This window comes from Rhipicephalus microplus, chromosome X (assembly GCF_043290135.1).
Source record: "Rhipicephalus microplus isolate Deutch F79 chromosome X, USDA_Rmic, whole genome shotgun sequence".
Taxonomy (NCBI): domain Eukaryota; kingdom Metazoa; phylum Arthropoda; class Arachnida; order Ixodida; family Ixodidae; genus Rhipicephalus; species Rhipicephalus microplus.
In genome coordinates this window covers 148,775,524-148,847,612 of record NC_134710.1, presented here as the reverse complement: position 1 = coordinate 148,847,612, position 72,089 = coordinate 148,775,524, and the positions used below count along the sequence as shown (strand labels likewise).

The window sequence follows — 72,089 nt, the reverse complement described above, 5'->3', positions numbered from 1 at the left end:
TCAGGGGTGACCTCGGTGACACTCATTCTCAATACGCTTGCAATAACGCTTAAACTACAAGCTGGGGACCATGCAGTTACGAACCTTTGAGGTCAGCAGCTCAATTTTTACGCTTCAGTCAAGGTCGTGAAGTGCGTACTTACCGTTAACAGACTCAACAAGTTTCCCGATTACTGTTTTTCTGTGAATTCTCAAAGACGTGAAAAGTTCGTAAAGCGCACCGCAGCCACAACAGCCATGATGGATACACGGTGTGTCATCGCAGCCGCATATTAGAAATATATAACTAACAATACTGCAGGCCAACATGGTCCGAGCAGAAGTGGAACTACAGCGCCATATGACACGACAGCCACACAGCACGACATTCCTGCGCTGTTCTCTTGCTTGAAGTTTCCTCTTATGTCTTCCATCAGTGTTTGATTGAGAAATTATTCCATATTCGAAGGCCACATTTCTATTTCACTATTTCACAAAGTATAACTACTGCAACGCCCTTGCTATTCATAAACCACTGTAGCATCGAGGAAAGTAAAACAATTATAAGATATTCTGTCTACTAATGTACCGAAGATTTGATATTATGCGCAGCTGCTACATGGAAAAATAACAGAATGTGATCCTTAACTAAAAGTATCAAGCGCCGACAGTATTGGTTATGCGCACGAATACGTCTGAGCTGTAGACCAATGTCTAAGTGCTGTAGGTTCATCGAACTGAAGAAGGCAAGACGGCGCACTCCTCCCGGTCGTTGTCAGTCAGCTGCACTTTTCTTCTGGATTCATTGATGTGCCCGGACCACACTTGTAAGCTTCGGCGAACTGAGGTACGTTGCGTAAGAGCGCGTTGACACGGTGGCGACTAGCGAAGCGCAGCTCTCCGCACGCGTTGACAGCGTATAGCACAAAAAAGAGCTGCATGGCACTCAGATGTTCGACACCATCAAATCGGTGGTCACTGACCAACCTGCGAGGGGCCAAGGCAGCACGCTTAGGATGCACACGTTTTGTTTGGCGTGACAGGAATGAAATAGGCACTCAGTCCTCTATACATATTGCAGACAAAACTTTCACAAAATAAAGGAAAAACCAAAATAATCAGGAGCGTTTCGCAGCACGTTTCAACTACAGACTGATGATTCACTGTGATCTAATATATGAAGTACACATGGCCAGTGCTGTTCCAGCATTGCAGCATATTGAAGCAATAATGCAAACTTATTTGGAGCGAAGCTCTTAAGGCGAGCAACCGCCGACACCGCCTGAGCTCCCTGCACCGGGTAAGCGAGCCCAGCAAAAGAAGAAAAAAAAAAGGCCTCGTATCTGCATGTCAATCTGCAAATGTCCTCCAAAGACGCTAGTTTTGCGTGTGGAGAGAGTGAACATAACATTTATTTGATGTTCTGCACAAGAAAATCGGTAAATGGTATTCTGAAGGCGCTGCGTTAGAGTGCCTCGAGCGTGCAGCGGAGGCGAACGAGCGCATCAAGTCACGTCACACGTGAGACGCGAGTGCCATCTGGCAGTTGTCCCGGAAAACGAATTGCGTGACTCTGAGACGCATGTGCGTGCCCGTCTCAGAGTTGATAAGGGGATAAGAACACATGGAGACGCGTAAGTGCCCCCATAGAGTTTCCCACAATACTTACTAGAGGGAACTCTGGCGCTAGTGTCTATGGGAGTTGCAACACAAGGCGCTTCAGCGAGCATGAGAATGATGGGTAGTACACACATTTGTCTAATTTTCGTACTTCTGGCCTGCTTCTGGCTCCGTGTGTGTACGTGTGGCTTGGAGCTGTTTTTTTCACGAAAACATAAATTAGCAAATGTTCACCGTTTGCGCTTCACAACCTTATTCTTTTAAGCTTACCATTTTGAATCAAGTCCCTAAGTTCAAACGGGTTTGTTCTTTCTTTCAAAACAAAACCATAACCAGTAATAAACGAAGCCGCGAGTACGATTCGCCGCCCGAAAGTACGAAGACTAGCCAAATGTGTGTACTACCCATCATTCCCATGGTCGCTGAACGATCGCCGCGCCAGAGTGCCCTCTAGTTAATTTTGGGAAACTCTATGGGTGTCACCACCATTTTGTCTTAGCAAAGCGTTGGAAACATTCGCCTTTTCGTGCAAGCGTTGTATGGTCAGCGCAGCGTGATAAGCGCTACGGTCCTTGAAATTACTTATGTATGCCTTTTCTAGTAAAAGACGCACATGCGGTGTATATACGTGTTGTTACGGTGCCCTAGACATGCGCAATAATTGCTTTTTAATTGACAATTGCACAAGTATGAACGCATAAGCTTGAGCAACATTGGTGGGCGCTGCGGATGGGGTCGGCCGTTTCAAGCACCCGGTGCCGTTAAGAGTAGACAAACAGACAAATGTACAGACAGACAGACAGACAGACAGACAGACAGACAGACAGACAGACAGACAGACAGATCAAAATTTTTGCGTTGAAGGTCCCCAAGAAAGACTATCGTCTTTAGAAGTGGACGCTCCGGCTCAGCGGGAGCGCAGGCATGGCGGCAGACGACTCCGCGCTGTCCCGCGCACACCATGGACTCACTCAGTTGTTCCCGCTACCGAGCGCAACAGACGCTCTCTCCACCCGCTCCCCACCCTACCGCCTTCATGAAAGCCACCAGTGAAATCAGGGGCATAGTTGCTGGCGTCCAATTTCTGAGGAGCTTCGCACATCGGTTGCATCTGTGCGTGCAGCAAGTGCTAGTTTTTCTGTTGTGTTTCTACTCCGTGGTTTCTTGCGTCAAATTTGTGTCATAGCCTTGACAAAGGCGAAAACTCACAATTTCTTATTACTCTCCACTGTCCATAGTCACACCCTCGTTTATGGGAGGTCTCTTGGTTTACGTTTGGAAACGCATTTTTTGCTCCGACATGACTTACTCAATTCCGGTAAACATGATTCGATGAGCCTGCTGAAAAGAAGGTGGTCTTAGTTGGGCTGTACTCATGAAGCAAAAAAGGAACATCGGCAGATGAGGAATGCGCCTTTTCCTCCAATTGGTGTGCTTCTTTTTTATGTTGCGGTGACCTATCACGGTCACGTAGTTTTTTTGCAGGTCATTAACGCACATGCTCATCGATGAAGAGTTCGCAAAGCGATGTCGTATCGGGGCCCAAAACAGCATGACAATGTTATACAGCCCCACAAAATACTTATTATACGCAAAGAAATCTATTCTCATCGATAGCTATTCTTACTGCTATACAGATAAGTGAGCTTCCATTGTCGATTCCATTCAGAACAAGGCACTTTCCGAGAAGTGAAACATATCTGCTAATATTTGAAGTAACGCTGAATGCAGAAGAACGGAAACGATTTACGTTATATTAACATAGGGCATTTTAGTGCCACAATAGTTTCTTGGCTTCATAGACTTTTTTTATGGTCGAGAAAGTGGTCGATCTGGCCCCGAAGTTGAGAGAAAATTGTCTACTCACGTTAGTGCTTCCTTGCGGAATGCTTTGAGAGCCCCTCGCAGACCATGAAGATCAGTGGCCGATATCCCGGATGCTGGATCCTTTCGCCTCAGGCAAGCCGACAATGTGTCGAAGCTCATGACGAGCGAGTCTGCTGAGCCGGGAGTCACTCGCGCAAAGTCGACAGTCTGCACATGTTCGGAGCGTCTCGTAGTGAACTCGACTGGGAAGACGTGTGCTCATACACGGACAGGTATACTTGTGGTGCATATAAGTTTTACTTTCTCTGCGAATGAGTGAAGGTCAAATGTACAAAGAGCATTTTTCTAAATTCTATGCTTAGTTTTGAATTATTTAAACATGGTATATCGCGTAGCGTAATTAAAAGTCGCACGCGTGCAAACGTATTCCAGAAGCACAAAAACTACATAAAGTGTCCTTAAGAGACATCACCGCGTATTTTGATAAAGTGACAAAGGTGTCGACGAAAAAAGGCTGGTATCTGATCTTGACATCTCAAAAAAGTGGACAGTTGCTACCAAAATTAAGTTTAATCGATAAAAGTATGAGAATGTGTGTGTGCGACCACTTCCATAATATTCTTGACCATGCCTACTCATCAGAGTGTCAATTGTTTACTGATGCGTTCAAGAAAATTGAAGCATAGTAGTGATCTCTTATTTAATCATGACAGGCGCAAGTTCGGAAAAGAACGGTGCCGAAAGAACTTTTTTCAACTGAAGGTAATCACTACCAACGATTCTAAAATGAAGTTTTATATTTAATATTGTACGGTGGAAAAGGACGCAGGCACAGAAGCGAAATTCACAGCTTCTGGAATTCCACCTCGGGCAAATCACAAATGGCGCACTGCACAAGGTACTAATGCTGTAGAGTACTTGACGAACGGCAGAGATTTTGAGAACGGCAGAAAAATGATCGAAGCCCTTAACACGGGGCCTCTCATAGCTTACGTTATGGTTCTTTTAATCAATCAATCAATCAATCAATCTTTAATTATCAACCATCCATTCAATCAATCGATCGATCAACCAATCATTTTCTCGAGTATAGTATAGACCCTTAAACTCGGGCATTACACAAGATTAGAATTTTCCATAGTTTAAAACGTGATGGTGCTTGGACATCACGTCTTACTCTTACATGAGCGGCCTTTCTGCCCCTGCATTTGTTTTGTGCTTACAGCGCTAAGCTCCCGTCACCTTCCTGCGCAGAGTTGGCCAGTATTCTACAGCGTCATCGCGGTAAGCAAGAGCGTAGTGTCTTGTTGAATAAGGACGATTTCCCGTCAACCATCCCAAACTTGGTGCTCGTAAAAATTAATTTATATAAAAAATTGAGAAACATGCACATATATAAACATTATATTTATAGTATATTTCCGGAATATTTTTAGTGGTGAAATTTTTTTGAGGACGTGACCCCCATTAGAAATTCGCGAAATGGTAGAAAACCAGATACGAAAAGATAATTTTCTATAAATGGACCGTTTCAAGGATTCTTTCACTACGTGCTTTTCATGTTTTCTAAACATCGCGCGTTTATTATAAGACAATTCCTTATGACAGCCTTATATCTTTCAGTTCTTACCACGTAGAAAAAACTGAGTGAATTGTAGCTTTTTGGAAAATATTGCTACAAAAACAATTACTGAAATAATACAAAAAATACTTTTACCAACCTCTTCAAAAAAACGCATTTCCTGATATCTTTTCACCTGTGTGTGGCGCCTAGGCTCCAAAATAAAATCTAAAACTTGGAAAGAGCGCCTTTTTAGCCTGTGTCGAGACCTCCGTAGTTACCCTATCGTTGTTCGAGAAAAAACTCTGCGACAAAACACATACGATTGAGAATCATAGCAACTTCGTTCACATGAAGTTTAATCGAAGTTATTGTTGTTTTAGTAAAGAAAAAAAAACTTCGTTGTCTCCCAATTGCACTATTTTGCTATGGGGCTTAATACAAACCGACTTCGCTGCGTAAAAAAGGGTGGTCGTGTAGTCGCAGTACATTGTTTGAAGCTCTTTATGTCAGTACTTTCCCTTGGATACTACGTATCACGGTGATAATAAACATGAGTAAAAATTGTGGGAATCGGGTGCATCGCCTGCTGCACCCAGTATCATGTGCTGCGCAATGGGAGGGTGCGTCATCTACAAAAGCGCCAGCCGAGAAGACACGCGAGGAGTTGATGACAGACTGGCGGGGTGTGTGAGGGCGCGGAGTGCAGGGCTGGCATGGTGAAGGCTTATTGGTGAATTGGATGAGTGGTCGCCATCAAGACTGAGTTTTCGGCTTAACTGTTTATCGTTCCTTGCATACTAACAAATGTTTTTGAGAGTTTTGAGGCAACGTGTTATTTCGTTATTAGGCCAGATGATGAGAACCACACAAGACATAACAGTGCGATTAGCTTAGATGCCACTATGTCCCCAACAATGAATCGCGTTACTTATTGCACTGGCGCACACTGGAGGCGGGGGCTGACAGCTGCACCACCGAAATCAAATGTTGTGATCTTCTCATATTAGGTGTAAAACAGTGCATGTAACCTGGCTGACGAGCCCTATACTTCAACCAAAAACTCTGCTGCCTCCCACGACTCAAATTAATATGTGAAGAGTAACTTGGACTATTATGTCGGCATACAGTCGTGGACGATGTACGCAAAGCGAGAATGCACAGTGCGTGGTCCCATCGTGGGCCGCTCCTTGCGGAATGCATATAAATACCTCGTGTGGATCAGATACAAATGTCCACGCTTGCATCTCCTTTATTCGGTTTACAGGAACGTTGAGACTGAAAACCTATTCTAGCCCCGCCGCAGGGGTGTAGTCGCTAAGGTACTCGGCTGCTGACCCACAGGTCGCGGGATCGAATCCTGGCTGCAGCGGCAGCATTTTCGATTGAAGTGAAAATGCTGTAGGCCCGCGTGATCATAGTTGGGTGCACTTGAAAGACCCCAGGTGGTCAAAATTTTTGCAGCTCTTCACTACGGCGTCTCTCATAATCATATGCTCTTTTTGGGGCGTTAAACCCCACATATTATCATGAAAAGCCCTTTCTTAACAGCGTACACACTCGTGCACACGAACTTTGAAGGCGTGTCACACGCCGCGTGTTTCTTCAAACGGCCTGAAACTCAATGTGCACATTCCTGCAGTATTCCCGAGTGGAGAACAAATGGTCATTTAGTTTGATTGCGCTGCGTATTACTGCTGAAAGTCACGTTTCTGGAGGCAATACCACTTTCGACAATCGTTCGATGTGCCGCGTTCCAGGACCAACGTGAAAAGTGTTTTTTATTTACTCGAAACAAATGCAATAAAAAAACTGTGCGCGATTTCGGGCCTTATAGTTGATTCTTTTTATGAAAGTGCTGAAGCTGACTGGGGACAGAATAGTTAGATGATTAGTTGCAGACTCATTAGGTTTAATCACGGAAACGCTCACAAAACTACACCTTCCTTAGTTTTATTTCTTGGAATGTACTGCTGAGTACCTTGGAATTATGTTATGCGAAGTTGAAGCGTTTCTGACAGTGCATCTTAATTCGTGACTAAAACGGAACTTTTTATGACGCAGATTGATTATCACAGCCACATGCAATAAGTAATGTATTTCATTGTTGAGGGCATTGATCATGTAGGTCCATCGCATTGTTATATTGTTAACTTATTTATTACTTGATACAAAACAAAGTACTAACAAAAAGTAATGGTGTTTTCTGGCACTCTTTGGTAAACACCTGACGCGGCTGCCTACAGCTACGCCACCGTAATCGGCTGTTGTGATTTTTTTTTACCTGCGGCAAAAAAGTGCATGTTACGTGGCTGACAAATGCTTCTTTAACTCAAAATTCTGCAGCCTTCCACCACCCAAACTAAACTGTGAAAACCAGATAGGCGTATTCTGTCCTTATAGAGTCACAGACGACGTACGAAAGCAGTGAGTGCGCAGTGCATGGTCACATCGTGCAACACTCTTTTCGGAACTCAATATGTAACAACATTACTTGAAACCATGTGCTGTAACCACACTACGGCTCGTGTTTTATGTAGAAAAGTGAGTTGGTGACTATTGCCTCTATATTAAAATAATGCAACTTGGACACAATATTTCAATTTCCTTTTCTCCACTAAAACGAAATTAGTTCGAATAAACTTTTTGTGAACAATGTCGGTATGCTTTTCATATTTTCAACCGTATGCGCTATTCGTCAGATTTTTTCTTAGACAACCTTCGGAAACTACAGACGTCTTGACATGGACCAAAATGGCATTTTTTTCTAAGTTTAAGATCTTTTTTTACGGCCTATACGCCGCAAAAAGGCAAAAAAAATTATTAAAAAAGCAGTACGTTTATTAAAACATCTGACAGAAGTAAAGCAAACATATGAGAAATATTCATTCTTTATTAAAACATTTCAAAATTGCTACAAGTTAATTATTATGCGACCGTGCTATGGAGTGAAAAACACTAAGGTACAATAAAGAGGTGTCTTATTAGAAAAGCCCAATGCTAAAAAAATAATAAGCAAGTGTTGAAAGAATGCGCGAAAAGGCGGAATTACGAGGGAGTTTCTTTCGGTACTTGTTCTTGCATCATTATGTGAATCCAAAATGGTGGTCACACTCGAAAAACATTTTTTTGCAGCTGAAATTTTTTGGAAATTACTGTAGAAATAATGCGTGTATATGTGTAATTTATTCTAATATATTTATAGAAATTATTTTTGATGAACCCCATGCTTAGGACAGTTGGTGTGGAATGACCCATCGTCCAAGGCACAGCCTATCAAGCCAGGTAGGTTGCCGGATTTGAAAGGATGCCTATAAATGTGCTTCATATTCTTTTCACATTATTTCGTGAACCTTAAAGCGCAGTCTAAAGTGCTCTACAGTTAGGGGATTATCGTACTCTTGTTTCTGGTCTCACTGGTCGACTGCGCATGTATCAGCCAACAACACGTCCTTAAGCTATAGGAGGTAGACCTTGTCAAAAAAACATGACCCCGTGATCATTCGTGGACATCTATCCCATCAATTTCCACTTTGATACGAGTGCCATCAAAGAGCTGCATGTTACGCGCATTGGAGTTGGCACTACCACCAGTACTTTGACTCTGATGATCAAGACGTTACTGGCCGGTGGGAGGGGGTGGCAGAAAAGTTTTGACTCCCCCCCCCCCCCTCAAAGAGTTTCAGTTCTGCATGCATATATACATGGTCGAACGTTTATAAAGTATACGGTTAACCTCCCGTCTTGCCCTCTGAAAAATGTTTCTGGCGGCGCCCCTACGTGTTGGATACTAGTATTTCGTTAGTCTGAACACTAGGACTTAGTTGGTGTGGCGGGATCTTGCGGCGTGGCTCACACAGGCCCCAGCTGCGTGCTTTTCGGATTGTGACGCATTTCTATCTAACACACTGAATACGTTCCCATCGTTTTGGTAAGTTCATACTGATCGCTTTCATTGGTGCTGCAAGATGAAACTCTTCAGAAGCTTCATCACAAGTGTGCAGCTGGTGGCCACGGAACCTCAACAGGGCGCCTCAAAGGTATGGACAACACAAACAAAAAAGTGCATGCATAAATTGGTCGGTAGCAGTGAGCATTGATGATTAAAGAAAACCTCTGTGGCACGAAAGGAGACAGACTCTTAAAACGAAAGGCCTTGCCATCGCTCTCGAAGAGGAGGCACTTGAGGAGAAAATGAAGGTCACATATATGCAATGGTTGCTCCTGAAAACGTCAATAAACGTGACCTTTTAATTTGCGTTGTCATCTATTGCGTCGCACGCCATCAACGCGCCGCGAAGCAAAACAGGTGAAAAAAAAGAAAACAATGAATGAATACTGGTTTCTCACGTAAAGATGATGGGTTCCTTACCCTCGTCTATTTTGGAGAACGCAAGAAAGTTACGCCGCTTCCGGGAGGAAACTGAAGCAACAGACGCGTGTTTATTTGTTTGTGAAACTCGCCTTCTGGAGGCGTGGTCAATTACTTCACCCAGAACTGTTTTTAAAAATTACTGGTGAAAAGATGTCCATTGACGGCCCGAGCTTTCGACTTGGAATGGCTGTTGAAAAGTTGCAATAATAACCGGTGCGTGGTCTTTTAAACACCTGGTATAGCAATTACACAAGACGGCACATATTGAAGTGAAAGAAAGCATAGGGTAGAATAAAATAGATTTTAAATTGTACTGTAGGTGGTATATGATAACAGGAAATTAGAATATATGAAAGTAAAAGCAATTCACCGCCAACGGGAGAGTATTCTGCATACCTGAGAGTACAGATGGCTAAGAAGTCGGGGCCCTAGCCGCGGCAGTAAGAAGGCTCTCAGCGAGTCATCCGCCGGATGCAACATCAGGTTGAAGAAAGTCAGGGGAGGCACCCACAACCGCTGGCCACTGTTCTCTAGTCGTGGCCAAGTTTCTAGCAAACCCAGGCCCTGCGCGGGTCGACACAGACGGCCAACCGATCGGTGTCAGGCATGCATGTATTCATCACATGCCGAAAGTGACACTGACGCGCAAGGCGTGGTCGATAGCAGAACAATAAGCGACACGCACATGGAATATGAATATTTCTTTAAAGCTATCAGAAGAGCTTGAGGTGCTTTTGAACAGCAAATATCCCAGCTTTACTGCACTCACTGCCTTAAAGAAGCAACCACGCAGGCTCAAAGACGTTACCGACTGTTTTGCAAATAGTCACATTGCTTCGGGCGTGATCAGCTTCAGAAACAATGTAACTGTGTGAATACGGAATTTGAAAAGAACGAGCTGATTCGATTGTTCACCTCTGTGATGTGGTCTGTCTGTGGCTCAGAGCTTACAGTCACGCGCACACTGGTGTAGGGAAGTCAATGAAAATTAGCCACATGCCCACCACAATAGTTATAGTATAAGAGGAAGCTTTAAGTCAGGGCCTCGTTTTACCATTAAAATATATGTAAAACACAGCAACACTTTCTAAAAACAACTGGCAGAAATGTTTCAGTGACTTTTGCGGTAGTTCATAGAAGTTACAGTTATGCAGACTTAGATAATACATTATATTAGGATCTTGATTACATTATAGTAAGTAGTAAAGATCGACGAATGTTAAATTTATAAAGGAACAAAAACATGGCTGATCCCTTCATAATAGGAATCCGTACAACACGAAAGAGAAGCGTATTTTCACAAAAGTAGTGGTTATTGTGTAGTGACACATGAGAGCTTGTAAAATGTCAGTTCGTGTTTGAGAGCTATAGCGCCGTTTGACGTCGATACACCCACGTTGATGCCTAGTGGTACATCTGCCTCGCGACGACTAATGTACATGACCATGAATCATTCATTGAGGTAACTGAAGTTAATAACATATACTTAGACACCGCGTATTGAAACTTTACGGCATTCAGATGATTTTATTAGAATCACTACGATTTTTATGGCAGTCAGACGGTTGCATTAGCTCAGTTCTGCCGCAATATATTTGTATGTGTGTGTGTTTGCCTGTGTGTGATTGCGTGAGTTGGTGGGGATGAGATAGTGATAGAGCGACCCGGGGCATCATAAATAATTTGCATTGTTTTGATTGTGTCTCAGTGAAACCTGAAACCAGACGACATACGAATGGCATGAAAACAAGATGAACAAACAATCTAGACGATCACATGAATAAACAAACACGCTACTGCAATACTCCTCTGCTATTCTCGCGTACCCGTACTGTTTATATAATTTGACACACTATAACTCCAAACACAGCAAAGCCCGACACCTACAATCAATAGGTGATTTCATCTATTATCGTTCCTACGTCCTCTCGCAGGCTTTGCGGCTTCTACGAGCTTCGTTTAAGGTTACAAGGATTCGTAAAAAGTAGGCCCAAGTAGAATTCGCGTCCAGACAAACATAAGGTAATGCTCGGGCCCACATTTACGCGTGCCTAGGCACTATTACTCACACGAAAGGTTGACACTGAGCCTAAATAAAACTGCGCGGATTCCCCATTTCACGTCATTACACTGTCGTTGCCGTTGGGGTGCAAACAAGTAAGAAGTAACGGAAAGATACCTTCGTTTCCTGGTGACGCTGTGCATCGTGCAGCCAGGCATGGACGAAAGCCGTCTTCTCGGTGATGTTGCCGAATGTGTCGTATTGAAGGGACACGGGCATAACATCGAGCGTGAGGTTTTGCAGGTGTGACATGAGATGCGACGACATGACGTCCATCTTGACTGCATCGAGGAATATTGTCTTTAAGCCCACAAGCAGCTCCCTCAGCTTGCGCGGCTGGTGGCCAAAATAGGACTTGTTGAACAGTGACCTAGGCAGGTAGTTGTTTGTTCAGAAAAAAGTAGAAGTAATAACGGATAGATTCACGCTGGGTGTAGCACGTAATTACATGTTCGAGTACAATGAACACTTCGAGAACATAGGGTAGTTTCCGGTGCCGATGTTCCGACAAGAGTCTTCCTCAACTCTGGAACTTGCGCCTTTAATAAAACAAGCCCAGTTGTCAAAACATTGGTTCCTGCACCCACAGCCTGTTTACGAATTTTTATTCACAAGCTTGCCTCTTCTGCAGACGCTTGGCTTATTTTGGATACGTGAATACAGTGGCACACATAAACACTTTAATTATCATGGGGTGTCCAGGTAGCTTGTTTTCCCAAATTTAATTAAGTTACTGTGAGATGTGATACGGTTTCTACTGCTGTTCTCTTCCCATCGCTAGAGCAAGTTAGCGCTATTCAGCTGCACGCGCAGAGTGAAATTTTGAAGAACCTACAATGTGTATGTTGAGGAATATTTCAGGGGTGCAGTCGTGGAACGAATCCATTCCATTCCTTTTTTTTTCTGTGCTGTTCACCGCCATCAGCCATCTGCGATTGGTCGAAGCGCACCTCGTGTGCGCTTCGACCAATCGCAGACGGTTGATGTTTGAGACACCGATGTCTAAAATTTATGAATAAGACAGCATTCTTCATTTTACGCTCCGGAGAGTAGTGGAGCCGCTTACGGCCAGTTTGTGCTGGTTTGTATTCGACAAATGTTTTAGAATGCACGTATCGTTCCAGTAAGCTAGCCCATTCCGCTTATCCTATCTAGAGTCTTATGCCCCGCCGCGGTGGTCTAGTGGCTAAAGTACTCGGCTGCTCACCCGCAGGTCGCGGGATCAAATCCCGGCTGTGGCAGCTGCTTTTCCGATAGAAGCGGAAATGTTGCAGGCCCGTGTACTCAAATTTGGGTGCACGTTAAAGAACCCCAGGTGGTCGAAATTTACGGAGCCATCCACTACGGCGTCTCTCACAATGATATGGTGGTTTCGGGACGTTAAACTTCACGAGTCAATCTATCAATTCAGGATCTTACGCACCAGAACGATGATATGATAATAAGAGACGCCTTAGTAGAGGGCTCCGAAAGTTTTGACTATATTCTCGCATGGCATGATGGTGTTCTTTGACGTGCACTGACGTCGCACAGCACAGGGACTTTTGCTATCTCGCTTCCACAGAAATGCAACCACCGTGGCCGAGATCGAACCCGCGACCTACGGGCCACGAGCATCCGAGCACTGTAGTGACTGTTCCACTGAGACGGACTGCCACTTACGCTATAAATGCATGTTACTCGGAAGATTGCGAATTGGCATACCTTTGCAAATTGAATGTGTTCATTTGTTATGTGTGCCAGCTTCCTTTACTTCTCCTGTGATTATATTCTTCCAACTTATCCCACTTCAATGCCTGTTAAAGCTGTGGATGTCCGTCCATCCATCTATCCGTCAATCCGTTCGTTCACCAGCCGGTGAACTTGTTCGCTGTGGGCTCGTGCACAACTGCAACGTCACAACTAAATTTCGATGTCTGCATTGTTTAGGGGGCCTTTTAACAATCGAACTTAAATGGTATGTCATTCTTTGAATGCTATAAGGCACACAGCATAACCCTCAGTATTTGTTTCACTGAAGAAAACGACCAACTTCGGCGACTTTGACCGTATCTATCTATCTATCTATCTATCTATCTATCTATCTATCTATCTATCTATCTATCTATCTATCTATCTATCTATCTATCTATCTATCTATCTATCTATCTATCTATCTATCTATCTATCTATCTATCTATCTATCTATCTATCTATCTATCTATCTATCTATCTATCTATCTATCTATCTATCTATCTATCTATCTATCTATCTATCTATCTATCTATCTATCTATCTATCTATCTATCTATCTATCTATCTATCTATCTATCTATCTATCTATCTATAACTAGCTAACTAACTAATTGATTGGTTTATTTGTGGGGTTTAACTCCCAAAACAGCCATATGATTATGAGAGACGCCGTAGTGGAGGGCTCCGGAAAGTTTGACCACCGGTGGTTCTTTAACGTGCACCCAAATCTGAGCACACGGGCCTACATTTCCGCCTCCATCGGAAATACAGCCGGCGATGCCGGGATTCAAACCCGTGACCTGCGGGTCAGCAGCCGAGTACCTTAGCCACTGAACCACCACGGTGGGGCTAGCTAACTAAACTGAACTGAAACTAAACTGAAACTGAAATGTCAGTACACTGTAGCTGTGCGCGCGCGCGCGCGCGCGCGTGTGTGTGTGTGTGTGTGTGTGTGCGTGTGTGTGTGCGTGTGAGTGTGCGTGCGCGCGCGCGTGTGTGTGTGTGTGCGTGTGTGTGTGTGTGTGTTTGTGTGTGTGTGCAGTAAAGAAGCTACCTCGCCATGCGCCGAGCTTCCTCGCCGTGTAGTAGGGATGATAATGCCAATGAAAAAGAAAGAAAATTTTCACTTTTTCATCCTAAACTGAAAGTTCTCGGTTGCCCGCAGTGCCGTAACACTGGTTCACATCTTCACAGGAGCCTCAACTACAGATAGGTGATGTTTTCAACGTTAAAAAAGTGTTTCGAGATGTGGACTTACTTGGCAGTTATCCGGTAACTTAAAAGAGTTTGTTGCAGGACTCATTCGTGGTGCATAACTGGCTGAAAGATATTAGCGCAAAACAATACCGATGACCGCAAGATTGAAAGTGAAGACATGCGCTACTCAACTGCATTAGCATCGAAACGTTTCAAATAGATTTTCTTTTCTCGCGCATGTGCATTAGCTAACAAAACAACGCGTGTATACCAGAGGCGATTGAGCCTAAATTCACGTTCAGGGTCCAGAAACTCGATAAGTAAGAAAAACGCCGGGCCAGCGCGTAAGGCGTAGCACAGTCACATTTACAGCTAAGCGAGCGACCTGTCAGAGCCTTTTCTAAACACTCATTGGGTAACTACTGCAGGCACACTTGTTTGTTACCCACTACGACAATATTAATATTTTTTTTGTAGTAGGCAGGCATTCACTATGCTATGTTTCATAACTCTTCTGAGAAATGAAGAATTTTGTGCCAATTGTTCATGCAGTGGCTAACGACGATGAGGAATTATGCCTGAAGTGGGTATGCGCAACAGTTAATAGGTGAACAATTAACAAACTTTTGAATGCGTTGGAGCATTAAACGACCCACTCATCACGATATTCGCATTGTGCGACGACTGGTTGTTTCTTCGCTGTTCTAAAACGCTTTATAAGTCGTAATAACACGATTGCTTTCCCAACATCAAGCCTGCCTAAGTAAAGTTTGCCAACAAGTCCCAAGCTCCGGCGTTCCTCAGTGGTAGAATAGTGGGGTGGCACCCGGTTCGAGTGCCACTGTGTCATTGGCCCTAGGTTTTTTTTTCTAATTTCGTGTGATGTCGTTACGGACACCAGCGGCGGCGGCGGACAACTACGGTGGCACGTGACCCGAGTTGCGATCTCATAACAGCATTCGCTGTAAAAGAAAACAAGGACACGTGTATCGTAGCATATATGTGACAGCCTGTTAATGAACTGCTATGTTTTCGGACACAGTCGTTCTCGCAAGAAGCACTAACACTTCTTTGAGACCTGCTTTGGAAGCTTGCGGTATCAAAAAGAACTGACATCGCTCCACAACTGAATTGTCCATCGCTTTGCTTGACCCCGAACTTGAATTTTATGCAACCACCTCTGATAAACACAAGTTGGTTAATTATTTTATCGCGCACGTGCGACAGAATAATATACATGTGAACCCTTTCCCTGTCAGTAGCACGTGTGTTTGTCGTCATTCTCGTGGGCGTTGGTGTTTTTTGGCGGCAACATGTCACAGCCTGTTATACGCAGTATGTTGCCGAGCACCGAGCTGAGCACTGCGAGAGCGTAGTCAATATCCTACAAATGTAACCCTATAGCGGCTCATGCATCAATCGGACAAAGCATACCTGGCTAGCAGGTTAGGTTGAAAGCGGTCAACCATCCGGACACATGCAGTTTCGGGAGCCACCGTCTTGTAGTGGCCGATGGTGCGAGCGTAAGCGATGCTGCTCCAGTTGTAGCGACTCCGCGTGTGGCCGAGGAAGGGGGTGAGCGCCATAAGCATGTGAAAGACCACATAGTTCATGATGGCTGACATTGGCGGAATGTTGCTGCGGGGCACCGGATAGCAGATGGACATCTTGGAAATGTCTCTGTCTAACAGGACGGACTGAAGCAGCTCCCTCCACTGAATGAAGCCTGTCTAAAAAGAATCGACACACGGGCGCGTTCATGAATTCCGAGAGTGATGTGGCAGCACTGCGCAGAAAATTTTCACTAACGACTTTTGTCTCAGGTAAGGACATGTGCCAGAAATAAGTGTAAGCTTGTTTAGTGAATACAGAACGGTGAGCTGGATTTACGTCCTACACTTGATGCAGAAAAGTGCGCTCAATTGGAACACTAAAACATAGCATAGCGATTGAGTGAGTGAGCGTTGAAACAGTGCATACTAGTTTCCGAGTGTACCAGGCATCTTCTGGTTAGATATGTACATATATTTAACCCATGACAACGGAGCAGCGAATTTAAACGATGAATACTGGTTCCAGACTGTACCGGGTACATTATATTAGCTAGTAGAAACCGCACTAAGAGAGTTCAAAGGATGTGATTTTCGCTACCTTTCGTTGCCCTGTTGAGCTCTAAAACACAAGAACTCCTAATGCCTACACCAATTATTTTTTCTGAGAAGTTGAATTTCGAAGGCCGTATCTACGAAGCTTTTTTTTTTGGTCCGTGTTTTACTAATGACCTGTCACCTTCAATAATGACGGGCCCAATGTCAAGATTCACATAATTTTTGTCATATGAATAACGCTAGTATTAGATGGTTTTCTGAACTTGAGCACAGAGCTTTGGCTGTTCAGACTGGCTGGGTCAACACACTGACAGACTGTAGAGAAGGAAAACACGGATAGGCAGAATAAACGATGTGCCCGTCTACTGTTTCTCCTTTCTGTAATGCCTTGGCTTTACACTTTATACAATTTGCTTATGTAATACGTTCATTCTACCAAGCGTTTCGTTATGTAGAAAAGGGAGGACATAACAAAAGAAGTAGCGCAACAAAATGCGAGATTATCGCATTTTCAGCGACCGCCCGGATGATATGTACCGGGCGTTCAACGTTTAGGTTTATGGTTTTCCAAAAATTCTGCACTGAAAGAACATGAAACCCACCTTTGAAGATAACGTATGTATCGAGGGGGACACAAACTGAGACAATATTTGTGGCTGTCAGTAGCCTAATTAACTAAGATTTTAATAATTAACTTTTTTGTGACTACAGCAAGCGGGCATATTTGTAGTGAAAAGTTGGAGGCAGTCGCGTTTTCCCGAAGTAACACGTGGAAGAATTCTTCTAGCGTACTTGTGCTCCGAGATATCCCGCGGTATAGTTTATTTGTGCAGTGCATGATTACGTATGAACGCCTGGTATAGTATATAATATAAATGCACATCGCACTTTGAGAAATATATATATATATATATATATATATATATATATATATATATATATATATATATATATATATATATATATATATATATATATATATATATATATATATATATATATATGAAAGGAAGCGCGTTATTAAGAAGCGCCTGTGTACTTGCACTCCTTGAATATTATCCCAAATGACTTGCGAACATTTTAATCCTTAATCCACTTAAAGGAAACGCGTCTAATTACACACATGATTGCCACCTGTCAGCTCCAGCGATACGTCTTACCCGTTGAGCTTCGTCCAAGTCGCTGCACTTGGGCGAGTATTCAGAGGCCAACCAGAGGGCAACGCGCGACACTGAGCCTTCGCCCTGGACATGTCCCCTCAGGTAGACGGTCATCTCTACGAAACACCGTTCCAGCTCTTGGAAGTGTGTCTCAGGAAGCGTAGCTGACACGCGAGACCAATCCACAGAGAGAACGTCTGCGGCCAAATTCCGCACCTGGAAAATGTTCTCAGTCTTGAGCTCCCGGTAGATGGCGCCCAACGATGACGACAGCTGGCTTAAGCTTTCCCACGGAGGTTCCGGATAAGGCCAGCCCAATGTGTCCGTGAGCCTAGCAAATTCAATTCAGTAATAGGCAATGCGAATGCTATGACACAGCATATAACGCCCACTGCACAACGCTGTCGTGATACAGAAGTTCGCGCACACTTCGCCATCTTGGATTTAAAGTGTGAGAAACGCGGATGATATTAGCCCTGTCAAATTCTGCTTTGTTGGCGCATTCCAAGGTGCTTGAATTTCGAACGAATTAAAGGAGAACGTAGCCGTTGCTCAAGTCAGTCAAACTGGCCCCAAAATCAAAGTTATTGTTTGACCACCAGCAGTCGTGTTAGCATTCGTTCAAAACATTCTGGTTTTAAGAAAGGGCGAAAAGAGAACGCGCGCTGCTTGAATGGCTGTAGACAAACACGGTGCTGTAAAAGAACGCAAAGCTGATGTCATAAGACGAGGTCGTACTAAGGCGTCGTGAAGTTTGACACTCACTTCATGCATGAACTACGCCGTGGCCTGCAGAGATTTAATTTATAACATCACGTGTAGCACACGTGCACACTGTGAGACGTACGTTAGAGTTCGTGCATGTCACTGCATGACAGACTTTATATAATAAATTGAAAAACGAATACGCTGTTCTCTGTACTTGTGCACTTCTCGTACGAGTACTCAGCACTCAACGCATGATATCCATATAAAGTGAGTTTCTGTTAAATTCTGCAGCTTCAGGCACGTATTGTTTAATGTTGCAAAGCCAAACACTGTACTTACATTTTCAAACCAAAATTCCTTAATAATATAAATCTCGTAATCACAGGTTTGAAAAATTTCTGTGTGTATCTGAATCCTGCAGAATGTTTTAGTAATTTGAAGGTTGCGTCTTCAGCCAGCATTTTATAGCAGTGATGTAAATCATCAATACTAGGCCATATTGATATGCTCCAATTTGCAGGGTGCCCTTAGTTATAATCTACATCATAGGGATTTTATGTTTATACTGAATGATGAATGACAATGAATTTTGACCAGATTCATGTGGATGCGCCTAAAACATACAACACGTATGAATAGCTCAAGGAGTAAAGTTAACCTTCCCTCTACACTTGAGGCACGAATTATGGCAAACCACTGTAAGCTTAGCGTGTTCCATAATACCGATAGGTGTGGTCATAATATAAATTAGAAATTCGCTGCTCGTTAGAGAACACGTACACTTCCCAAATGACAACTAGGCTAAGAGCAAGTTTGGCGCTTTGATTAAGTAGCAACTGGTCACCACAAAACTGCAATGTGACAAAAATATGTCAGGTCAGCGAAAACATGATTTAGGTGTCACATAGCTTAAGTTTCGTTTAGCATATTTCACCCACTACTGTTGAAACACCAGTTGGAAGCAAAGAACCATTGTAGCATGGCTACAGATGTAAGTCTTCTAAGAGTTTCCTAAATTAGAGGGGACTCTGGCAATGCAATGATTCCGCGACCATGTGAACGATAGGCAGTACATGGACTTGCCTTCGTGCTTGCGGGCCTTGAATGTACTTGTGGCTTCTTTTATTGCTGTGTTTCAGTTTGGTTTCAAATAAGAGAACAAACCGTTCTGGACTTCATGACCCAACTTCAAATGATGAGCTTAGAAGGCTAAGACGGTGAAGTGCAACTGCTGAAAATTAGCTTATTTTTGCTCCAGGAAAGAGGAGCTCCAAGCCACGCGAAGTCAAACGGAGCTGAAAGTATGAAGATCAAACAAATCCGTGTACTACCCATAATTCCCATGTTCACTAAAGTGCCATGCGTAGCAGCTCCTATAGATACTAGCGCCAGAGCCTCTTTAGTGTATTTATAGAAAACCCTACGTAACGCTCCACTGGAAATGTAGGAAGTCTATACCGATACTCAAGGACACACTTGAGATAAATTAAGGCAAGGGAGCGGAACATATCCGAGTCTGGGTCAAGGCACGAGCTGAGAACTCCTGCCACCATCGAATCTCGCTCGCGCAGCGCCGCTGAAGCGACATGGCTCTCAAAAACTTGCAGAAGGTGCTCATCGGTGACATTCCAGCGGCCACACGCGAATGCAGCAAAGTCATCGCATGGTTTGGCTCCCGCTCGGTCGATCAGAGTGGCCAAAGATAGGCCTAACTGCTTGCAAGACCGCCGCTCGCACAGGAAAGGGGACCGAGTCCTGTAACATATAAAGTAAAAAGTTGGCCAAGTGGTATACGTGCGCAATGTCAGAGCACCAGTTTCCGTGCGTCTAGTTTCTAAGGCATATAAAATGTATGTCGTATTTCGCAAGGTTACAGTTACTTTTTCATATAGCAAGCCCATAATAGTGCACCAATAGAAAGTAAGTATGCTTGGAGAGCAGGGTAAGCCAAAGTTTTCTGAAAAGCCCGTTTGCGTTTAAACAAATATTTCCAATTTTCACCTTTTTTGAAGCCTAGGGCAGTGATCCATTCACGAGGACCACAGATGCTACTACTACGAGCATCACACACACAAAGAATGCAGTGCTACGTATGGCATTATTTCCGATGGGAACCCAGTTTTCCCCCACAATTTTCAGTGCTTATGTAAAGAGGGATTAGGTGATGGATGTTTCCATGCAAAATATTGTGACTTTGTTGCTGTGACGTTGTTGCTCGCTGAGACGCAGTAAGAGCAACCCTCACCGCCTCAATATTGTAATCTGCTCTGTTTTTGCTGTCCCGTAAAACATCATCATTATTGCTCTCACGTGTGCCTCACTTGTGACATGGAGACTTTTCACCACAGCGATGACTAATTGCGTATCAGTGGTACACCATTTTCTAAAGGGCTGTACAACGCTTGTACAACGATATCCTTGTCGGTAATAGCATTGCCTGTTATGGCCGGATATGCACATGCATATCAACCACTACACATTCTGTGAGCGGCCCGAAGCTGTATAAATTGAAAACAACCGTTGTCACGTGGTAAAGAGCTGTGATTAACATTTCCTGATCGATGCTGTACAGTACGGCGGGGATACTGTGCTACGGGCTAACAAGTTTCAGGGGGCATGGTAGATAGAAGCTTTTTTTTAAGAGCTTATATGTGCACCGATCACTCGTGTTGGCCGCGTTGCGCAAGACGACCGTGTGACATGTTACAATAACGTACTTGCTTCCCTTATTTAGGAGACAGTTGAATACCAAGAACTGAAATGTTAGGCTATCTGTGGCTTCAAATAGAACAATAAAACGAGGGAACAGACTGTTTCGGTTAACTTGGGTCAGTGAGATAAAGAAAAAAAACATCCAGGTTTGCCACAGTACTACTACGAACCTTATGAAGTTTAACCTTTAAAACTTTTTCAATCCGCCAAGTTGCGTAATTAAAAAGGTACCTATTTACCTTTTGAATAGTAACTTAAGTGACACGTACTCAATACAGAAGTAGTAGTGCGCATTCAGAAATAGCGGATCATTTATTCTATGCTAAGATAGCTGCCCCGGTTAATATTTTTCCGGTATTTTTCGAAGCGCCAGAAATCTGGAAAATACACCACGTAACTGTCCTCTTACGCACCGTGGCTTTAAGGGCCTATAGGATGAATTAGTGAAGGGTGCTTGGCGCACAGATGTCAATCGGTGACTGCGCTGGTCGTTAATTGATGGTGGGGGTGTATCGGTCATTTAAAGAGAGAAAAAAACTCAAAAGCGGCCGGTACACGAGAATGCAAACATGACCGAATGCATCGTTTGACGCGGCGGAGATATTTCGGCTTGTATTTCCGGACAAATGAAGAATCTTCATCACGAAAGTGTTTTATGCCAGGTTCTATAAAGACTTCGCTGACGTCATTTCTGCCACGGAAGCGACATGGGTAAAATGCACACAGACCATTAACAAAGAAAACCACAAGAAAACGTTTCATTATCCTGGATGACCTAGATATCGAACCCACGACCTCTCATACATGGCAGTAGAGACTTGGTGCTCTACACACTGTGTTACCAATGCATACGAGTGTGTGCACGAAGCTTAAAAAACGCGTCTTATATATTTCCCACTTTTGCCCTTTCACAGTGCTCTTGATTGGCGGGGAGGGGGGGGGAGGTGTTTTCTGGAAGCGGTGAAATACTGCGTCATGACACCAACTAGCACCGACAAGGCCCTGTTCGGTCACCGAGGTGACGGAAGAAAGACCTGTTCGCGGAGCATCTGGTGCATTATCGTGGAGAACTCCAAGGTCGGCACAATGCGATGTACACTGCGATTCGGTTTGTTCCGGTTAGGTGACGACGCCGTTGCTTTGCTTTGCCTTACGCGTCGTGTTAGCGCATGACACCTCCTTGCCGGAATAGTGCAGCTTTTAAAATCGACAAGCACCGACGGTGTATCTCCCCCGCCAACTGTTTGAAGTGCAATAGCCCCGACTAATAATATTGCTGCAAAAGGCGGCACAGAAAGGGAATAATGTCGACGAGAAAATATCGCCCAGTGAGTGTTTTTATGCAATGAGAGACACGACAGCGGGAGGCAGAACGCCTTCCTACATTCACAGCTCAAGCTACGAACTCCGCCTCTTGCGTTCCTCAAGCGCTGCGTGGTATATGAATCAGAAAAGGCGTACATTTACCCTATTGCTAGAAAGCGCACACCTTTGCGTTTTGTCCTCAAACGGGTGACGCTTTCAATAGGTCGGAATCAAGAAACAGTGTTTATTGTGTGTTAGTTGATAGCATCTCTGCATGGTATTCGTTATACACAGTGTCCAGGTATATGTTAACTAGTTCGGCTGCCAGAAAAGTTTCATAAGGATCTTGGACGCTAGTCGCACGGATGGAGTTGTGCCACTAGGTCTCAACGCCGGTGCATCAACTTTAAATGCTGCCGTAGTTGCCAAACACCAATGGCAGTTATATGTGTTATCATTGCTCTTGCGATGATGTATGATGATATATGAGCTTAGGCTCTCGTACACCAAGGTACAATAAACAATCAAATATGCTCCTGTAAAGACACGGTTCACATTATCGTTATACCGATTTCTAGGACGGAAAGTTCGATCATGTTTTTATTTATTATTACAACCATGAGCGAACTCATGAAAGTGTATGGTGCAGCGTCGTTGTGGAGAGATAAGTGAAAGAAGAGTGTGAACAGGCGATTTCGATCAGATAGTACCCACAACACTGATCGTGGAGGAATCTCTTTCCCTTTTAGGAAAACCTGTAGGTACGCGGCGGGACTAGCAATCAAAAGCAGTGCCTATACTGAACCGGAGGCGCATGCTATTAACACTTGTCGCAAGATCACTTGGTTCCCCACCTCTTACGCCACAGCACCCACTCAAACAATGCTCCCTACCACAAGTGTAGGTGTCTACCAAACCGTCCCACTTCACTTCCCTCTTTCTGCTTTCCTGCCTAGGCCTGCGAAGACTGCGCACATGTAGCGCTCATTCTTATCCACGCACCTTCGACTATTTTACATCGCACATACCATTTGCCACAGGTGGAACAAGATAAGACGGTGTCGAATTATGAAGTTCACAAAGTAATTCACGTCGATGATGGCGGCAAATTTTCATCTGCAGAGTCCACATATTTGCATTCGTCATAGTAATTCATGAACATCAAAAATCAACAAAATATATAAGAGTTATCGCCGTGACAGCACTAGCTGCCCACCGAACAACTTTGTGGATGAATGTAATGTAGACGTGGTCGTATTTCTGCTCTTCAGGAACATCGTATTCAACTACTGTGTTATAAATGAACGATTTTTGAATGAAACTAGTTCACGACGAGGAGACGTGAGAGAGATGCATACTCGCCTTTGCGCCCCGTGGAACCTCCTGGAATCTTTGACCAAGTCGGCCGCATCGAGCAGAATCTTGGGTTCTGTATCGAAGAGGGGAGGGGCTGGCGGCGGCGGCGGCACTGTAGTAACTTCACTAAACTCGGTGTCTATCTCGTTCATGACGTGCAGCTCCTCGGCAAGTAACGTGACACCCAAAGTGACACCAATCAGCACCATGCTCGCCAAGATGGCTACCTTGGGAACCTCCGTGGAGGCAGAGTGCGCGGGGAAGTTGGCCGCGGCAGGCGGAGCTGCGGGTAGGCAGAAGTTCACGGTCTTCGGTCGCCTTTTGCCCATCGAACAAGGAAATCGCGTGTCTCCACTTCATTCACTTCTATTAGGAGACGCGTGGTTGGAAAGGTTGATGTGGGAAATATCTACGCGTGATGTGACCGACAGTATGGAGATGAAATCGCGACCAGCTCATTCAACATACTCGCCCGCTGGCTTTCTTCTTGATGTTGATGATAATGATGGCCTAAAAGCATAGATTACACCCACTCTGGGGGATCGGCGACGAAACGAGTAACTAGATAGAGGGGATCACATATTACTTTTAAATATAATGAATTATTTACCCATGCGGCAGATAAGTCTTCGACTCGGGGCGTTTCCTACACCACGGGCACCACTTTAGCCCAGAAAATGCATTCTGAGTGAAAAGACCGGCAAGCAACACTACATTTACAAATTCGACTTAAATATTATATTTGTATCAATGACCAGGCACTTTTCTAAAGCTGTTTTTGTAGCCATGCACGGTTCCGCAATATCTGTATATGTCCAGACATTGTTTGTTTGTTTGTAGCCTGGATACAATGGCACGTATCCACTCAGGGGGATTGGCCAAGAAAACATATAGTAGCCTATGGAAGGTAACTGCACTATCGCTTACCAACAAAAATAATGTAAAAGAAAAAAAACTTTACAAAAATACATCAAGAAAGTGAGAAAAAGATTGCTATTGTGTCGTTGTCCTCGTCCTTAATATTGCTGCCCATGGCACACGTCACTTAAACCCATCACGGAGGACGGGCTAAAAAGTAAGTGCTGTTGACGACTTCATTTATGTATTGCAAAACATGAGAATAACAACAGAAAAAAGTCAGTTTTCATAAAATTATGCAATTGAATGTGGCAGCATTTTGGACTTATTTGAATTTTCTCGACAGCAGTGTGAACGTAGCTGTGGTTGAATTCTGAAGTAGAGGCCCCAAATTTAGAATAAACGGCTTTATTATTCCAGGCAGAAACAAGAAGTATTCTTCGAATGTGCTTAATTTTCTTAAAACAATGAAGTGCCGAAACGAAAGAGGAAAAAGCAATCAATCGTTTTTTTCTGATTATAAAAAAAGAGCCTTGAAAAAAAAGGCACCAAACCTGACCTGCACAAATAAGGGAGGGAATTAGGCATCGCAATTTAGTGACGCAGACCGCCATCATCGCTATGTTTCATGGTTCGCTTCCCCAAGAAAACACCAAGAACTTATAATTTGGGGAAGTGATTGCTGAGACAGGGGATGGTTTCATAAAGTAACGCATCCAAAAATTAAAAATATAGCAGACGGGATGTTTGTTGGGGGTGTTGGAACAAGAATGATGGCTAGCAGGACGACGCCCTTGCTTTGTTAATGCGTAGTTCCTTTCAAAATAAAAGTCCTTATAAATAGGTACCTGTACTAAGTGAATTCCTTCTGAATTAGCAAGACCAAGCAAACCAACGAGTTTTAACACAAACCAATATCAAGACGCGCAAAAACGAAAGCTTAAGGAATTAGTGTCGTTGTAGTTGAACGGTTCAGTTTGCGTAAATTCAAGCGTGCAGCAGTAAACTAAGGTACGCTTAAAATTATACAGCTGTAGTTAAGAATATCGGATGAGCACAAAGAAAATATTCTCATGATGGACATTCCCCCACAATTTGGTTTGTAGGTTGTAATGACATTAGTTGGTAGTGAGTTAACATGTTGTTGTATAGTACTCTGTTCACGACACCATGAGACAGCAAAGTCGCGCGATGTGCTAAAGTTTATTAAATGAAAATTGTCCCAAATTGTACTGAACTCACGGAAAACACAGCAAGTTCGTACTTTCTGTAGAACAAATAATGTTCGAACAAAAAGAATTTAAGGTATACAAAACACGAATCAGTGTAGAGAAAAGAAATGTGGATTGGAGATGAAGACAGTTGGTGATGGATCTAAACGATTTTCATGTATCAGTACTTTAGACAGTTTGTACGTTCACACTAAGAAGTATGCATCAGTAGGTGTTTTATTCACGATTTCACTTATAAGGAGAAAAGTACGGGGGGGGGGGGGCAGGGGTCGGTAACCCACTCATTTGGACGTCAGCATGGAGGTATGCACTTGCGACAGAGTTATTTTGGGAGACATTTAATTAGGCTCATCTCGAAGCACGAGCATGGGCGTTCCATGCATAATTTTGCACTAAATATTCGTGTTTTGTTCGAATAATTCCGAAGGAGAGACAGCAAACAGCTTAAATAGCTTTCATAAATGATTTCAGAGTAAATAAAGAAGCTCGCTGATTATGTTTTGTTGTATCTCGTTGAAAATGAGAAAGTGTGTAACGCACACATATTCTTCGGCGTACCTGTACATAGTCAACGGCGTTTGGTTTTCTTTATAGTTTTGAACAGTATAAAGCTTCATTCTCTCACAGTTCTTTATTTTTTCATTTTGCCTCACGGCTCATCACTGAATAGCGAAGATTACCTCCATCTGTTTCCCCTTCATTCCGTAGCTCCGAGAAGCGTTTCTCAGCATTAATTATGGGCAACGAAACGTACTAATATCATGGCGCCCTCATGTTTCGACGTATTTGCACAACGTCGTCTTGTTGACAGAAGATAATGTACTGTTCGCAATAGTTGAAGAAACAGAACGAAAAACTGCACGCGAGCAAGCACCACCATATTGAAAAGCGGTTATGTTTTCGAACACCTTTTGAGTTGTGTCTTATATCTCTCCTTGAAAATTCGATACGCGAGAATAACTCTTCCTTGTGTTAATAATAATTGTTGGTGCTTAAAGTCCCAAAACTACCGTATTATTATGAACACAGTGGTGGGCGCCGGAAATTTCGAGAAACTGGGTTTCCTTAACCTGCACCTAAATCTCAGCATACGTACCTCAAACATTTTCGCCGCTGGCGAAAATACGGCCACCACGGGCGGCATTCAATCCCATGACCTGCGTGTCAGCAGCGGAGTGCTTTAGCCACTCGACCACCGTGGCGGGTGCCCGCCAGTGTTAGCAGAACAAGATGGTGTTATATGAAGGAAACATGGTTTCATGGTTTCGAGCTTTGTATTTCAATAAAAATCTGTTTCAGTGCCCCATCACCATTCGAGCTAGTTTGGATGCCGAAATATGGTGCGATATTTTATACTTGAAACATTATTTCACCATTCGAGATGCTGAGGGCTGTGGTCAAAAAGAAGCTTCTAATGAGCTTGACTGGAATCCGACCCCTTACAAATGCGCGGCATAGACAACAGTTTTATTCTAATAAAAATGTATAAAATGAGCAAGCAGTTGAGTGACAGTTTGTGCAAGTGAAAATAAAGCACAAAGATTGAAAACGAGAAATTCAAAAGGTTAAACTGAGAAAAATACAAGCTGTTTTAATTATTTCTTACACATACGGAAATTATTAATACAGTGTAACGGTACAAGTACTACTACATTTGCACCAAATTCAGATTGGGCATGTGCCCATGAGATAAGAGACAAAAATGTTTCGAAAGAAAAAAAAAACATGCGTAACTTTACTGAGATGGCAGATATGACATTCAAGTGAAACGGCAAGAGCAAGCGAAGCATTTCTTTGCCGTACTTGGGGCGCGTGCGTGAGATAAACCGAATGTGATTGAAACGGGTGTTGTGAACAACTTTGCGGTGCTTTGGGACGACAATGGTTCCTAAAAAGTTGTCGCATTTTAATCCTGCGTGGTAGCATTTCACAAGCATTGCGCGGTAGTATTCTGGTAGTGTTAGTAGGTTCATGTCCTCAAATATGAGAGTAGTGTGACAGCAACTAGAAACATTTGCAATGGCACGAACAGCCCTTTTCTGTATGACGTGCAATTTGTGGATATTTGTTAACGTACCCCAAATTAGATGACAGTAGTTAACATGAGATAAAAGCAAGAATTTAGAGATGAGAAGTTTCACAGTCTTACGTAGCGAGAAACGCACCCGTGATAATACGCCTGAAATGCTTGATAGAGTGCCGAGTATGTGCGTTCCAAGACATGTGTTTATCGAAAATTATTCCCAGACACTTAATACGCTGTAATATCTGGAGTTATGAACTATACAAGTTTTAATGGTACATGACAAGGAGTTTGTTTATTTCAGCCTGAAATATACAGCTTTCCCTTTTGATATGTTTATTTTAAATAGCTAATGTTTGTACACGTGGACAACTTTGCCAGTAGCTCATATGCGTCAATAATGAAGTTTTTATAATTTTCAGCAGTAAGGAGGAAGGATGTCTCATGAGCGTATATAATACTATTTACAGACCGTGTAAATTTTTACAATATCATTTGCATATATGCAAAAAAAAAAGCAAAGGCCCTAGTGTGCTGCCTTGTAGTACATTTGCTGAAGTTTTTATTAAATTGGAGGTACTATTGTTCATGACTACCCTCTGCTTCCGATGCATTGGGTATGATTGAATGAGTTGTAAGAAGACACTTCGAAAGCCATAGTGCGCACATTTATTTAGAAGGGTAGTATGATTTATTGTGTCAAACGCCTCTGAATATTCTACGAGGATGCCCAAATTCTGGAGTTCGCTTTCAAAAGCGTTTATTATAAATTCCTTTTGCTCTAAAAGAGCCTATCCAGTCGTACAGCCTTCGATAAACCAAAACTGTGAAGGAGTGATAGTGTGGTGTTTATCTAGGAAAGAAGCAATACTCTTTTGAGTTAGTTTTTCTAGTTCCTTTGAGATTACTGAAAGTATAGATATAGGCCGGTAATTGTTAAGTGAATTTTGATCTCCTCCTTTGTACAACACAACCACTTTTGCCACTTGAAACTTTTGAGGGAAAGGTATGCTTTAATATATGCAGCAATGATATCTAACACGTGTTTGATGGGCTTAATCTGCATATCATACGTGACACAGCACGTGCCGTTTTTCACAGCTACCGCCGTGCCGTTTTCACACAGCAACCGCCGGCGCATTTGAAACTGCGCCGGTGGTTGTTTGTGCCAAAAACGAACTCTCAGAAATACTGTCAGGTAACTATGTGATACAAGCTGAATTGTGTTGCTCCTTTGCAAGAGATACAAAATAATCACTGAATAAATTTGCTAAATCATCCTTACAAATAACGTTCCCTTCTATCACAAGCTCTGTAGGCCGAGAGCCATTACCGTTATGGCCAAAAAACTTGTTTAGTCTGGACCAAGCTAAGTCTTGTTTACTTATTGCATCTCTGTTGAAGATGCTATTCAGGTATTTTCTCTTTTCGTAACGCAACAGGCTGTTTCATTTATTTTGCTGGGCTTCGAAACGTCTAAGCGTTTCTTCGTTCTTGTTTTCGAGAAAGTTCTCGAAAAATTTATTCTTACGTTTCATATCCTTTAAAACATGTCTTTGTCAGCCACGGTTTTTTTCGGCTTTGCACGCATGCTTCAGCTGTTTGTACGGAAAGCAATTCTTGTAAACCATAATCAGTTTATGATAGAAAATAATATAGGCGACTTCTGGTTGCTGATCGCTATAAACACTTGACCAATCGGTTAATGATATATCCCTGTGAAATGCAGCCAATGTATATTCATTGATATCTTGAATAATTATTGGTTCCCTGAGTTGGGAGGGCGCACAATTTGCGGCTTTATGAGCATACAAATAGGAAGATGGTCACTAATGGGTGCGCTTAGTACGTCAGACAAACATTTTGAAGCTTCTATGTTAGTAATGAACATATCAATTATTGTCACACCATTTTTGTCAATGCAGGTTAGGATGGTGATAAAATTAGAGAACCGACTTGATCCAATAACTTGAAAGAGTTCAAACTGAATTTCTGATGGTATCGCAACATCAATATTGAAATCACCTGAAAGAATTAGCATACGTCCAGTGTCGCCAACCCAACCTAATTATGTATCTAAGAATGCTAAGAAATTCGACTTTTTGCCACTAGGAGGGCGGTATAACACACCATAAACAAAACCATCACTTTGTACAGTGAATATTTCATAATCATTAGTGATGTGCGAAAACATTTGAACCAGCCAACATTTTGCTAAGTTTTTAGACATCATCAAAACACCACCTTCTATTCTTGTTGGGCAATTCAGAAAGAAGGTTGCATAGCCGGGTGATTTTACAATTTCAGAATCGTTCTCGTACCATGTTTTTGTCATCATAAGAACATGTGATCTTAGATGGAAATAAGAATGGTTGTTTGGTCTTTCTTATTTCTTGAGGATTGTGCGTTAAAATGAATGAAGGACATACTATTCTTTTTGCGAAAAGCAATACACTTAGTTTTTCAAGCGTCACAAAATCGTTGTCTGGCATTTTTATTTTTAGATAAGAATTCTTTTGGTAATCAACAGTGACTATTCTCTCATTACTGAGATGTCCTGCACGCTGGCGATGACGTGAGCTCGGCTGTCCTCAGTTTTTCGCACCTTGATGCGACCGTTGTCCACCCACTAAAACTTCCATTGCTTTTCTCTCTTTAGTGAGAGTGCTTGTGTAAACAATTTCTTGTTGTCGGGTGAGAGGTGGTCATTAATACACATTGGCGGCTTGTGACCAAGGAAAGCCAAGTGACTTGGTTGTCAGACGGGCTCTGAGTGCTTTACGCAAAAATTCATCTTTCTTGACTCGGGAACAAAACCTCGCAATTATGTTCGTGTCTTTTTTTTTTTTTTTTGCTGGCACGTGGTGTACAGCGTTGATATTATCATTCTTCACGAAACAGCCAATTACATCAGCCATTTTCTGAAGAATGGAAGTGCAATCCTGCCCCTTAGATGGCACACCGTTTATCTCAACTTTGGTAATTCACGAACGCTGTTCCATGTTAGCCAGTTTAGAAGTCAGTTCATCGTTAAGTTTTTCGCAGATACTTGTTTTTGGCTGAGGTGAGCTCATGCTTCTTTTTCATTTCTTCATAAAAAGTGCTGATGATGGAGACAATTTCACGAAGCTGTTCAATTTCAGCTCGAAGCTCTTGCATTTTGCGTGAGAGTTCAGCATTTGACGGCATCATGTAAACGTAACAATGACTACAGTACAATAACTACTGGCAGCAGCAATCAGTGACAACAAGAGTAGAAGTTAAAATCCGCGGTTGAACTAACACTCAACCAACCCGCGTAAGGAAACATGTTGCGCAGTAGACTTGACTTCCTGCTGCTACAACTGCCACTGCCAAAATGTGGCTACACGAGCACAATGTCGAGCCTATGTAGTGTCCCCAGCAGGTGTCCTCGCAGTCCGAGTTGACGCCGAAGCTCGCTCTAAGTGGCCGTAGTGAAAAGGTAGTGACACTGCTTGACCAGATATTCCTGGTAGACGGGTCGAAAAATTCAGCGAATATCTCGATAGCCCGACGAACCGATCCAGATAACTGTCACAATCTGCGAAAAGAAAAAAAAATGGTGCTCTGTGGACTTAACTTCCCGCTGTCACGGCTGCCACTCTGCCAAAACTTGTTTCTACCAGCCGGAAACCCCCAAATTCAGTGAGCCTAAGGAGTTAAAAAAGCCTCTGACTGTTTGAGGAAGTCAACAAATGCCTTGGACCGAAGTAATTTGGATTTACATAACTTCATGAAATGTCATCGGATCTATTTTATTTGAATGAAAAATTGTTGATGCCACTTTCATAGGAATCGTTCAAAACACAACCCCCCCCCCTCTCCGAAATAGTAGCGGCTGTGTTGGCTAAAGAAATGCAAATATTGCTGTGTTTCTTGCTGTTGGGCCGGCAGACAGCAGTCGACATGAGTGTACTCATATCGACATCAACTGTCACATCTGTGCTTAGCATTTCGATACATCTGTGCTTAGCATTTCGATACGAGTCGCAGTGCGTTTGGCAATCAGGTATAAGATGAGTTGGGCTCAGGTGCATGAGTGCGAGAGAAGCAGTTCCTAACGGGCTCCAAAGTCAGACGTTCCCAAAGTGCTTTTGCCCCGCACTTTGCTTCACTGCAGCTTCTTAACTTTTGCTGTAACGCGGTGCCATCGCTGTCAAACTAAGAACGTTGTATCAAGAGTTGTCGCCTAACATTCTGGGCACGCTTGTGGTATAGTGGTCAGCGCATCTTACTCCTTTGCTCGAAACTCGTGATGTTAGAGTTGGAATTCCCAGGTGGGGTATCTCATTAAATTGCTTTTTCTTTCACGAAATTCACTGAGCAATTCGCATGCCAATTTACAATGAAGGGCTTAACATGAGCTTGAATTCTTAGTGGAGTCCGGAGTAAATGTTTTTCTAATAAATGTCCTCTAAGGTTTACGAGTGGAACACGATAGCTTAGAATAACAGAAAGCAAAGCTAGTTCGCACGTATTTCTCATACATAGACGATTGAGGCGTGCAAACACGGAGACAAGGAGGAAGTTAGTATACCGGAAGCGCTTTTGTGGCGTCCTAACAAGATACCATTACCATGGCACCGTTCGTATCGCGTTCTCATCGGCTTGCCACGCTTTCTTCACGATGAACGCTTCTTCCAGTACCGGCGTGGGCGCGGCCAGCAACTGCGGCAGACCCCCCCTTCCGGGTGGTTTCTGATAGAGGTTTTTCAGGACCAAATAAAGTTTATTGCATCTTCTCATCGCAACAGAGACGCGAGGCAAGGTGCGCGTGACAAAAGCCGTTGTGATCTCTCCGAGGGTGCGCCTATACTGCAAGCACAGTTGCTCACGCCACCAGAATTCAACATTTAGTAATTAGTGAAGTGTCTACTACTCGTCGGTAATGTAGTACACACGCTGGTGTAATCTCAACAGTTTCTTCATGCTGTGGCTGATGATGACAATGAATTATGGCTGATCCCCTTTGCTGTGAGTGTAAAGGTTTACTTTGACCAGATGCTGCACAATTCACACGGTGTGAATATTGGTGTTATTCTACGTTTCTGCCACAAAAAATCGCATCTGATACCGCCACCCATAGTCAGACTTGACGCCTGCACAGGCCTTTCTTTTTTAAAGCAGTTTCAAGGAATGGCAAGGCTTGTGTATACGGGTGCGATGTCGCGTGTATCACCTAAGCAAATGTCGTCCATTGTATTGATAACCCGGTCGGGTAACTCGGCAACGCTTACTGATCTTCTTTGAGCTTCCCCATGTGTCCTATTTCCGACGTCGCTTTTACGAGCGGAATTTCACGCGTCAATCATGCTGCACCTTGTCCATAAAACACTTTTGGGTAAACAAAAACTATATTATTGTTAAAAAGCAGTATTTTTATTAAGAGCTTTATTATTACAGTGAAAGGTGTTATGAGATTATTAGAAGAGTCACGTACGCTGTACTTGTCTGCATCGCGGGTGTGGTCCGTAACCACTATCACACGAAAAAAAAACTTTGTAAATAATAACACCAGAAACACAGCGGTAATCAAAACTGGGTCCCCTGTGAGCCAGCCCAGTATTTTACCGCACAGCCACGCCGGTGTTTCAAACTCTGTTGCAAATTCGCCTTAGGCAGGCTTGATATCGGAAAAGGAATATTGTTAGTATGTGTAATAAAGCGTTTTAGAACAGCGAAGGAGTAACCAGGCGTCAAACAACGAGAGTTGCGTAGTGAGAAAGTCGTCCATTGCTCTAACCAACTACAAAAGCTGGTTCTTCTTCATCTATTAACTGTGGTGCATACCCACATCAGGCGTAATTCTTCGTCGGTCGTGTGGGACTGCATAAAAAACTTGATAAAAATTTCTTGCAACTGTGCAGCGGATATCACGCTTCTCAGAAGAATGACGAAGGATAGCATAGTATATTTCACCTTGTATCGATTTGATTTCTTTATTTTGGTTTAAAATTTCAAAGCTTACTTAAAATAACATTTAACAGTCTCTACGTTCCATTCTTGACCAATCCCCCAAAGTGGGTACTTGCCATCTATCTAGGAAAGCAAAGAAAAGCAAAGCAAAGAGTGCGGGCTTACTGCACAAAAAGTAAGATTATTTATGACGTAGTGGATACACTGCAAGTGTGCTTTTGGCAGTTACCTAAAGTGTTTAGAAAAGGCTTTAAAAACTCCACCCTTCAGCTTTCACTGTGACTGTGCTGCGCGTTCCGCGCAGTCCTTGCGGAATTTTAACTAGTTTCCTTTAAATGTTATAATACAAGGATAGGCAACCTGCGAGAGCCATGCGGCCTACGAGGCAGTTTTATGCAGCCAATGTGAGAACGCCAGCTCCCCCATCTTCTCTTGTCACTTCCTATATGAAGGCAAGCATGACAGTTTTTACCTCAAACGAGGTTTTTGCTTGCAACCTATGTTTATGAATCGTAACCTTGTTTCATGCATGCAAAAAATAAACATGATATTTATTTCAGTTTTGCACCATGTCAAGTAGCCAAATTCATATCTATGCCCACCATGCGCCTTCATGATAGGAGTGCTCCCGCAGTATTGCGCTGGAGCATTCCTCAACATGAAATTGAAAAAATGGTACAGCGCGAATTTGTCGCTCAACATTTTATGTTGAGCGACCACACTTGATGGATGCAAAGTAGCTTATCGTCTTACACAGGAGCCGCACTATTGGCTTGCCTCTGGTTAGTCTTACAATTGTGTGAACTTGCATCTTGTGCGGCTGTACGGCGCCGAGTTATTTATTTTATGCCCGTTTCTACGAGAGATGCACAATAAACAAGATTGGCGCTGTACTCGTGCTTAAATGAACAACGTAGGTTTATGGCAGAGATGTAGGCAACTTTTTTAAAGAGGAGGGGGTTATAAACCAACCTTCGTGCATCCAATGCATGTTCGTGCGTGACGTATGTGTGCAGGATATATATATATATATATATATATATATATATATATATATATATATATATATATATATATATATATATATGTGTGTGTGTGTGTGTGTGTGTGTGTGTGTGTGTGTGTGTGTGTTTGTGTGTAAAACACATGTAAATTAGAAACGTTTGACGAAGAGAGACATGAGCGCCTTCCCTAAATACAAGAACATGGATATCTTTCTGCATCGTTTCAAGGTGAGTGCCACCGATCTAGCGTCTGTCTGCGTCTTGAATCAATACTACAACACTTAAAGAACCGCATATATAGGATTCCAGATCCAAATACATTCTAGAGCATCGCATATGCTGAAGCACTTCAAGCACTTGGTGCGTACGACTTATGTTTTGATTCCATTGACGTACGACCACCTTAACATCCAGAAAATTGATTGGTCGCACTCATGGCAAGTGAAGACAACAGCTGAGCATGCGCTAATTATTTGACAGAAAACTCAGCAAAGGACACTTTATTTGAAGAAATCCAAAGAACCCCTTCAAATGGGGAAAAAAGAGAAAAAAAGCAGCCACTCCGAGTGGCAAAAAAGAGGGAAAAAAAAAGCAGTCCCTCCAAGTGGGGAAAAAAGAGAGAGAAAAAAAAAGAGCTGTCCCTTCCACTTCACTTAAAGCTGCGTGATACCCACGTTCCTACACTTTTTTTTTGTTGCCGTCTAAAGCAGCAACAAGTGTAGAAGCACGTTGTAGGCGAGAAAATCAGGGGTGGTCAGCAGTGCTGTTCTCAGCCTCCTGCGCGACGGTGAGTGGTGGCTGTTCAGCCATCTTCCCGGGTGTCATGAGGCTGGTGTACACAGCGGCCACGATTGGGTGAACGGGCCCGCATGCTCCTTTGAAGTCGTCGATGCTGATGTCCCACAGCATGATTCCAGCCACCGATTCATTGCGAACAGCTTCCATCTTCTCAGCAATACTCTTGGCATCGTCGAAGTTAATCCACTCGTGCTTCCTGCCAAGACAAAGTCAGCAGAAATAACGTGCCCCCGAAAAACAAAATCAGTTGCGCCAAGAAAGTATCCGCAGCAGTCATAATATACTCGTAGATACTGTATAAAACCCGTTAACTGCATAGTCTGGGGTTGATCTGGGGTTGACCACAAGCTGCACGCCTATGTTTTTGCCATAAAAAAGCCATAAAACTTTTAGAGCTTTGAAAAAGAAGCTTTTAGAAGAAAGTACAAGCGCAAAGTAAAACAGATGATAACATGGACATTGAAAAGCACTCGTCCATTTCTGTCATCTGTTTTTTGTGTGCTTCTTGTTTATTAACAATGAAATTTCGAATAGTTCGCTCTCAGGTCTTTTTCGATTCCTGAAGGAACCTTCCGCCATGCCGGATAGAAAACAATGTACCGGTCAGGGCACGTAGATGAAACCACATGTGCTCTGAAGACCTCATTCTGTGTATATAGGTTATGTATAGGCGTCGATTTCCACACCTGTTTTAACAGCTTTTGTAAAATCTTCCGATATTGCACGTCTGATTTCATATAATAATGTGAGTTGCTTTAGCAGTGCGTAGTTGGTATTTTGCTGCGTATCACCTAATGAGCAAACTCTGGCCAGGGCGCTGCAGCGGCTAAAAGAGCAGCTTTATAGAGAATGTGCAGCACGGTTTAGCCATGGCCTGGCGTAGATAATTCACGTTTGTATACGCAGCATCCTGCTTGGCGAGGGCTCCCGCTTCGCCTTTCTTATATATGACGTTATTATCTCGGCTCGCTTATCGTCGTGAGCACGTTAATTTCGTTGGCTGCCCTCCCAGCTTGAGCGAACTAGTGCGGTCCCAGTGCGAGGGCGTCGGGAATGTCCCCTGCCGCACCTGCTTCTAATCATTTCCCACACGTTTAGCGAGCTCCAAAACACGTTTAGCGCGCTTCTTAACGTTGAAAACGTTTCATAACGCCATCTGTCTGCCACCTAGTCGCTGTTCAGACTATGATCCCTGTCTTTTCCCCTCTAAGCCCGGCGGCCAGGGCACCAACCGCTGTCGTGCGAAGCGAAATTCACGCCGCTTCTCTGTTAACGCCATATTGCGTAACTCTGACATTCTTTCAAAATTCAATGAATATTCCGACAATGAAAAAACAGGTGCGCGTGACAGTAGCGTGCAAGCAAATCATGGTTCCTTGCAGTTTCACGCAGCCTCTACTGACCGATCACTCCCTCTTGCAGTAATTGCATGTTCAGGCAGATTTTGTGCCCTTAAAACTTTGTAGCTTGTTTTGACGTTATATTGCCACTTCGGCAGATCGGTCTCGAGAAGTTCACAGTGGTATGGCTGTGCGACGTTCTATTCGGCTGAGGAAATGAACAGCTTGGTGTGCATATCTCAGAACACTGCACTCTCGTCTCTGACGAGATAGCCCGACCACAATCTGCCTGTGGTCCGGTCACATGGCTCCTGCAGCTACTGTTGTAGCATGCCGTCAATCGCAGTGGCTATAATCAGCTTTATGGTGATGGCATGATAGAACACGGTAACTACAAAAAAGAATCAGCTTAATCAGTCAGCCTCAAATCAAACCACGGATGCAATCACTTGCTTTGCCTTCCCCTTCCCGTCATCGGCCCTACACGTTACCAACACAGCGCATTGAACGTGAATTTGCTTCGTGAGAGTCACTAGTAGGCCCGTGTACTCAGATTTCGGTGCACGTTAAACAACCCCAGGTGGTCAAACTTCCGGAGCCCTCCATTACGGCATCTCTCATAATCAAATTTTGATTTTGGGACGTTAAACCCCACAAATCAATGAGAGTTACTCGTCGATGGGAACTTGTTCAGCAGCGCAGCTGTAACTTATCCACTGAGAAGGAGCATTAAAACCTACGGCGAACTCTTGTGTGTTGCGCTGATAATTTTTGGCTACAATCATGTTAAGCAATCCCCTTTCCTAACTGGCGGCAGCATACACAGTAGCATTGCGACATCTGCCCGCCTTGTTTGTTTACGAAAGAAAACGCGCTGATGTATTACTTGACGGGGTGCCCGATTGCTTTGACGAACCTCTGCACGTTTCCCTTGGTCACACTTTCTCTGACTGCGAAGAAAAAGTTCTCCATCGTTCCAATCACTCAGAGCGTGTTAGAATGCAGTGGAATATACAACTTAAGTAGGATATTTTTATTAACTTACAGCTACAAATTCGTAAGCTTCATCTGGGGCGAGCTGATATTTGACGACTGGGCTAAACTTGGAGAGCGAAGCGTTGCGATGGTCGGGTTGTTGGAGCATGTTTCCCGTCGAAATACATTGTAAGCCTTTGCTGTACTGAATTCCCCACTACAGTATGCCACCAGCCCATTATAAGTATAAGATGCACCATATTCGCATTGAATCGTCTAAATTGTATCCATGTATTACATCGCACAGCATCTAAGCAACGTAACGTGCTCACACTTGCGTAATGTATGAATCTATCGGCATGCTGGTTGGTTGGTTCTTTTATTGGGTTTAATGTCTTGATACAACTCAGCCTATGAGAGGCGCATTCGTCTTTTCATCACGAATATGCAGCCAAAAAATGAATCGCGCAGGGAGAGTCAGTGGCGAAGTGTGGATCACTGGCAGTAGTGGCCAAGACTCTTATTTGATCTATCATACGTATGTATTATAATATACTGCTGTCGCTCAACTGGTTCACAGTCGTTATTAAGCCTTCGATGTGCGACGACGCTTCGAATCAACTACAAGAAACATTAATTACTGGCTCCTGCTCTCAAACATGAGCCTAGTTACTCATTGTGTTCAATAAAAATGTGCCAACATCCACCTGTAAGGCGCACTGGCGCTAGCATGGAATTTGCAGCGAAGAGTACGACGCAAACAACAACTATAGCGGCCGTTGCACGGAATTGACCCGACGTGTAGCTTTTATATACCAGAGGGGCTAACCAGGCAAAGTTACTTTCTACAACCATGTTGGCGGCGTCTGAAGCGATCCAACGCGAAAGCTTATGCTTGGCTTGTTACCTTGGCATGCCATTTATAGGGTATACAATAGTCATCGACGAGATGCCGTTATTACGAATCTGCGCATGCCGTGGAAGTACATCAGCCTTAAATCGCCGCTGCTGATTTTGTACTACAAGAAAACCGGTTCAGATGCGCCTTTAAAATTACAGGTGAAGTCTCAACCAATCACTGACCCAGAACTTGCTACGTAATTTTATGATGCATGTACATGCTGGTTGTTTAAAAAATATGACCACAATCCTCAGAGATAAGGGGATCGCGATTATCTTTCGCTGCTTTCCTACAGTAACGTCTTCTGTATATAGGCGCATGCATCTTGAGATGGCTAAAAACGTCCTTTGAGGTCATATAATAAAGCTAAATTTATTGACTTTATTAGGGACGTTAGGCGGTTATGCCAAATGATAGAATTGAACTACTTCCTCCGAACCCATTTCGGCATTGAGAATCTGAAAAAAGCGTCTGCTAGTCGCACCCTATTCACCGGCAAAACTGGAACCGAAGCGCGAAAGAGCGCAACTGTCATATTAGTCTGAGACGTCCAGAATAAGTGAGCGTTCTCATTTCAACCATTATTCGACTTCGCTGTGTGTGCGAGCTGCCCTTGCAATTATAGCACGCATGGCGAACATACGTGAATTAACGCGGAAGAACTGCACCACTGTAATCGTTGTCTTGAATGATGATTTGTGGGAATTAACGACCCGAAACCACGATATGATTATGAGAGACGCCGTAGTGGAGGGCTCCGGAAATTTCGACCCTCTGGGTTTGCTTAGCGTAGACTCAAAACTGAGCCCACGGGCCTACAACATTTCCGCCTCCATCGAAAATGCAGCCGCCATAGCCGGGATTCGATCCCGCAACCTGCGGGTCAGCAGCCGAGTACCTTAGCCACTAGACCACCGCGGCGGGGCCTCGTTGCCTTTAACAGTGACGTCGTTCTGGTTGTGCTTGTTGCACCCATCGATGCTTCTGTTTTGGTACTACCGTTGAATTTTGTTACTCCACAATAATTATTAGATGCCACGTTTTCCTATATTTAAAAACTGCAATTGTTTTTTCGCACGGAGAACTTCAGTTTTCTCATTTGAGATTACCAATAAGGTCCAGTTATTAAAAAAGCAGGATGCAGCGTTGGCGAAGAAGAAATGAATGAATGGGCTGGGCATGTAGCGCCTAGGCAGGATAACCACTGGTCATGAAGGATAACTGATTGAATTCCCAGAGAAGGCAAGCGGGTTAGGGAGAAACAGAAAGTTAGGTGATCAAATGAGATTAGGAAGTTTGCGGGTATGAAGTGGCAGCAGCAAGCACAGGACCGAGTCGATTGGCGAAACATAGTAGAGGCCATTGTCCTGCAGTGGACGTAGTCAGGCTGATTATTATTATTATTATTATTATTATTATTATTATTATTATTATTATTATTATTATTATTATTATTATTATTATTATTATTATTAAAGGTTAATCAATCTTTCTTGACTACTGTCCAATCTGATGTCTACCATAAGACGTGTTTCACTAAAAAAAAAGGCAATTGTGAAGGGAGCGAGCCAATGTCGCGTTGTGCTTATTTTTGAGGACTTCGAACACATTTATTGAAACACCTTGTATTTTAATGTCTATCAAAATACGACACTTTGAAGGCGATATCGCGAATATATTCCGTACCATCAATTTACAATAATCTTGTTTCAAGCTCATACTGTACGAAAAAAAAAAAACCACTCTAGAACTCACAGGTGTTCCTATAACGCATTTATCTAAGACAACATGAAGATGAATGTCATATATTTCTTCTGCATTAGTCTGGTGTGCCCACTTCCAAAAGCTTTCCACACGAAATGTGGTTTTTCGCTCCTTACAGGACCGCAGGCACGTCACCTGGCTTTGCACTGTTTCTGTGATTGGTTTATCTTGGACCAAGCTATAGTGTCATCTGATGATATCATGTGACGTTACGTCACAGTGACGCCATGATGCTACAAGTTTTGCCGGCATGTAACATTATGATGAAATCTTACAGTGACGCCTCAAGTGATTTTTTTTTTGCATGAGTCGTGGTGCCCCCTACGTCATTAATCGCAAACGCCGTGGCTCAATTCTGCATTTGATAAAGCACCTAAAGCTTTCCCCCTAATAAAATGCTTCTGTAAACTACACAGGACGTCCAATTCTCTAGGCGGCTGCTTACGAAATAAGAGCTTTGAACCGTAATGTCGTGCCATCGGGACACCCGCTTAGAAAAAGTTTATTTCTCACGCAATATAATTTTTTATGATAGCTAAGCGGATTTCGCTTTGCGCTATTCGGCACGGACGGATGCGCCTGTCTGGTTTAGGGCCACCGTTGGTGGGTTTAGAAGGGCGCGGAATACAAAAGCAGCCGTGTACTTAGAATTAGGTTCTCGCTACAGAACACCAAGTAGTCAAAATCATTCACCCCCGCATGTGTTTTTATGCTGCCCCGCTTATAGACTGCTCGCGCGTACCTAATGCCACAGAGCTTAGAGTGGCCATTTTGAAAATTTTCAGTCCATATCCAGCTTCAAATTATGTACACAAGACACTTTATTTGTTTTTTTAACAGTGGTACTGTTCTGAGTTGATACTGTCGTGTCCGAAATCGGCAGTAACGTTTGTGCGCATCATACGCACCACAGAGATTAGGTAAATGTCCCTATAATTACCACTGGTTTACTAAAAAATGGAGATGACAGTTAGCCGAACAAACAGGTATGTGCCACAAAAATGTATGCAACCTGAAAACTATTAAAATCACAAACGCGTATGCATCACACCCACTGCACAGAACCCCTGAAAAAGCAGAAGGCACCAGTTAGCCAAACAAATTGCCTGCGCATGACAACAGTAACACCACTGTTCGCCGATACAATGTGGTCATAAAAAAGTAGTGGTTATGCTACCGCCTCAAGGCTTAACAAAGAGCGCTTAGTAACGAGAAGTGATAGCACATATCGGAGCACCTTAGACGAAACCGTCTTGGTAAAGTTAGGTATAATAATGGTATAGTCAAGATGCAATGAAACTATACTGCAACCTAAAAGCTTAACCAAGAGTGTTTAGTAAGCCGCAGTGATACACCATATCTGAAATACTTCGAAAAAAATAGAAATGCACTAATCTAACGAAGGGAAAGAGATCAGCATAGCATCGGTGTTTTATCGGTGCTCGTGAAGCAGAGCTGCTTGAGTTTTTTTTTCTTTCATTTGCTTTTCTGGGGTCACGTTTGAACTACATTTTGCTTTCAGTGCTATAGTTTTCCAATCATGTATTTATTATTATTTTTGTATTACTCGCATGCCTCAGTATTGTGTACTTCAATCATGAGCATTCAGTTTTCCAGGATTGTGAGCACGCAATCGGAGGCCTGAACAAACACCGCGCAATTGATTTCCACCTCACTTAAAACATGGACATTCCCTATTCTTCAATATAAACACGTGCCAGCCAAATTCAAGCTTATTTCTAAGTTTTCTTTTGGTTATTGGTTGACCGGTGTCTCTAATGGTATCTACAGCCTGTCTATTCGCTGCAGTATTGGCTGCAGAATTTTGTTATGAACATTTTAGGCTAATATGAACACACTTTTGTGGATATGGACCCGGAACTTCAACACATAACTGACAATCTACATGTTACCTTCTACCCGTACAGTAAATCTGGCAGGCGTAGCTCGACTGCTGTACTTGCTTGGTTGTACAAAAATATAACCTATGATCTTTTTTATGTCTGACATGCACTACGTCTTAAAATGTGGAAGCGATGTGAGATGGAAGCCTTTCTGAACTATAGTTTTCGCACCACTGGGTAAATCTTACCTCTAATATATTTGCAACTTTTTCAGCTAGTATTTTTCGTTCAGTCATGCCTGCTGATTTTATTTGTAACCTACTCTCTAACAGCATTACACAACACCTATGCTTAGAATAGCATTAACCAGTGACACTCTGGAAGGCCAAATTGAAGGTTCGCTTCTATGCTGTGATTATTCGTGTTGCATCAAATTAGTTAACTTTGACTATACATTTACGATAACTTTTCGTCTTTTTAAATGTATCTTTAATAATGTGGTTACACTGCAGTGCAAGTTGTGAGACACACTAACCTGTGAAGGAAGTTGGAATGGGTACTGGAGTCAAACATGAGTTCCCAGCCTCCCTGCTGGATCCGCTCGCAAACGGTGTAGTAAGGTAAGGCCACAGGAGATGTGGTGTTGATGAAGTCTGGCGTGTCAAAGAACTTGTACATGATAACCTCCATGCTGAAGGTGGGCACCAACTTGGAGGATGGTACGCCACACTCACGGAGGACCTCAATCGCACTGCCGATGTTAACAGCACTCTCAGCCGCACTTCGCACTGATGGTTCGTTATTGACCTGCACATATATTGTCCGGAGGACTCCTGTGAGCTTCAAGAAGACGCTCGTGGCCTTTATGTTGCCATGAATTTCTCGTATGGCATGTACAAAACACGTTGCTGACCTAGATCATGTCCCAGGCACGATGACGGTTCTGTTCTAAAAACAATTAAAGCGAGTAAATTGACCAGCTTTATAGCAGGAGATTTTAGAAAGGGGCTTTAAGAAAGGTGGATCTGCAAAACGAAATCAATGTGTTATGCCTTGTTTTTTACTTATGAGTACGCAACTGTAATGGCTCGGTTTCTGGCATATTCTGAATGAACGTCACACCAACAACAAGGACGACGTCGAGTGGTGGTCCCCAGCCCAAGCATATGTCGAAGGTGACGCTGACACACAATTATGAGTCCATAATGCGCACGTAACATAGTATTTTCAAGTACGTGAGACGACCTCAGGGAAGTTATAAGTATGCTGTAGGGGGAAGAAGGGCTAGAAAAAGATCTTCAAGACCAATTGGTCACGATGGCCACCACACGAAGCTGAGACTCTAAAAAGCAATAAGATGTACTCGCACAAAGACAAAATTGAAGTTGACCATGTCCCAGGTTAAACGCACATCATACATGCGAGGTCTGCCCTTCATCACGAGACATAGGTCATGCTCCATTAAACAAGAACATCAGGTGAGGCTGCACACGGCTCTTTCACCCTAAGTGGCATGAACAATCACGCCTATGCACTATCTAGAAACTCACCATGACAACGACAAGATCCACGAAATGTGCCAACTTCACCCCGGCGCCGTGAGTGTGAAAAAGCTGTGCTTGAGGTTGAACCACAAGACCCAAGATGATGTGGTGCACGCGAAATAACGTGCCGAGCTTCTTCACTAACTTTACCATGGCGTTGCGCATGTTGGAAGGGGCCGGAAACACGCCAGCAAGCAATGCGCCGTCCAACTTGTTACCAAGCACCCATCGCACCATGTTGCGCGAGAAGCGCGCCATAGTGTCACCGCTGCTGGCAACGTCGGCCATCAGACTGGTCACGTTGCCGAACGCACCTACGCTGACGAGGAGGTGAGCGTTCTTGCGCTCCAGTAGCAGATCGACTGCACGCCAAAAAAACGGTCGTGTAGCCACGTGGTACACGTCGTAGTTTATAAGGTCATTAAACCAGTCTTTCAGGCCTGGCATCGAAAACACCACGTGGGTGCAGTGCTCGGTTGGTATGTGTTCCGCCCTATAAGCCCAGGGTTCCGGTCGCGAAAAGCTTTCCGCATTCAACTGACACAGAATGAGAGGTCCCTGCAATCCTTGTTGTCGTAGTCGGCCTTGGTCTTCAAGTTTCGGAAGGTCCGACAAGTACCGAACCTGCACATGTTGAAAACGCCACGGCGTGGTCACAGCGTAAGTGCTCTTGAATTCTCGTGGTACCATTATGTTACTAGCGAGATGTTTGTATAACTATATATGCAAAAAATTGGCAAAACATTGTCAAGTGTAGAGAACACGGCTGCCCATTTCGCTTTCCCGAGCTGACGAGAAAAACTACGGCGCTGACAACTACCAAGGTAGATTTTACTGCGACGGAGATATATTACTATATATATGCTTAAATAAAGCGCATAACTAGATGGGGAATATAGCTCAGTGCTTAGCGGCGTTATTGCATATTTATTTGACCATAATTACGACGACTCAATAGCTGCGTGTGACTGCGTCGCGGGTGACCTTGTGCTCTGTTATGATAGAGGAATTAGGTACTACTTATGTTTCCTTGAACGACTCGCGTGCGCTCAACTGACTTGTTTGTTAGCTATTCCTTTGAAGGCGCGTTATAATACCTACAAATGCTATAAAGAATTGCTATGACAGCATGGTGTGATTGAATCTCGCGTCTCCAGTGCAGGAGCCCATTGATATAACCTTTATGTCACGATCACCCTCATGCTACTCTAGTGCCATCGGGATCGGCCATGATATCTAGAGACTCCTATCAAGTCATCTTTAGCATTATTATAAGCCTTACACGGATTCACGTTTATACTCACGTCTACTGACACGTATTCCAAAGCAGTGTCGTTCATACATCGTTTCAAATTAATAATTTTAAGAGGCGTGACTTACGTAGAAGGGTGTGCTAAATCCTTCCAGGGAATATCTTGATGACTATATCTTATGCAATAATCCATCAGTGAGTCTGACTGTGTTCCACAAAATTTGCTGAACTATGCTAGAGACGTAACAAAAGTCAGTCAATGTATAATGCACGATCGTTTAAGTTAAATGCACAGCTTTTATGACAATTCGCCTGTAATAATTTTTTGATTAGATTACTTTTATCTTCAGTGTGATTGGGGATGCTGAACTAAAGAGTCCGTTTCACACACAGGCCGAATGTGCTCGTGAAGGTAGTAGCCTTACGAAGTTTATAATGCACGTAGCAGACTCGTAAAGAAAAGATCCTCTTGCACAATGCTTGGCTCACGTGATTGATACATTGCATCATCTACGCCTAACTGCACCAATGAATCAGCCCCGTTCATGATAAAAGGTGCCTCTGAGTGGTTAATCATATTTGTGGAAGTCTAACGAATACCTTGGAGTGTGCTGCGTGTGCTACTAATACCACGTGGCAGAGAAGTGATGGCTTTTCTTGTTTATGAGGTGCATGATGGTAGCACGAGTTTGCATCCTTACTCGTATACATTCATGTTTATAAGGTCACTGTCACTCGATACCTTTTGAACCGTACCTTGTGATGAGGATGGAAAGAGAAGACCCATCACTCACGTAATGAAGGGGGGACTGGAGCAGAGCATTGGTGCAAGAGATGGACATGCAGTGGCAGTGTTCCAGAATGCATGCATTAGGTACATGTATAAAATTTCATGTATATCGGGAAAGAAATAAAATGCAGGAAGTTTACTGAACCTCATAAATAAGTATAACATTTATGCAAAGATCGGCGCACCGTATAGGCACCACATAAAGTATAAATATAAGCAAGTTCCTATGTCTCTTTAGTTTAAGTACAGAGCCCGTCTGAGCAATGAGCTGCATGCGTTGGGGTTCAGCTCTAAACTTCCTGAGTCAGGGGCCAGGTAGTGACTGACCAGTTGTAGAATCGCACTGAAATTTTCTCGATACACACTACCACAGCTAATCGAGTTTATTCGGTGCGCGAGTATATCGCAATACTTAAACGGCTTTTACCGATACGAGAGCCATGTGCTTGTTGAGTATGACGTCTTGGTATGAATAAGCTCCCGACTGTTTTTAGCAAAAGCTCTAGTGAGATCACAACAAGACCTAGTTTTGGCGCAGTAGCTGTCCGCCACAGCCACCAGCGCCGGTGTCTTCCATAACCACTATCACGCGAACAAAGAAAGTAAGACCAATCCGGGAAGAAACGATGTTCGAACCTTGACCCTCTTTGTGGCAGCCACGTATTTTACCTCAGAGCTATGCCGACGCTGGAACGTCATCACCAAAATCCCCTTCAAAGGCGTAACATGTGTAATATAACGTGGTAACGCGTTAACATGTGTTAAAGTATAACCGTGCTATATTACACATGTTACGCCATGTTAACATGTGTATTTTGCGTGGTACAAGAGTAAAACAACACCCAGGTGTCACACAATGAGAGTTGTGTAACCAGGCGTCGCACAATACGAAGTGTGCAACGTTCCAGTGAGTCATTGAGTGCTTCCGACCCTCTGGAAAGGGCTCCGCCGTTATTCTGCGACGTCATCAGCCATCGCATCAACAACATGCACATGATACCTTGCAAATTCGTACCGGATACTTCGCTTCTCCGCCAAATCACGAATAATGGCGTAGAAAGTGCCTCCCAGTAGGTACCCCGCAAGCGTACTTGTATTAGTCGCCCCCACGATGTTAATAACGGATTCTATAAATGCAGGTCTTTCGGTTTTTTGCTGTGACTGCTCATATTTACACGCAGGCTTTGCGTTTTTTCTTCCATACATAATAAAAATAATGACACCAAACAGGTACTTTTGATAGCCTAATTGATATCTATCATCTGCGAAGGCGCTCGTAGCAGTAACATATTTTTTTCAAGCCTTCGATGAAGTTACTTCATATCTTCGGTAGAAAATGAGGCGAATATAATTATTGGCTCACTTCTTTGTTAGAAGCAACAAATTAAAAAAAACAGACAGTTAAGTTGAGGAAAGCATAGGAGATATTATTATTTAGGGTTCAGTGATCATGACCTCAGTTGAAAGAAATCGCCCCATCGCGGTGGTCTAGTGGCTAAATTACTCAGCTGCCGACCCGCAAGTCGCGGGATTGAATCCCGGCTGCGGCGGCTGCATTTTCGATGGAGGCGAAAATGCTGTAGGCCCGTGTGCTCAGATTTGGGTGCACGTTAAAGAACCCCAGGCGGTCGAAATTTCCGGAGCCGTCAACTACGGCGTCTCTCATAATCATATCGTGGTTTTGGGACGTTGAACCCCTCATATAAATTAATCAATCAATCAATCAATACATCTATCAATGAATCAAGGAATAGCAGCGGACGAAAAATTATCATTTCCGCCAGTGGTATCGGAACCTACCCCCTTCCGGTTATTGTCCGATGCTCTACGAATTAAGCTACGACATGTGGTGCGCCCTCGTCCGCTTTCTTGACGGGAAGTCCGCTATATTGGGTATCCCACCAAGAGAAAGGGCGACTTTTCGTCTACTATATTTCTTTTCATTGAGGTTGAAATCCTCACGCAGCAGTTTAAAAGTAACCAATAGTGTCCCTTTCGCTTTTTTGGCGTTTCATTCTCAATTGGTTTCGTTTCCATAGCTACAATACAGGAGCACGAGCTTTCGCACCCGTTGAGCTGTATTATTGAGGCCACATATGGAGAGAAAAAGCATTTATTTTTATGTGAGGTTTAACGTCCCAAAATCACCATATGATTATGAGAGATGCCGTAGCAGAGGGCTCCGGAAATTTTGACTTCTGGGGGTTTTTTAACGTGTACTCTAATCTGAGCACACAAGCCTAACGCATTTTCGCCTCCGTCGAAAATGCAACCGCCACAGTAAGGATTCGATTCTGTGACCTGCGGGTCAGCAACCAAGTACCCAATAGACCACCGCGGCGGGGCGAGAGAAAACGTATTGGCCTATGAGAAGCTGTGGGAGAAAGTAAAAGATATCCTGTCGGGAGTTATAGATTAGTTTTCTTCCCCATGAAACACAATTAAATGGACATGACTGTGAATAATCACTTAACTTTAGTTTTGCGTAAGATCACTTCTGCACATTAAAACCTAGCGCGATGCTGCCACTAGTTGCCATGAAACACTTTTTTTTAAGCATTGGCGCATGTAGTTCTCAAGAATATACCCGGAATCGAAGCAATTATTGATCTGCTGTATACAAGCATGCTAGCACGCATCAAGCCAAGAAGTGAATCAGTAACCTTTCTAAGAACGGAGACCAACATACTCGCATGATTTCAAGCCGATGTGCTGATGCCCCGGTAACTAAGAATACTGGATGAGCACAGTGACAACATCCTGGCCATTTGTTACCCAGCAGTATTCTTTCTGTAGTGTTATACACATAAAAATAATATCTACTTGTATATAAACAGCGTGATCACAAGTAGAACAATCTTTGCTGGCATGGTGTTACTGCTAACAGCTTTACAATGCCGGTTACATAGAGAGTTGGGCCTAATTCAAACACATAACGGTTCTTAAAGTGCTGCTCGTCACTCGGTCGCTCCCTTCTATAAAAAAATAGGACAGAATGATTTGCTGCCATTATTCAGCCACAACTAACAACTGGACGAGGGCAAGTTGTTCTATAAGTAAAACAGATGATGAAACGGCTGATTAGAACTTAGGCTAAAACAACTAACAAAACTCATTTCTCTAAAGCATCTGCAATCTGGTATTAAAAATTCTCATAAGCTGTGGGAAAGTTTATATATATCATACCGGACAAATGTTCAATAAGCATGCTCGCCAACGCTGCAATAACGTAAAGAATGAATATAACAACCGTTTATTGGACCACTCAAACGTGCGCAAGTGTTTCCATGTTTTTGTAAACCATGTTTATAGGGAGGAGAAAACATAAATGAGCAAGAGAAATTTTAGAGGCCTTTCAAATTTGTAGTGAAGGTGACAGCTGTGTCAGTTCACTCACTATTGTACTATCTGAGAGAGAAATAAAGTTCTTTAAAGAAAGATTGTGACTGAATAACTAATGTATAGTGTGTGCATGTTTCTCCTGAGAATGTATACAAACAGCTTCTTTTATATGAATTATTATACAGTTGATCATCAGCGTTTGTACCGTGGTCTTCGATACTGTGTTGTTATTAATCCAATTGCGCGGTTTCATCTTCTCTTTTAATTATTCACTTAAGTTTGGTTTCATGTTGAGAAAATTGTGAATATGCGTCATCGAGGTGTGACAATAGCAGCATGAGGTGCATAGCAATATAGCACGTCTGAAAAGCACTGCTTCATCTCGAGCAGACTACATAATCACTCAAGCCAAGCAACCTTTAAAGGACCATTCACCAGGCCTCATAACAAATTATAGTTAGATGCTGGCAGCTGTTGTGTGTCCAAAGAAGAGCATTGTGCCACCAAATTTTTTTTCAATGAGTTATTTCAAGCAGAGAGGAGTGGCACGAAACTATTACGAGAGAAGGTGAGCTCGAAACCCTTGCCGCTCGCCTCGTGTAGCTTTCGTAAACCAAATAACTTCTCTATTCTTTCCGACATTCGAGCGAATGGACACCAGCGCATCACGTCCCCGAGCATGCCCAACCCTCGAGCACGCGGGCGGCGTTGTTTTATTGACTTACTGTTATTTTGTAGTCTACTGCCTGTATTTTTATTGTGCGGGCTGAGGATTCGTTTTTTATACCTCACAATAAGGAATGTTTCTGCGGGTTGCATGTCTCGGTGCGCACTCGCATGTGCTCGTTTGGAAACGCCGGCTTAGATATGAGTATATTGAGTGCTTGAACGCGTAAGAGTATTACTTTTGCTTCTGATGCGCTAACCGCGGGGACACGTATGCACGCGAAACGCACGGACATTCGCTCCGCATTGCATTGCAATTCACGAAAAAAAAATTTTTTCTTTTTGTCCTTCAATGTTTATTTCACATTTTGTTCATCTAATAAAGAGGCCCTGAAACACTTTTTCAAGTAACAATGAAATGAATTCACTGGAAGAGCTTATTGACTCACGAATTCAACGCCGCAAAAATTTTAAGAATTCGTCCAGTGTGAGTGGAGTTACAAAAGTTTGTCGCATGCTCCGATTGCATTATCTCTTCTCTCGTCCCAACGAAAGCGCTAGAAGCTAAGCAGAGAAGGATGGCAGGGCCACACAAAAACGTCAAGCGAGCCTCGTGACCTTACGGCCTTTCATTTTACTTTTTTTTCTAATGCGCGGCTTTTCAGTGTGATCGCACGCGCACGCGTGAACAAGTAGCAGCCTCCCACGGCGATCTCTGTAACGAGCGAGCGCACAATGTTCAAATCAGCCAATCGATGATAGATGGGCTTGCTACGTGTGATTTTTGGGCATATTTCGTGATTCGTCGGCAGAACAGAAAGCAATTTTTAGCTGACTGGTAATTCATTGGAAATTCCAGGCCACGTGCTGCGCTATATTATTTGGCTCGCGTGTTTTTGCGAGCCTCTGCTACCGAAAACACGCAGCGTTTTCTGACCATGCTCAAAAAGTGTTGCAGGGCCCCTTTAAAGCAACAAATTACACAAACCACACGCCTCCTGTGCAATCGTTTTCACGATGTCCCGAGCTACTGTTGGCCACGTAAGAGCACAGTCGTCTACGTAAATACCCCACATCACACAATAGCCTTCTAGGTAGGGCAGTTCGTACGTCTACGTAATGCCTTCATTATATAGGTGCGTGCCCGCGAAAGGACGAGAAAGCAGCGTTCATCTTGACATTTGACCCATTTGGGCGACGCGTGGCTTTATGAACGTGAACGCTCGATGTATGCATTGCGCTCGTCAGCTCAATATTGTCAAACCTGGTGAGTGGTTCTTTAAGGCTCAGCAAATACATTTGCTAAATGTGCTCTTAGACATGTCGTCCGAAGACAAAACAGTCTCCCGGATTAGATTGCTTATGCGATTAACAAACAGGCACTATGCCCTAACATTCACTGTTCAGACTAAAACATTTCTATGCCTTAATAGTGATGGCATATTGGTATTTTTCGTTCAACATATATCTTGTTTCTACCTTTGTCTTATTGAATTTTGACATTGCACTTTTTTATTATATTCTCCCGTTTTCTTTTGTTTTACCTCCCCACTGTTCTGCTCCTCTACAGCTTTTTTCCTGGTCTGCGAGTGAAACGCCGGCGCTTATGTTACACAATGTTCAAATGCATCAATTTGGCCTTTTTGCTTTACCCATTTCACACAATATGTAACGGCTGAACCATTATGCTTTTCTACCGTATATTTTCTACCCCCCGCGAAATGAGGTATGCACTGATGTTATATAATGGTGTTGCTTTTCAATGCATGCATTTATTTGTCTGCATTACGATATCATCGTCTTTATGCAACGCCTGCAGAAGGCATGTATGCTCTCTTAGAATTTATAAATAACTACACGGAAAAAGTAGTTGTTTCACAAGATTTATCAATCAACCTTTCTGGCTGGAGAATGGTAATCGCTCTATGTCCCGTGAGAACGAATAGTTTAAGCAGTTCAATAACCCTTATGAGTACAAAAAATAAGACTTTTCAAGATCGTTTGCAACCTGACGATTAAATACAAATATAGAATAGAACTCGACCTAAAAAAAGACAGGACAAAGAACTTGAGCAGTTTTAACTGCAGAAGAAAACAACACTAAGCCTGAATGATATAGTTTCATAAGACAGCCCTTCTGAAAATACGCGGGGAACACTTGTGACATAGCAAACTAGGCAACTATCGAGTGTCTTTCAAAGCCAACAAAATGAGAGGTGCCACCACCGGGGTGCATAGGGCTCTTACTTGCGTGTTGTCTGAAATGGCAGATGTAGGCCTGACTTCGTAGCTCTTAATGGTACCGTTGCTTTCGTTGAGACCCTGTATAGACACCATATTGTGCCATAATCTCACAGTTGCACAACCGTTAAAGGGCCCCTCACCACCCTCCTAAAATACAAAAAAACAAGGACATTATTCTATCCTGGCGTTTGTCTTTCTGGCGGTACTTCGTGACGCTGACAGTGATTCCCGGGACGTCTATAGTGTACATGCTCTCGATTGGTCCATATACGTGAATCATCACATGTGATTTGTCTCCTGCACTGCTTTGCCATGCTGCCACCCATCCGTTCTTTCTTGTCTCACATGACTATCGTGCGCGATCAACTGATTTAAGCTAATTTTGTGTGTTTAAGACTGTGCAAGCGGTGATAACGGCGTGTAGCCGAGAAGCGGGAAATCCTGATAGGCTCGGGAGCTTAGTGCTGATATTGTCCACGTACTTTCAATAAATTACAGGCGAGGAGGATACATGGCCTGTGCGAAGGAGAAGTGGGAATCCCTCTCTGGTCTTTGAGAGCGAGGTGGTGAGAGGCCCTTTAGACTATAACGTTTACAGCAGCGGTTACTTCAGTGCAGTGCAAAAAAATTGCCCGCAGCTTCCCTCGGGGGAACACTGAGGAGGATGCGGACCATATAATTGGTTAACGGGGTGTTAAAGTGCGACTTACTTGGGTCGATGGCTAAATTGGTTAACGTGGTTGTGAAATGGGGTGTTAAATTGCGACTTACTTGGGTCGATGGCTAAATTGGTTAACGTGGTTGTAGGAGGGGGTGTTAAATGAGTGAACACGTACACACGTATGCGAAAGGGCGGCGCTGGTCGAAGGGACGTCGATCATTGTGTTGATGGATTCGTTGGAATTCATTTCACCGCGACCTTGGACGTCGACGCGCCGTACAAACCAACCGACGAGCGGCAACTGAGCGAGCGAGCGCCGACCTTGAGTATATATACAGCACGACGGCGCATGCACTGTCAGCTGTTGAATGTTCTCGAAGCGCGACGCCACATGCGCGTCCACTGGAGAATCAGGAGAATTGTAGATGTCGAACGCGGTGTGTAGAGGAGGAAGGGTGCTCAGATGGTGGAGGATTGAAGCGCGCGCGGTGTGTAGAGGAGGAAGGGATGCACAGATGGTGGAAGAGTGGGCGACGGTGCGACGGCGCATGCGCGCGCGTCAGCTGTCGAATGTTCGAGAAGCGGTGAGGACGGCGCGGACGGCGCACTACAAGGCGCGAGTATAAGATGCTCCGCATCTAAAACGCGTCAATTTAGCTCAATCATACATGCATCCAAGCGCATCACCCACTTCTGAATGCCCCTTAACCTACCAAGCTCAAACCGAACGGGCGTCGTCGTTACTAGAGAGTTTTAGAATAGCGCAACGCGAGCCTTTGCGGTGCGGTCGCTGCCACTGCGCATGCGTCGTAACGTGAGTCGGCGTTCGCGTTCGCCGACCGCACGCAAATAATCCGAAATCGCGAGCGGTAATGGCGGCCCGCATGTGGCCCGCAAGCGCTGGTCTCGAGGCTACGAGCGGTGATGGCGGCCCGCACAGCGCCTCCTCTATTTAGATGCCTGCCGCATGAAAAGGAAAACAGCTGCCACACCCTTTTCCTCCTTCATTTTAGAATGTTCTCGGTCGCTAGCGTCACTTTTTGCGGATGGTGCAACAACGCAACACTTTGCATTGCCTCCGAAACAGTGGTGTACAGTTGCAGGTCTCGAACAACTCTCGACTGACGCGTCCCTACGGGCCGCAGATGAAAAACGCTCAGCTGGTACCGCCTGCCGTCGTGATCATAGTGTCGGTCGCGAGCGCCAACGCGCGGCGCTTGTTTAAAACTGAAGGCAGGCCGATTCCGCTGGGAGCGCGAGCCATTCCTCAGGCAACTTTCTAGAGAAGGCATTGGCCCGCATGTGGCCCGCAAGCTCTGGTTTCGAGGCTATGGTATTGCTGCGATGTTGCGTTGCGGTTAGCAGCAGGGCAAACGCTATTCTAAAACTCCTATGGCGCCCGCTACGCCCGCAACGCCCGCAGCGCTTGCAAACCGTATTCTAAAACTCCCTACTTTAACACGGCTGTGGCGAACCAGCCGCGATAGTCTGTGCGATTCCCGTCGGAATCACAGAAATGAAAAGTCCTGCTGGCATGAGCTAAATATAGCCTAAGCGGGTTTACTTTCTGCCTAGCTGCGGTAAAACGGGATATTAATTCGGGCTTACCTTTCGGAAGTAAGGCACCAGGGCGCCTGGGAGGACCACGAAGAAAACGACCACCAGGAGCATGCAAGAACTGACGGTGTAGACGTAGGAGGTCTTAATGAAGGGGTCCTCGGTGTCTCCATTCCGGAGATCTCGCCGGCTGAGAAGGTTTTGCTCCGAGAACCTCATCCTAGAACGCTGGAAAGGTGACGACCCCGGAGACGAGCTAGCGCGTTAGCGCGTGACCAGCCTTCGTCCTCTTCACGCACTGCCGTGCCAGAAGCGCGAGCGGACCAGTCAGGTGCGGAGCGTGCTAAATTGTTCATCTTCTTTACTTTCAGTTCACTCAGCTGCTTATCGTTGTGACTGTTGTCGAGATTTCCAAACCAATTTTCTGTTCTTACAGTTCTGGGTACAAAAACACTGATTCCTACGCTCTCTTAATTTCATTTATTCGCGGCTTCCTAATTGAGTTCTTTTTTTTCTACTACACGTTGACCACCAGCCCAGACACGATGTGGGTATGCGCCATTCCTCGAATGGGTTAGACGGCCGCTATTTGTGAATGTCGTGATGCCACCGAAAATCGACAGAACGCGAAACTCACTGATGTTCTTTTTTTATTTTTTATTCTATGGCATCTTAAAATAAAGTCATACGAGTTGCAGCTAATTATTTGAAAGCACATCTGATCTATCGCAACTGTGTGCATTTTGTAAGACGGCTCCAGCACCTTTGAAAACACATATGAATTAGTGGTGCATACTTACTCCATAGTACGTTATGACTACTGCATGTTGCTATCAAGATGCTTTGCTACTATTTTATTACTCTCACAGAGGCATTACTCGTGACCATCTTACAAACTATAACACCACGCTGACGCCTGTCAATGAATTGACTGCGGGATGCACCATAGAGGAGGGACCTCGGGATTTTCGAGCTCTTGGGTTATTTGGGTTGGGGAAGTAAAGGTTTCTGCGCACATGGTTCATAACACCGACAAATGTGCTGTGGTCTAAAAACAGTCTTAATTCCAAAAAGCATAACTTGTCATTCTCGGGCATCCATGACACCTGTTCGCGCGCAGATGGCACGCGAACAGGTGTCATGCGTTAGCAAGCCCTCCGTGTCTCTGTCCGAGAAGAAACTAAGGTTCCTCGAAGGTTTCGGTGCGCGCAAGTAGTTATATTAGTTTTACTTTTCTGTTTTGTTTTCACGTAGACTTTTCTTTGCCTTCTTCAGTGCTATTGTTTTTCCCTTACTTCTTTATTGCTCTTTATGCCACATGATTTACTGTCTCCTCTACATATTTTCACGCTCTGCGCAATAAACTCAGTTGGAAGTTAGCTTTCGTGTCTTTCTTGTCTGTGTGCCGTCGTTTTGTTCTCGCGCTATAACTATCATCATCTCATCTCCTGCGCTACGCACGCTGCGAGCAAAACCTTTTTCATCTTCTGCTTTGTCACTGACGACATAAGCCTTCGTCCGACGGCAGAGAAACTTTCTTCTTCTCCTGCTCACCCTCAACCGCTGCTTGCTTAAATACGTTTCGCCCTTGGTTCTAGACGTTTCTAATTGTTTAGTCGGCGCGCTGCACAGCCAAGGCTTGGGAAAGGGCCAAATTTTTCTACAACAATTCGCGACACGTGTCGCACCCAGGGAGGGACTCATGCTTTTCTTCTCGAAACCTCTGTGGTTCGCTCCGTGATCGGTGCCAGGAGGCTGGTTGGTGAACGCCGCGCCCGAGGAGTCCTTTGCTGCTAGTTTTCTTCTTTTACGTCGACTTTGGAGCGACAATCTGGCACCTGGTATTGTCGCAGTCTCCCGAATTCGGCGGCGCACGCTTTCTTGGGCGCTCGTTTGTGACAATAACCTAGGATCAAGACAGACCCAACTTATTTCACATATAGCTAAGGCCTAGAAACAAACTAGAAATAGAAAGATATCTTCGAATCACCTAGCTTTGCTGTTCCCAAAATCGCATGGCTTAATGCAAGCTTCGTACTTTTTTATTGAGTTCAAGACTGCAGTGGAGTTAATGACGTAAGAAGTACAAGCTTGCGAAGATCTGCTCAGTCAAGTTTGTCCGGTCAAGTTGTGTTCATCCACATTAGGTTAGGTGATACACGCACCAGGACACCTTTTGGTCTAAGCTATATGAGGACGAAGCTTCGAACTGTATACGGACACTAGAAGTAACCTTTTACATCTGTGACGTAAAATCTTCAGATTATAGGGATGAATAATTAGTTTATAAACTTAATGTTTCTCCTGTACCACAATTTTTTGCTGAACTCTTCGTCAAAGAAGGCATTGATTCCATGAATAGTATTGGAAGTAAAGCGCATTGATGTAGGACACGGGTACAATATCCATTTTAAAGAAAGCAAAGAATGAAAGACGAAAACAGGACGGCGGCAACCAGGGCGTACACTCTAAAAAAAGGCTGTAGTACTTACTAAGTTTGGTTTACTAACTGCTTGTCACATATGTTACTAACCGGTTAGTAAGTGAGGTTAGTAACGGGGAGGTTAGTAACCATTACTACCTCCACCGTTACTAACGCAGTTAGGAATGGTTACTAACATAGCTAGTAAGGGTTGGTAACAAAAAAAATCTACTAGAGGCGATCATTTTGCCTTACGAATCACCCATTTTATAACAGTCCTATTCGCGAGCATCAACGTTGACTAAATACAAACATAATGTCTTAAAGAACAGCACATATACACAAGTACACGCGAGATGTACGGTTCCTAAGAGGTTCAAGGAGTATTTATAGCCCTAACTTTGGGAAAGGCAGCTGGTGCCGGCAGGCGGCTATGCTGTAGGATGTATAATTTAACCCATTAATTCCCAGTATGAGAAACATTTTTTCAAACTTCAAAATATTTCTTGGCCATGTCCTTAGTGTCACTAGGAGTGCAAGTTTTCAATAAAAAACATGAAGATATAGTCTGCGAATTAATAATGGGTTGTTGCATATGTGCAACAATGGGCAGTAGTGTATAAAATGAAGGCCAATCCAAGTGAAAGAAACTTTTTATTGCTACCAATAATTTTGGCGAATTTTCAAATTGAAGAAAGCACAATACAAGCATAGCTGTTTGGCGCCTATTGGTGAAAACTAACAAAACAGTTACGGTCTTTGTTGAAACACATCACCTTACACTTGGCACACGAAACATAGGTGTACCCTCCTGGGCATGCCTTGCAGAGGTTCAGTTTTGCATTCCATGTGGGCCAGTGCTCGTTGCTGTCTCTTCTGACATCCCGGGGGACATTTAGTCACACTTTCTTGAATGGTGTGACATTCTGAATCGAAGGGCGCCCTGGTGGTCGTTTGTTGAGCAAGATCAGACTCGTTGCGAGCTCAGAGAGGAATTCTCTCAAGGGTGTAGGCGGCAGTTTGTGCTGCTGGAGAATTTCTTGTGCATGAACCATGCATTAACAGCTGCTATTTTGAGCGTGGGCCAAAACAATTACATATACCAGCATTTAGACCTGATAGAAAAGCGATAGGAGAAGCACATTTTGTCTAGAAGATTCACGCCACCCATTGATCTGTTGTAGGAAGAAATGATCGCTGGACAATCGACAAAAATATGCTTTTTCTCCTTGCTGTCCCACCTTTTGACTGATGTAAGCGGGTCAGCACCAATGCAGTTCGAAAGAAGAGTAACAGTGCGGTTGTCAAGCCACTTCACTGCCACCATTGTCTTTTGGTCACATGAAGTGACTGAAGTATCACAGGTGTCCCGACCTCGCTTTTTCGATTTCTCATCCATCAACTTGCTGCAGCTGAGTCTGTTTTCACGAACCGTACCAATATAGGAAATTCCCATTCTTGAAAGCTCCTCTACAAGCTGAGGGCCTGTGAAGAAGTTATCAGCGACAACTAGGTTGTCGTCTCGCTTCGGTAGGCTGGAACACAGTTGGAGCACGACACCAGCTCCCAACCCAAGCTGGTAGCCACCCTGGCTGCCATAAAAACCTTTGTTGCAGCGCTGGTAGACATCGAAATCATAACACAGACCTGATTCCCCAGAACGTGCCCAAAGTTTTAGACCCCATTTACTCTTTAGTTTATTAGGCATGTACTGACGAATGTAACACCGCCCACAGAAAGGCATCAAGATTTCGTCCACTGCAGATTTTTTTTCTTGGGGCAAGACAACCATGTTGCTGCTCAAGGAACTGAGCCATGGGCGCACTTTCCAGTATTCGTCTTCTTTTACTTTGTCATTGGCCGCTTCATTATCGAAAAAAATCCAGGTGGCTTGTGATCTTTTCAAATCTGTTACGGGACATTACCTGGGCTACTAATTCATATGTACTTCCATTTTCCCAATAAGCACGAACCCTGTGCATGTTTACGAGTCCCATCCTGAAAAACATGCCCAGAACAGATGTAAGTTCTTTCACGGTGAGGTTTAGAGTAGCTCCATGTTTTTGAAAGTAGTACTTATTGCTTTTATCGACGACAGCCTTTAGCATGGATCGAGAAACAAACATGTCAAAGTATTCCACTGCACTCAGCGGCTCTGCAGGTGGCAGCGGAAAGTTGTTCTCGAAACTACCTGCCTCGATATCAAAATCCTTCTTCACCCATGTGTACCGCCTTTTCATGTTCTGCAGTATCCGATCTACCGGAGGCGCATCTGTCGAGGTAGCAACCTCTTCCTCAGCTTCTTCTACCTCAGTTTGGATGGCATCTCCTTCATCACTGCGGTCTCCAGACACTTTTTCGCCACTTCTTTCATCAGCGGAAAAATCGCTTTCATTAGGGTTGATAACATCCAGCAGGTTTGCATGAACAAAACGCTTCGGCCTCTCTTTTGGAACAGAATAGAATGTTGAGGTTGAAATTGCAGTATGTCCCTGAAAAATCGTTAAAACAGCAAAATTAGCAAACAGACATACGTTCACACACTCCACATGAATGCGTGTCACGATATGTAAGACGCGTTTCAAGCAGAAAAGCAATGTTGCATATCTGCAACAATGAAAATTGTGGCATTTAGTGCCCACTGTTGCATATGTGCAACACACCACGTGCAAAAAATATTTTCTCGAACAGAGCAAGCAAAAAACTAACTGTTGGGTTCTAGATTACTGTCAAGAGTGTTTCAAACACACATTCAGTGAAAAAAGCAACGCAGCTTAACTTGAGGGCTCATAAAAAAATATTTACAGTACCTTGATTGCAGAGCTCGACGACGACGTGGATGCTGCCATTTTGCAAACTGCAGATACGACGAATGTGGCCCCCAAGCGGCTTAAACTGGTACTGGGTGGAAGGAAGAACCCTCGAAACAGCATAGTATGGAGAACTTTTACCAGTGCATTAGGATCCTTGCGATCGGCAGGGCACGGAACTGGGTGTTGCAGATATGCAACAAGGGGCACTAATGGGTTAAGGTGCCTTTATTTCTACAACGTACAGTTTTTTAGGTGAGCGGAGAAACGTAGTGTAGAACTTTTATACAAGCGTATTAAGAAAAACGCTTATTTATGCCTATTTTGCATATTACCACCTCAACATAGCCTAATATTCAAGAAATAAGACTGTGTATAAGCTTGCATGTATTGCCTCAATGAACTTGAATGCATCCCCGTGCGACAAAATAAGTTGTTAGACGCTCGTAGTAATAACCTCTTAAAGTTTGTTTAATAAGTTGAATAAATACGTGCATAATGAAAAGTTACTAGTAACGGTAACTTTTCCGACCGTAACTTAGTAAAACGTAGTAACCGTTGCAACCCTCACGCGTTTGCTAACGTGGGTAGTAAAAGGTTAGTAATGGCCAAAGAAGGCTAGTAACAGCTGCTGTTACGTCTTGGTCGTGGTTACTAGCTTTTCACCAACTTATTTTTAAGAGTGTATGAGTAGATTTGAGTGAAATATTCTGTGCCGACACGCAAACTTAGCTACACCGGGGTGGCGTCAAGTATTTACGATTGTTTTACCCCATCCTGGTTGTATGGCACAATAAAATAAAAGCTTCAGGAGCTTGTTAGCTTGAGGGTGTTAGTTCTATAGAATAGAAGTATGCCGCCCTTACCAATAAGATGTAAACCACAGAGTTTTGGCATTGTGTTTCTAACAGCTTTGGAACTCGCCACCTGACTGATTAGCAACAAATTATTTCCATAGAAATGAAACAGTTTGAATGCGTGCCGAATCAAGTAGTTTGAAAATGAGATGGAGGTTTAAGCAGAGTTCAAAAGAGTTTTCAATAAACTACGGACGTTTCGGCTGTGGTCGAAGTTTTCGTCAGATTGAAACCATCGGAATAGTATCCTTCTGTTAAAGACCAGAACTATGGCCTAATTAGCAGCAATTTACACAATCGTTTTTAACTGTGAGCCAAGAATCCTTCTAAATATACCTAGCAGCCTACACCGTACACCTTCTTTTCGTCCCATACTGCAAAAATATTTTCCCTTGATTACGTAAAGAGACGTAGGTAACATGCTGCCATCCACTTCCGTAAAAAGAAAATAGTACACCTGAGATTACGTTGAACACATAGAACGTACAGCCCATTCAACTTTCATAGAGATCCCTGAAATGAAGAAATAAAGTAACGGCTGCTACGGAACAACACCTGTTCTGTAGGGTCATTTCTTACACATTATTCATAATACTATTGCTACATGTCCATAAATAATAAACCTGTTTTCATTAGATTTGACATGAGGCATGCATAATCAGCAGATTTTTCTTCTGCAAGTACAAGGTCAATCGAAATTTCCCAAGCCACTACTCTAATTATTCTTGTGACAGCGTCACCCGGGAACTTTGGCTGCACCTGCAGATGCTAAAAATTTACGAATAGAAGTCAAATGTTTAAAACCAACAAGGACAAGTTTCCTCTTTACTAAAATAGAATTTTATTTTCCCATGATTCTAAAGTGAAATACGGGACAGACATGCTACAAATTGTGTGAACGAAAATTGCAAATAATTTGTTTTATTGTGGCAGCTTTGTATCTGGAATTTAAAATACGAAGAAGGAATATCATAACTTCCAGATACCCAAAGCACTTGTGTTGTTTTCCTATTGTAAGAGTAATATTGTGAAGACTTCTTTCCTGAAAAAGAGGAAAAACATTTTGTCAGCACAACCACACGAGGGAAGTACAGAGCAAAAAAAATTGCGAGCACAATAACTTTATCCATTTCAAGACTCCTAATAGGCCTTGACTTGCAGCACAAAAATAAATAATCACACATAATAAATAAAAATACATTCATACAGAATGAAATGGCTGAAAGCAGAAACAACTCCATAAACACACCAAAATATTGGCTAACAACATTAGTTGAGGCAAAAAGAGTAAAGGAGTAATTCAATGTATTAACCAATTCAACAATTAAGGTTATACCATACAAATCACCCAGCATGTTTTTGAACATCACAAAAATAGGGGATAAAATTTTCACGTTTCTCGAAGATAGAAACTCGTCCTGGTCATTTATTTCAGTTTCCAAAAATTTTCCTCCCTAGTTGTGAGAGTCTGTGGCATGGCGTCAAATGAGCTAATTGTCCTCAAACAACAACTTGTTTCAAAAGTCGTTTTGGAATACACTCAATAAATGGCATTTCCAGCAAGGTAATGAAGTGATGTAACTAAATACAATGACTTACTTATGTATATCAATTCTTTAAGAGCTTCTCCCACAAGCAAAATTGAATAATGCTGCTAGGTTTGCGATTTTTTCCTGGTAACATGGCTAATTCGAAGGACAGAAATATATTATGCACTGGTGGCCTTTTCGACATGCTACAAATTCAAAATAATTTGTGCACTGAACTTTAGAAGATAGTCTAAAAAATTGTGAACTTCACTTTTTTTTTAAAAAGCTCTGTATTCAGAATCAAAAACCTTGCCTTGGTGGTAAGACAAAAAATATGCACATTTCCTTTTGAAGTTCTATGTACTACCTCAATATAGGTGAAGTCACTAAAGGGTATTACTTTTTAAACTCGAGAAGTATTTTTTTGAAGTTATGTATCTCCACCAGCTTTACCCCTACCTAACTCAAGCGTCATGAAGCACTCGCAAGGGCAATCTTCAGAAGACTAACACAGACCTGAGGTATCCGCAGCAAGCTTGATGCGGAGATATTCAAATTGAAATGGGGCTATCATCTGCATTCCAATGTCAACAGAACTGCGCTACAATGAATATGTCTAGAGTGTGGAGACCAGTAGCTTAGCAAAAAGATATTTTTCGCATGAGGGTGGTGTGTGAGGGGAAGGCGACTTCGGTCACACTTTATGTATATTCTTGTGGGTTTCTATGTGTGCATGTAGGTATACACGCGGAAAACTAAGAAAATCACAGCATATTTACGAAGTGAATGATGATGTGTGGGGCGAAGCTTCAAAGTGTTTTATCAGTAACCGTGAATCCATCTGTCTGCCTGTCACTCACACTACCACGGCTTTAGGATAAAAAATACCGGGACTGTGCTGGGGTGGGGGAAGTTAAGCAGCACCTCCTGCCTTCCTGGCTACGCCACTGGTGATGACTTCGAGATGAGCCATCAAGCCGTTGAAAAGTGTACAGTACACAATTATCCCTTACACACAACATAAACCCGACTATCACCTTGGCTATCAGTTCTTAATTTAAAATTTTTTTTCACTTCAGTATTACTATGACAGGCTTTAGTTCTCAGGAAGCAGGGTGCTCGCCTGAAAGCCAGAAAAATAACCGGTTGTTTTACAATAGCGTTTCTCAGTGTACTGCAACAATGCTACTAGCATGCTTTAAGACATATGTACTGAATGGGACTAAATATTTTTATTAAGTGTATAAAACACACCTACTGCATTTGCAGAACTCCCCACGAAAGGAGGATCTCGGACTTTATATCCATAAAGCTGCATGACTCACCTGGAAGTCACCACACTGAACCGAGTCCTTGTAGCACATCTCCGTTGACAATGGAATGCAGATGATAACCCTATTCCCATTTCAATTACTCTGTAGAGAGCACCAAATTTGCTCTCTCTATTCTAGGTCTGTGGGATTCTGCTGAAGATTGCCCTTGCGGGTGTGTCACGTCAATTGAGTTACGTAGGCGAAAAGCTGGTGCAGATACATATTAAAAAATATTTTTCGAATTTAAAAATTATACTCTCTAGTAATTCCACCTATAATTAGCTTGTACATCAACCTTTAAAATGAATTTTGTGCATAATTATAGTGTGACCACCAAGGCAAGTTTTTGGTGCTGAATACAGAGGTTTTGCAAACAAAGTGACCCTCACAATATTTTTTCAGTGCATCTGCTATAACATCAGTGCCTAAATTATTTTTAATTTGTAGCTTGTTGACAGGCCACCAGCACACATTTTATTTGTGTCCCTGGAACTTACCATGTTCTTGGAGAAACCCAAATGTGGCAACTTTATTCAATATTGCTCGTGTGAAAAGCCCTCAAAGAAGTGACGTACATAACTAAGTCAATGATTTAAAGTTAGATAACTTCATTACCTTCACAGAAATGACTTTTATCAAGTGCATTCCAAAAACTTCTTTTGAAAAAAATTGTTTGACACCTTTCATCTTATCTTCAGATAGGTACAAACACTAATTATGGTGGCAACAATAGAAATTTACACAATTATCTATTTAACCAGTGGCAATAGCCGGTCGAATTGAATGGGCAAATTGAACCCCTTTCTACAAATAGTCCATAGCCAGTTTAAAATTTAGGAAAATCGGCGAATGGTAATTACCGCAGAGCAATCCATTCTGCTCAAGTTAAGTGATAAAACCGAAACCAACACACCAAACAGTGCATGTACCATTCAATTCGACAATACCCTTCATGGCGACAGTGTTTTTCTTGCATTTGGGGAGAAAATTAAATGAGCGTCGATAAGCGGGCACAAAGCAAAGTGTCTAAATTGACGGCGGATAACGGCTAAAGAAACAGTGTCGTCATTAAGTACGTTGTCGAAATGAATGGTAGATGTACTACTGTCTGGTGCATCAATTTTCGTTTCAACCGCTAAATTAGGCAGAATGCATCACTCCAGGCTGCTTATCAGTGGCTGCTTTTCAGAAATTTTAAAGTGGCTGTAGACTTTTTGTAGAAAGAACTTGAATTAGCCCACTTGACTCGACCAGCTACTAGTTTCAAGTTTCAAGTTTTATTATTTTCAAAAACAAGGTACAAAATTTAAGATATACAGACGAGCGTCCCAGAGCCAGAGACTTTAGTGGGACCCTTGGTTTGTTGATACAAATCAACGGTAAAATTCATACAGAGCAACAGAAAATTTTTATAATATACAGACATCAAAATGCACTTTTATATCACAAATCAAGCCAAAACACGTAACATGGTATAAAAAAAAACAAAGAACAAACGAGTCAAACAGGTAAACGATCATAAGTAAGGTTATTCGAGAAAGTTATTTTTGACGGACTTTTTGAACAAAGGAATTAAAGTGCAACGCTTAATGCTAGAAGGTAACACATTCCAAAAGGATATCGCAGTGAAAGCAGAATTTTTTTGCCCTGAATTAGTATGGGCGGGGGGTAACAGGAAATATTTATCAGCAGCAAACTTGGTCCCATTATTATTGTGCAAAAGATCAGATGTAATAAATGGGAATGCGGATTGATTATACAGCAGTTTGTGGAATAAGGTCACAAGATTTAACCGGAACAAAAGATTTACTGGCAAGTATTGTAAGAGCGTAGTGATGTGTAGGCATTGGATTGCGAAGAACTAGAAGTGACAATGCGGATTGACTGATTTTGAATGTGCTGTATTGATGATAAATGACAAGCATAAGTGTTGCCCCATGAGACTACACTATAAGTAATCTGACTATGGATGAACGCAAAATAAAGCACCAGTAGAGCTTCACGGGAAAAGAAAGGACGAGCTTTGATTGATGCGCGGATATTGATTGATATGTGGGGTTTAACGTCCCAAAACCACTATATGATTATGAGAGACGCCGTAGTGGAGGGCTCCGGAAATTTAGACCTCCTGGGGTTCTTTAACGTGCACCCAAATCTGAGTACACGGGCCTACAACATTTCCGCCTCCATCGGAAATGCAGCCGCCGCAGCCGGGATTCGAACCCGCGCCCTGCGGGTCAGCAGCCGAGTACCTTAGCCACTAGACCACCGCGGCGGGGCTGATGCGCGGATATCAAATGCCGTCTTCTGCTTAAGATGGTTAAAGTGACTGCGAAAGGTAAGGCATGGGTCAAAATGTATGCCAAGAAAAATGACATCAGAAGAAGCAGAAATGGAATGAATACCAAGTTGTATTAACGTATTAGGAGATAACGACCTCTGACCACATTTAAACACCATAAATTTAGTGTTTGTGGGGTTGATAACTAAGTGATTACTGCTGCACCAATTCATAAGAGCACTTAACTTTGAAACAAGAGCATCAATGTTTTTATCTTATGAAGATATTGTTGTGTCATAAGCGTATAGAACACAGTGACCACAGTCAAAAGAGCTAACAACATCAGGAAGATCATTCATATATAAAATAAATAGCAAAAGACCCAATACTGAGCCCTGCGGTACTCCTTGGCTAACAGATTTTGTTATAGAGAAGGTATTTGCGGCGTGTACTGTGTACTGTCGGTCAAGTAGATAATTTCTTAAGAATGTAAGCGCAGGGCCTGTTATTCCATAGGACTGAAGTTTATGCAATAAGACTTGATGATTTACAGTGTCAAAGGCTTTAGTGAGATCTAAAAAAATCGAACCCAGTAAATTTCCTGAATCGATACTTTTCTTTATGTAATCAGTTAGAGACAGCACAGCTAGACTTTTGGAGCTACCTAAACGGAAACTAAATTGGCTGTCTTTAGGCAAATTAAATTTAACTAGATATCCATTCAGACATTCAACAAACAATTTTTCGACTTGCTTGCTGAGGCAGGAAAGAATTGAAATTGGACGGTAGTTGGAAACTGTTTGTTTATCGCCTTTTTTAAAAACTGGAACTACTTTAGCTGTTTTTAAGAATGCAGGAAATAAACCCTGTTTAAACATAAGGTTGATAATATGACACAGCTTATCAGAAACTAAATGTGCAACCAGTTTTAAATGCCTTACACAAATGTCATCTAACCCAGGCCCTGTATTTTTTCCAGGCCCTGTATTTTTAAGATTAGCAATAGTGGAAAAGACTTCCTGTGGTGTTATTGGGAAAAGAAGAATGACTGCGTGGTTCGTCCCAGAGAAGTATACGACTGCGCATGGGGGCGGTGGTTAGTATAGACGGTAGAAAAGTATTCCGAAAAGGCATTGGCGATTTCTTTGGGCTCAGAGAAGGTGGATCCATTGTAGTCAATTTTTGTTAGAGGGCATTAGCAGATGACTTGTTAAGGAATGATTTGAGCAGCTGCCACTGTTTTTGGGGTTAGTTTTATTCTTGTAGAGTTCATTTTAATATTACCTTTTTTTCGCTTGCTTGAGCAAGGTATTTAATAGACTGCAATAGGACTTGCATCGTTTAGCAAGAGGCATATTGAAGGGCTGTCGCTTCTTTTTTTTATACATAATTTCTTTCTTCCTTAAACTTTTTAGAAGACCATTGGTCATCCATGGGTTGTGTGGATACTTGTACTTTTCTACCACTGGTAAAAAAATTAATTGCCTTAATTATTATAATTACTGCCACAATTATTGTTTGTGCATATCTGAAGATTCCTTTTGTCACAGGACAGGCAATGCCGCAACTAGCTCACTACTACCTCCTTTCTCTAATTTTTAATGAATATTCGACACATTTCTTGAAACACCCTGTATTTCATACACATGCAGACCATGCGAGATAAAAACATAAGAACAAGCAAGAAGAAATAAAGAGCTCATAAAGAGACAGCCCCATAGCCAGGAAGGTTTTTCGGAGGGGAGGGGGGGGGGGGGGGCACCCTGTATTCTGTACACATGCAGACAACGCAAGGTAAAACGAAAGTGAATGATAAACGAGCAAAAAGAAATAAACTCATAGACAGCCCCGTAGCCAGGAATATTTTTCGGGGGAGGGAAGCACATGTTAATGGCCATGAAAAATAACTTACGTTCTTCATTACTTATGCTCAGTAGGACAACGCACAACAAGCAATTGTGGATGGGGGCGGGGAAACCCTTAGGGCACCCCTCTGGCTACAGGTCTCCACTGAGCACACTTCCTTGGACTACAGCAGATGTCACATAAGCAGAAGAAAAGTTGGCATTATTAACAGATGTAAACAGAAGTATGCACAAAAGAAAGTCTTTAACCCAAGTGAACCAATTCTGAGGAATGTTTTGCTGTGTTAGTAAAATATTTAGCGACAAACCCTATCAAGAGCTGTAGAAAAACATGGAAACAAGGCATCAATGAGAGCCCATGTCAAGTAACAAATGTATGCTGCCAAAAGGCCAGAGAGTCTAGTGTAACATGAGAAGATTTACGAAAACCACACTCATATTTGAAAATAATAGTACAAACTTCCAGTTAGAGGCCTTGCCTTGAAACAGGAAAGCTGCTACACATCACAGATTAAACTTCTTTATTATTATACAAGTTGGCAATGATGGGTCTGATCTTACTAGTAGAAAAGTGGCCTAAGCATGTGCTCTCAAAATCAAGGTCTGGTTGCTTTCTTTTTATACAAACTCCTTCATGGCACCGCCACCCATCCTACTGAAGTAATGTAAAATAACGAATGAAAATTTGGATGCCCCAGTGGGTGCTAACTTGACTTTTTGTGCTCTAGCTGACAAATTCGATATGCTGTCAAACACAGTAAAAATGTGCCAGCGATGATTATAATACTCTTGCCAGGTTGCCAGCACTAAATGTTTCACTCTTTAGGGCTCGAGGTTGCCAGTGTAAAATTCAACACAAATTACAACTGCGGGTCTTGAAGGTCACCTTTCGAAGGCTATGTTTTGATCGTGCGATGTGGAAAGCAAATTTCAAACTGCATAATGAGAACAAAGTAAACATCATCTACATGGTACAGGTTTGTTTCATACTCACTAACGTGGAAGAACATCAACAATAAGTACGAAATCTTGACTGTAGTGCTATAGCCTCAGGCAACGAAGATATTGGTCTACTTATGAGCTGCTTGATCACCTGTCATTGTTCCATGCTGCTGGACTGAACGCTGAACTGTCCAGAATTGGCAGTGGAGGATGCAGCAAAAAAGGTTGGCACTTGATAATTTGCTGGTGATGTGGTAACACAAATTCCTGCAACATCAGGTCCCCAAAGTGCTTGTGGCATGAACAGTCATAGTGGCGCTGGCATGAGAGGCAACAGCTGGCCCAAGAACATAGAAGCAGCACCTGGAAGAGAATAAATAGTGAGTGTGACATTGTAACTGCTGTGTCATGACCTCATGACATGAATAAAGTGACATACTTGTCTAACACGATGTCAAACTCTTTTTATCAGTCACATGTGTGCATACCTGCACACTACTGTCTGTGGGATGTGGGTATGACCCACATGTGATTCACTGCCTATGTTAACTCAGGAACAGGAAGAATGCGCTTTGGAAATCTCTGAGTAAACATTAGGAGACAGTACAATAGTACACCTGTTGCCAATGATAGCGGCTTTACGACGAGTGAAAAATTTCAATGAAAAGATACAGTAAATATCAGTTGCGGCTGCATTTGGACCTTGGAATTCCAGGTGGTGTACATAGCCACACTAGTGGTTGTAAATGCTCCAGAAAAGACTAATCAGGCATCGTATAGATGCAATGTCGAGTGTGTTTGCAATGTTGGCTATCCTTGCTTCAAACATTGTAATAAACAATATATATGTACTCATATATGACTCAACAAGCTGCAATGAAGTGCTGTTTTACCTGGCAGAAATTATGATATGCGCATTATGGCACCGTGGCATGCACCTGATTTTCATAAACCTGAAGTCTGTTCTCTTCAAAGCCCAGATGTGAGTGCAGGCCTAATATTGTACCATCAGCTACTCCTGAGGCATCAGTGCGATTGACATACACCGCAAAAATTCCTCTACCACGGTGTCTTTTATAATGATATCGTGGTTTTGGGACGTCAAGGCCCAGGAATGTTATTTAAATATCTCTTAATCTCCAGTTTGGTTTGTACAAAATTTTTTGTGTAGAACAATCATATAATTTTCAGTGCATGAAGAATATGGTCTATATTAGAGGTTTTTTTCATAGAGACATAACATTTAGTGAAATATGATAGTTCGTAATAGCTCCTTATGAGAGTTTTTTTTTTGTAAACAAAGAGTAATTCGATATGTGTACAGCGCAAAATAATTTTTATATTTGGGTGAAAAAGTTAGAAAGTTGTGGGTTTTTGTACATGTTTGGTTGTAAATTTAGCATTGAGGGGGTCCTAGTAACAAACTATGGCTAATAACACATTTAGTATTAACCTTCATTGGATACTGTCAGCGAGTCATAAAACCACTTTTTATTTTAAGAGAAAAACATTTTTGATGTGGTTGCTGGACTCTGTGATTGCCTGTATTTATACCTTAAAGCATTGCGTTCTAGTGGTGAGTACTGTTATGCCTGCGAGTCCACAGCGAACGTCCGTGCCTCTGAAAAAGGCAATCTGTGTCAAGGCCAGCCCGCCTGACGCGAACAACTCAACGGCGTAAACACGCGCGGCGCCTTTCTGGCGCACACGTGCTGTGAGTCAGCGCAGCAAGCGAGCCCGTAAACAACCGGCGTCTTCCTGTCTGGGGGGGGGGGGGTGACGCAATGCGCGGCGACGACTCGTCTTTGGGTGCAGCCACCTGCAGCGCAGCCTCTCCAGATTCGATAAGAAAAAAGGACGCGGCCCAGCGCCGACCCCATTGGAGGAGTCTGGCCTCACGACCAGCGGCGCTTCTGGTTGGACCTTTGGGTTGGCAGCCCTGGGGCGCGTCGAGAGAGACCCCTTTGACAGCAGACCCATTTTAGAGTAGACCTATGTGTTAGAGAGGAGAGCTCGGCTCTTCGAGTCTCTGTCGGCCCTAGTGCCGAATTTGTAACGCCTCTGTATATATGCTGTACATAAACCTTATTTAACTCACCGTCGTCTGGTCTGCTCGTCTATCAGCTCTTCGCAGAAGCAGTCGCGAGCTGAAAAACCTACGCTACCAAACGGCTGGTGACCTTTCCGGCGGAGTTCGAAGCAGTGGCGCCTTCGGGACCGTGTTGGCGTCGCCGCCTTTCGAAACATTGGTTGCAGCGGTGAGATTCGTAGCGCCCTTCGTAACGTCGTCGGAGGTGCGCGTCGCCACAGTGGTGGCATCGGCGGGATCGGCACGCGTCGCAACAGTGGTTGGCAGCTGCGGGATCGGCCGGCGTCAGTGACATCGATGCGGTGAGTGCCTGATGTTTTCCCCTCAGTTCACCAGACTACTCTAGCTCAGGTTGTAGTAGTTTAGAGAAGGGCTGTGTGAAGCATTGAAGTGAGCTTTGATCGTTTCAAGCAAAGTCGAAGTGCTTTGAAACCAAAGTTAATGCGGAGGGGGTAAACACGGGAGTGTGAAAAATTGCTTGCGCGTCTTGCTAGTTGACTTATAGTGGGTACCGCAAGTAAATTGTTAACAGGGGCAAACAGCAAGAGGCTAGTGTGAACGATGGAGAACCTTAAAGTGAAGGAACTCATCGAAATTTGTGAGGAACACGGCATTACTTTGGGCCGTGCGAAACGAAAGCAAGCGATCTTTGAGATCATGAGAGATGAAGGAGTTTCGGCTGAGGAAGTCGATGAGGCCTGGGTGGATATCAAAGCACGCCGCGAAGAGGCTGAAAAGCGAGAAGCTCGCGAACGTGAAAAAGCTGAAAGGCGAGAAGCTCGCGAACGTGAAGAAGCTGAAAGGCGAGCAGCTCGTGAAGAAGCTGAAAGGCGAGAAGCTCGTAAAGAAGCTGAAAGGCGAGAAGCTCGCGAAGAAGCTGAAAGGCGAGAAGCTCGCGAACGGGAAGAAGCTGAAAGGCGCGAGCGTCGCGAGCGCGAGGAGGCCGAGAGACAGGAGCGCCTCGAGTTGAAACGAATAGAATTGGCAATCCTACAGTGTTCGCAGGCGCCTAGCGTAGCTTCTCTGACGATTCAGGTCAGCGGTTTTAGAATTCGGGACCAACTGCCACCATTCGTAGTAGGCGAGGACATGGCGAAGTATCTCATCAAGTTTGAACACGTCTGTGAGCAAAATGCTTTGGAGTGGTCTCTTTGGGCTCAGAACCTATTAGCTGTTCTTCCCGGCGAAGTGTCCGACACGATAACTTGCTTGTCGAGGAAAGCGTTTGAGAGCTATGACGAGGTTAAGGAAGTGCTCTTGAGACGTTATAGGTTGTCACCCGAGGCTTTCAGGCAAAGGTATGCTAAAAAGGGGAATTAGTCACACGTTGACTTCGCGTTTCGTCTTAAAGCCGATTTAATTGAATGGCTCAAGGGCGTAGGTGTTTATGACGACCGCGATAAAGTGGTGGAATGCGTTGCATTGGAGCAATTCTACCGCTGCATCAAAGAGGATGTCAAACTTTGGCTGCAGGACAAACTTGGTGAAGTACAGCTAAACAAGGCAGCAGAGCTAGCTGAGGAGTATTATACTCACCGAAAGTT

General features: G+C 43.3%; 2 protein-coding genes across 3 annotated transcripts; both read right to left on the bottom strand.

Moving 5' to 3' along the window:
• Positions 1–485: 485 nt before the first annotated feature.
• On the bottom strand, positions 486–3,627 carry LOC142777003 (neprilysin-21-like). Its single transcript, XM_075881309.1, has 2 exons — positions 3,467–3,627; positions 486–966 (listed from the first exon to the last, which is right to left on the bottom strand). Exons 1-2 carry the CDS (start codon positions 3,583–3,585, stop codon positions 759–761), a joined length of 327 nt encoding a protein of 108 aa, XP_075737424.1. The 5' UTR covers positions 3,586–3,627; the 3' UTR covers positions 486–758.
• A 31,624-nt stretch (positions 3,628–35,251) lies between these two features.
• Positions 35,252–54,837, bottom strand: LOC119176885 (endochitinase). 2 transcript variants are annotated; one of them, XM_037428229.2, is made up of 5 exons: positions 54,489–54,837; positions 52,223–52,297; positions 43,932–44,549; positions 42,917–43,188; positions 35,252–35,753 (listed from the first exon to the last, which is right to left on the bottom strand). In XM_037428229.2, exons 1-5 carry the CDS (start codon positions 54,654–54,656, stop codon positions 35,504–35,506), a joined length of 1,383 nt encoding a protein of 460 aa, XP_037284126.1. In that variant the 5' UTR covers positions 54,657–54,837; the 3' UTR covers positions 35,252–35,503. The 2 variants fall into 2 exon arrangements, with proteins under 2 accessions (XP_037284126.1, XP_075737423.1); XM_075881308.1 differs by lacking the exon at positions 52,223–52,297 and having other exon boundaries at positions 54,489–54,829.
• Between the last annotated feature and the right edge of the window lie 17,252 nt (positions 54,838–72,089).

Bases quoted from the DNA above. Each gene is read 5' to 3' on its own strand.
- LOC142777003 (XM_075881309.1), bottom strand. From the start codon at position 3,585: ATGAGCTTCGACACATTGTCGGCTTGCCTGAGGCGAAAGGATCCAGCA. The intron at 967-3,466 runs GTGAGTAGACAA...GGCCCCTCGCAG, and splicing joins TTCCGCAAGGAAGCACTAAC to GTTGGTCAGTGACCACCGAT.
- LOC119176885 (XM_037428229.2), bottom strand. From the start codon at position 54,656: ATGAGGTTCTCGGAGCAAAACCTTCTCAGCCGGCGAGATCTCCGGAAT. The intron at 52,298-54,488 runs GTAAGCCCGAAT...GTGTCTATACAG, and splicing joins TGGTGCCTTACTTCCGAAAG to GGTCTCAACGAAAGCAACGG. The intron at 35,754-42,916 runs GTTAGTGTGTCT...TTGTCTTGGCAG, and splicing joins CATTCCAACTTCCTTCACAG to GAAGCACGAGTGGATTAACT.